This window comes from Cryptomeria japonica, chromosome 7 (assembly GCF_030272615.1).
Source record: "Cryptomeria japonica chromosome 7, Sugi_1.0, whole genome shotgun sequence".
Lineage (NCBI taxonomy): Eukaryota > Viridiplantae > Streptophyta > Pinopsida > Cupressales > Cupressaceae > Cryptomeria > Cryptomeria japonica.
Genome location: NC_081411.1, coordinates 686,500,652 through 686,572,740, shown reverse-complemented (window position 1 = coordinate 686,572,740; position 72,089 = coordinate 686,500,652). Strand labels below are relative to the sequence as shown.

General features: G+C 35.7%; 1 protein-coding gene across 1 annotated transcript; it reads left to right on the top strand.

Moving 5' to 3' along the window:
- The first annotated feature begins 30,557 nt into the window (after positions 1 to 30,557).
- Positions 30,558 to 34,581, top strand: LOC131078495 (zinc transporter 6, chloroplastic). Its single transcript, XM_058016217.1, has 2 exons — positions 30,558 to 31,583; positions 33,842 to 34,581. Exons 1-2 carry the CDS (start codon positions 30,834 to 30,836, stop codon positions 34,154 to 34,156), a joined length of 1,065 nt encoding a protein of 354 aa, XP_057872200.1. The 5' UTR covers positions 30,558 to 30,833; the 3' UTR covers positions 34,157 to 34,581.
- Positions 34,582 to 72,089: the final 37,508 nt, after the last annotated feature.

Genomic DNA, 72,089 nt, shown 5'->3' with positions numbered 1-72,089 from the left:
GCATCAATTCGATGAATCTGCATAATATTATTTGTGGATTGATGCTACTTTATGCATTTTAGAAGGTTTTCTAAAGGTGTACAGGAAATAGTGAATAGAGATAAGTTGCTCTGACCAAGACTAAGATGATACATAGCAAGGCAAATCACTTCATAGGGGAAGAGTTCATGATTTAGTTCTTTTACTTTTTGGCATTGTTGTCAAAGGGGGAGAAGACTAAATGGTAAAATCCTAAATGATGAAAATAACAACAGACTAATGATAGGGGGAGATTACTGCAAAAGGGAGAAGACTAAATGCTAGACAACAACTCAGAAGCCTAATGAAAAAGGGAGAAGACTTCAGAAGATTTTAACAGCTCAAGGATAACAGGAGAAGTCTAACAGCAATCTGAGTCCGAATCAATTTGAATATTTGGTTGGTATTACTATTTAAAAGTTGGTTTTGCCATCAATGCCAAAGGGGGAGATTGTTGGCATTTCAGTAGAAAGAAAGATTGTTGGCATTTCAATAGAAGGAGATTGTTGATATTCATTAAGGATATTGAGAAGGTTGTTGAAGATTATTTGATATAACTGAAAAAGGATGATAACTATCTTTATAACATTATTCTGTCATTGATGTCAAGAAATTGATTTTCTGATTCAGTATGATGTTGCCATATCTTAAGAAGATTGATTTGAAGAGAATTAAGTGGTCGGTAAAAGACACAAAAAGAATGTGATAAAAAAGGGGAGAAATTAGTTATTCAATGGGCAACTATTACCGAGTTAGACAATGATGAGATCGTGATGTTTAGATTGTTTTGATATCCTACATATGTTGTTGATTGTAAGGTTAATACTATACTATGTCATCGAGCAAAGAACCTAGTTGGTAAACCCTAAGGAACCTAGTCGGTAAACCCTAAGGTTATCGATATCGGTTAATGAAGGCGGAATGTCTACCGAGTAAAGTTTAGTATTTACCGAGTTGCAACCGAGTTATGACAAATCGTATTGGATGGATAAAAGCATTATTTAATGAAGGACAATGATTAGCTAGAGATGTATAAATGATTGGTATGTCGTGCATGAAGTTTGTTAAGGTTCTATGGCAAAGGAAAATTGGCAGGAAGATCTACAACGCAGATTGAACCACAATAACCTTGTGCAAGTTCCAAGATAGGAATGCAAGTCCCTAGGCAAGGTAAAATGTTTTCAAATTGAAGGATACATTGAACCTGGTCAAATTTGAAGATTTGACGGCTAAGATTGATCATGGGAAATGTGATCAAGGAGATTAAGCAGTTAGCAATTGTTTATAAATAAGGAATTGTTGATAAACAATGTATGCGGGCAAGTGTAAACACAGGGATGCTACATAGTGATTACTGAGCACAGAAGCTTGAAGACTTGTTTGAATAACAGAGTAAGGAGCCCAACAGAGGGACAAGATAAGTCCTATGACAAGATTGTTTTGAGCAAATAAGAATCTGCTTTAGCATTTTAGATGTGAAGTTGTAGATATATTTTTATTACTGTTATTTTGTAAGTGATAGAAAATCTATTAACCGAGTGGACTTAACAGTCTTATTTGTAAACCCTCTAGCAAGGTAACATTCTAAATGAGTGTTTGAAATCCTTTGACAAGGTCACTTCTAACAAAGTGAAGATCCTAACAGATCTAAGGGAAATCCCTTAATCGGGTCACATCTAGCAATGTGTTTGTAATCTTTAACCAGAAGAGTATATTTCTTAGTGGGTCTGAAATCCCATAGTGGTTTTTCCCTATTTGGGTTTCCACATTAAATTTGGTTTTATATGTGTTATGATGATTGTGTGTTTATGAGTTAGCATGCTTAGCAGTTTTTGGTTATATAGCTGAAGTGTAAGTTACCGAGGTTGAATCTATTTATTTTATGGAAGATTAAGTTTGTATGATTCACCCCCCCCTCTCATCTTGTTAGCTATTGGCATTTGTACTTTACATTTAGTATCAGAACTTACACTAGCTTCTAGTTTACTTTGTTTCTAGGCTTGGGAAAAAATCCTACACTTAGCTGGGGGCAAATCTCTTGATCATTTTGAGCTTAATCAAACAGGTAGAACAAACAGTTAGACAACTCTTATCAAACAAAAACTTAGACACATCCAACATTGAACACAAGATCAAACTATCAATTATCAAGCTATCACAAAATCATTCTAAGCACATCACACACTTTTCAGTGGATAATATATTTTGGGATAATGATTTTAACATGATTGTTCAACTTTTCTATATTGCTTTTTGCTATCATGATTTCTGAGTGACTCCAGGATGTCATTGACTAGAGGAACAAGGAAGAAACATGATTTTTTTTTTCTTGTCTACTGTTTGAAAATTAATCGTTAATATGTGCAAATTTGTCTCGGGACATAATCATCAAAATATCATTGAAGACATTTCTGATTTGTGTATTAAAATGATTAATACTACCTGTTTTACGCAAGCAACACTCAGGTCATTGCGGTTCAATTATACCTCGATGCTTGTGCTAACTTTCTATATCAAAATTTAGGAAAGAAGTGCTCAGGTCATCATGGTTTGATTATACCATCGATGTTTGCACTCACCTCCCACATTTTTTAAAATCTCAATGATGACAAAATGCAATAATCCAGTGACTGGTCCGATCATAGCTTTGCATTCCATTGCATTTTCATTTTCATTTTAGCTTGCATTTCATTCTTGCATGGGATCTCGCAAGCTCCTTTCATCCAAGGTTAAATCTATCGCAAGAATCATCAAAGTATCATCATAAGTGTATACACAATCAGAATGATGACTCATATCTCTCTCATGATATTGTCAACCTAGTCCAAATGTTATGCTACTCTCTCAACGGAATCAACATCAACATATCCAAATCTTTCTGCAACTTGATATCAACAAATTGTCAGTTCTTTATCTAATCAATCAAACCTAATTGATTATGATCATGTCTTATATGAGATGAATCCTTCCTGAAATCAGATGATATGATTTGGATTCATGTCTTATATAGGATGTATCCTTCCTGAAACCAAAGGTTCTGATCATGTCTTATACAGGATGAATCCTTCCTGAAACCAGACGCTTTGATCATCGTTGTCTTATACAGGATGAATGCTTCTTGAAACTAGACTAAATCTCAATCTAATCAATCATTTCAATCTTATCAAACTAAGCAATCAAGCTAATCAAAGAACTCACATTTTCATCAAACCACAGTTGCAGAAATCAAATAAAATCTATCGGGATATCAATCTCGCAAAACTCCAAAGATCAATTATCTCAATTGATCTCCCGAGGGGGCATCATCGTACCATAATTTAGCAATCAAGAGTTGGGGCATCCTATCAAATCAATATCAGCATCAAAATGAGATTATTCTTTGAATCAATGCATCATCACAGCTCGCTTCAAAGAGGGGCAAAATGTATACACCTAAAAATGGTCTGAAGATAATTACTGAAATAAGCAATTATTTAATTAATCTCTCCTTCCAATTTAATTGAATTCACTAAGCAATTTGATTAAATTTCCCCTTTCATCTACTTATTAATAAATCTATGGATTTTATTTAATAGGTTCATTTCACCCCTTTAATTAATTAATCCAAATTAATTAATTCCCTTCATCCAAATTCATTTCTTCTAATCCTTTAATTAATTAAAACAAATCAATCATGAGTTGTTGAAATTAATTACCCTTTTCCCATTATTTGAAATTTTAAATTCAAATTCTCCTAACTTCTACCACCATGTCCCCTTTCATCCAACATCTTCTAGAACCTTGTGACACTTGTCACTAAGTGTTCCCTTTCATCCAACTCTTCTAGAAGCCTCTTGACACTTGTCACCATTCCTAAATTTTGATATAGCAAGTTAGCACAAGCATCGAGGTATAATTGAATCACAATGACCTGAGTGTTGCTTGTGTAAAACGAGCAATATTAATCATTTTAATACGCAAATCAAAAATGTTTTCAATGTTATTTTGATGATCATGTCCCGAGACAAATTTGCACATATTAATGATTAATTTTCAGACAATAGACAAGAAAAAAAAATGTCATGTTTCTTCATTGTTCCTCTAGTCAATGACATCCTGGAGTCACTCAGAAATCATGATAGCGAAAAGCAATATAAAAAAGTTGAACAATCATGTTACAATCATTATCCAAAAAGATATCATCCGCTGAAAAGTGTGTGATGTGCTTAGATTGATTTCGTGATAGCTTGATAGTTGATAGTTTGATCTCATGTTCAATGTTGGATGTGTCTTAGTTTTCGCTTGATAAGAGTTGTCTAACTGTTTGTTCTACCTATTTGGTTAAGCTCAAAATGATCAAGAGATTTGCCCCCAGCTAAGTGTAGGATTTTGCCCCAAGCCTAGAAACAAAGTTGTTATGATATATCCAATGATCCAAACCATGGCAAGAAGCCACTTGGGATGTCTGCATATGTACAAAGGCGTTATGATGGTGAGCACTAATGGAAGATGAATGAATGCGGAAAGATGCATGAATTAATAGATGGAAGAGCTAACAGACAGATAGCGCCTATTTGCCAGGTTTTCACCATCTGTTTTTATTGCACTTTTTCTGATATTTGATTTTTTTCTTTCTTTTTGTTTTTCACTTTTAAGGATTTTTTTGCCTTTTTTTTAATATGATTTTTCACTGTTTTTGATTTTTCAGACATAAAACTTTTTCAGATGTATGCTATTGATAGGTTCCTCGAGCTAATCTTCATCCTTTGTTGATAGCTGATATGCTCCTGACCCAAATACTGTTGTGACCACAAATGGTCCTAACCAGTTTGGTTCAAACTTTCCTTTCTTTTCTTGATTTGCCTGGTTGCATGGATTTTCCTTAAGCACTAGTTCTCCAACTTGAAAGATTCTTGGTTTGACCCTATGATTATAACTCCGGCACATTCTTTGTTGATATACCTTTAGATGATCAAAGGCATTTTGTCTTCGTTCATGGATTAGTTCTAACTCTTGTAGTCTAGATACTCTTTGTTCTTCAGCTGGGATGAGACCTTTTAGTGATAAACGTAGAGAGGGTATCTCTACTTCGATTGGCAATATGGCTTCTGATCCTTATACAAGAGAGAAAGGTGTGGCACCTGTCAGTGTGTGGATACTGGTACGGTATTCCCACAGAGCAGGGTTTAGTTGAATATGCCAATCTCTTCCAGCATCGTTCACTATCTTTTTAAGGATTTTCAGAATAGTTTTGTCAGATGCTTTTGCCTGCCCATTTCCCTGTGGATAATATGGTGTGGAGAATCTATGCTGGATTTTGAACTTCTCACATAGCTCTTGTACATCTTGATTCTTGAATGGTTGCCCATTATGAGTGATAATGGTTATTGGTATATTCCATAGCGACAGATGATATAGTTCAAGATAAATGCAACAATTTGTTTTCTTGTGATGTTGATGAGAGGTACCGCCTCAATCCATTTTGTAAAATATTCTGTAGCTACCAGGATGAATTTGTGTCCATTATATGAAGAAGGATTTATCTTTCCTACCAGATCAAGACCCCATTGGCACAAAGGCCAAGATGTTTCTAAAGAATGAAGTTCTTATGTTTGTGCATGGATCAAATTCCCATGACTCTGACATTGTTTGCATGTTCTCTCTATCTGAAAAAGAATCTCGTTCCATAGTCGGACAATAATAGCCCAAGCGTATGAGTTTTTTCGAAAGGGTAAGACCACTTGAATGAGTGCCATAAATTCCATTATAGACTTCATGTAAGGCCTTCTCAGATTGTTTTTGTTTGAGACATCGTAAGAGAGTACCATCCAGACCTCGTTTAAATAGGGTATCCGTGACAAGAGTATAATGGGAGGATTGGTGAATAAAGTTTCTCTTTTTTTTTTTTTTGATACGTCAGGAGGTAAGATGTTGTCTTTTAGGTATGTGTAAGTTTGGCCATAGTGAGAGGAATCATGTCCAATAAGTTGTCAGATGGTTTGGGAATTAGGACAATTATAGGCGGGATGAAACAACCCTTCAACCAGGAATTCATAACGCTGTTGATTTTCCTATGTCTGCAATAGAGAAGCAAGTGTAGCCATGGCATCTACTGCTTTGTTGTCATTTCTTGGAATCTGTTCAAAAGTTATTTCTACAAAGAACTTCTTGAAATCATCCACCATCTTTTTGTAAGTCATGAGTTTGTCATCTTTGGTTTGATAGTCATCATTGATTTGATTAATGACAAGCTAAGAGTCTCCAAATACTTGAAGTTGTTTAATGTTCCATTGTACATCCATTTTGATACATGTAACTAATGCTTCATACTCTGCTATATTGTTTGTACATGGAAAGCTTAATTTGTATGCTTTTAGGATTGTATGCCCTTGTGGTGTGATGAAAAGAATTCTTGCTCCTGATCCATATTTTTTTCCTTTATTGATGTTTGCTCTCAGACTGATATTCGGGTGATGTATTGTAAGATATGGATCAAACCCTGAAATGTTTGTATATGAATAGGTAAAATTGACTTGCCATCTTTTGAATGGTTTCAAGTATTTTTGTCTTGCTAGTTCTGATAGAGAGATTGCTGGATGTAGATCAGTTGTGCCAATGATAGTTGCCTTTGCTGGTGCTATTATGATAGATAACTTCTCTTGATAACATTCTGGTAAGGTGTCAAATCTCCCATCTTTTGGCGCCTCAAGGAGGTTTTCACCATTAGATGCATCCTTTATTTTTACTTTTTTCTGATCTAATGTTGCTAATAAATGGTTTTCAACATTAGACCTGATATTGTTTTCTTTATTTTCAATTTTACGACTAGGAGATTTGGCACCCACTTGACTGGAAGATGCGTTAGTGGAATCCCTGGTGAAAGTTGTTGCGGGTTTGATTTCATCAAGATATAAGGATATGGAATGGTCATTAGGTAAGGTATCAATGTTAGTATGTCCTTCATTTTCCTAGTCCATAGGTTTAGGATAGCTTAAGGATAAAGGATCTTCAGGTTGAATAGTTTCAAAGATATTAGGGGTCATGATAGAGATGTCAAGGCTTCCAGTATGCATTTCCATGTCTAGAATGATACTCTCATCAGAATGACCTCATATAAGAAAATCTTCATCATCCTTGGTTAAGTCCATGACAGTCAAATGTGATTCTGATTCAAGTGGGCTAGTTCCTAACGTTTGTCCTGCATACGTGTGAACTACATCAACTACTATATCTGCTTCTCCATCCCTCTCAATTTGAAGTTGCTCTTGTTTGTTTGTCCATGCTAGCAAATATTCTTCATTCCCTCAATCTTTTAGTTGCATTTGTTCTTCCATGTTTGACAAAATTGATGCAAATGATTGTTCTTTGGATTGTGTGCTTGAAGATGCTACCTCTCTGTTATGTGAAACAATGACCTCTTGAGCTGATTTCAGATTATTACAACACTGCACTGGATTTGAGTCTGCTGATATTGTGATTTCTTGTCCATTGTATGGAATTTTTAAGCATTGATGGTATGTTGATGGGACAACATGTATATCATGTATCCATGGTCCTCCCAAGAGTATGTTATAGGGTAGGTCCAAGTCTAGAACTTGGCATGCTGTGTCTTTTTGTAAAGGTCCCACTCTGATTGGTAGTATCACAATTCCTTTAGAGTAATGTTCTTCTTCACCATATGTTTTAATTTTGATATTTTCCAGGGGATCAACTGCATCTTCTGAATAACCCAAAGCACGGACAAGATTCAAAGAGCAAATGTTCAAGCCAGCTCCCCCATCTATTAGGACACATTTAACATGCGTTCTATGAATGAGGACTTCAATTTGCGAGGAAGCGGTATGGGGATTTTGCAATGAATCAATGCTTGGATATGAAGGAGATGAGCTTTGAATAGGATCCTCTGAAATAGGTTTGATGGCCATTATGGATATCCCTTGGGGAACTTCATCTTTGGATGCATTATTTGGAAAGGATGCTATGGAAGGTTCTTGCAAGCTTTCAGGAGGTGTAGGAATAGATGCCTTTGGAAAGTCAATTTGCTTATGGATGGATGGATCATTGTTAGACATGGGTGCATGATTTTGATCTTCTTTAGCCAAATCCTTTAGGGATATCTTTAAGAGGTGCATAAAAGAGCCACCTTTCTTTTGAGATGTATTTAAATCCTTGTGAGGTTTTAACATAGTTGGATTTTGATTTTGAACTTGTTTGATTTCTCTAATATGTTGGCTTGTTACTTGTATTTTGCTTTGGTAGGTCATGTTGATGTGATCTTCAGCTATTGCAAATGTTTCTGTTTCCGTTTTAGGGGTTCGATTGTCTAAAAGTTGTTTTGATAAGTGGTCAACAACCAATGTAGATACGATAGAGTGATATGACACTAAAAGATGGTTCAAGTGTTTAAAGGTTTGCAAGTTTTTCGATCTTCGGTTTAGGAATGCAATGATGATGATTTGATAAGAACCAAGTCCAGTAGGAATGATATATCCTATGATGTGGGACAAGGTTATCCTGACCAAACATTTCAATTTCGTGATAAAGGATGATTGATCCTGATGAGAAACTATGTTTGAGTGATCAGTTTATCAAAGAGGGTGATAATGCACTTTGAGATGTTTAGATCTTGAACTTGTTGGGGGTGAACACTTGAAAATCTTAAGGTGTTTATTTTCTAAAGTTTGATTTTGATGGGTGATTACTTGACCAAGCAAACCAAGTAGACAATCTAATCACATACTGACAGATAACAGGTGTTTATGCTTACTGCAAATTGATCAAGCATAAATGATAAATCTGAAATAGGTATGTAAGACACAACTCTGGACTGACAAATGCATAGTTTGGTACGACATAAGATTCAGCTTAGGATGAGACAAGATACAAAGTCATACGACAAAACATAAATTTTCATGTAAACAACAACAAATCGTACAACAAACTTTTCTGAACAATATGACAAAACAACTGACTTGTACGACACATAATAGAAGATTGTGTGACAAATGATTTTATGCAAGTTAACTCATCTAACAGAGATTACAAATCATGCTATAGAGATTAAAAGCTCGTATGACAGGTTGCAGAGAATGGTAAAAAGTATTTGTTTTTTGCTGATTTTGATGATGTTTTGTTGATGTTTTCCAGTTTTTAGGTGTTTGATTTTCTCATTTAGGGATGAATACACAACAAACACATGATGTGATAAATGAGTCCAATCAAGCTAAACCCTAAGGAAGTTGGCTGAGAATGAAAACCTTTGCTTCATGACTTAGGTACACACCCAATAGCTAATTAGAATATGGCTACTGAGTCTCACACAATGGATTCTCAACGCTGTATTATCCAACTCCAAATGCTAATGGGGGCATGATATGGCAAATGTCTTGGGAGACTTACTATCTCTCTTGCACAAAGATTATCACCCTTTCGGAGGTGAATCGGGTAGCTTCTATTTTAACCGGCACTAGTAAGGGATGTATTCAGCGCGTTGGAGTATAAACTCAATTAAGAGGTCTCCTAGTCTTGAAAACCAAGGTTTGATATAACCGAAGGTACGGAGGAGAGCTATTCTTGAGCACTGCCATTGCTTTGATTTTCATCAAAAATACATTTATTTTATAGTGGGTTGGATTACTTGGTGTTAGCCATTCCCACTTAGGTCGTTCCCCTCTCACTGGCCTTAAGGGCTAAGAGTTAATAATTCCTTGGGAGGGCAGGCTTGCTAAAGAGATGCACTAATGAAAGCAAAAGATGAGTCTAGATTTCTAATCACCTAAAAAAGGTGAGAGCATACTCGCCTGTCATCAAATATACATAAGACATGATAGCTCATTTTTTAGCACAAATTGAAGTGTACCTAAAAATCTTAAAGAATACACAAAGTTTTTGTTGAATCCTTAGGCAACCTGCAAAATAGGTCCATTAGTAGTCATGATTGTGTTTTGAATTTGTCTTTGACAAGTGTATCTTTGACAAGTGTCCTGCAGAAAAGAGTTAGGCTACAAACATCTCATAAACAGATCAGAGTTAGTGTTAGAAAATTTTGGATTAGAATAAGAAAACCCTAAAATGTAGTCTATTAAAAATCACAGAGCCAGAGACTCATACGACACAGATTTCTAGTTAGTATGACAGAACTTTAGATTTCGCACAGAGACCAAAATGAACTTGTACGACGTAGGATTTTGTAGCCAAAAATTTGTAAGACACACATTTAGCTCTCGTACGACAATGAAATGAAGCTCGTACAAGTCAGGATGAGCTAGTATGAGTAAAGAATTTGCAACATAGAAATTCGTATGGCATGCATTTAGCTCTAGTATGACAAGGAAAAGAGGCTCGTACGAGTCAAGATGAAGTTTCGTACTAGACTAAAAGTTAGTTCGTACGAGTTGGAAAATCAACTCGTATGACATTCTGATTTAGGTCTGACAGAGATAAATGTTTGTGTTTTCTTGTGCAATGGCCATCAAACCCATTTCAGAGGATCCTATTCAAAGCTCATCTCATTCATATCCAAGCATTGATTCATTGCAAAATCCCCATAGAGCTTCCTTGCAAATTGAAGTCCTTATTCATAGAATGCTTCTTAAACGTGTCCTAATAGATGGGGGAGCTAGCTTGAACATTTTCTCTTTGAGTGTTCTTCGTGTTTTGGGTTATTCAGAAGATGCGATTGATCCCCTGGAAAAGATCAAAATTAAAACATATGGTGAAGAAGAACATTACTCTAAAGGAATTGTGATACTACCAATCAGAGTGGGACCTTTACAAAAAGACATAGCATGCCAAGTTCTAGACTTGGACCTACCATATAACATACTCTTGGGAGGACCATGGATACATGATATACATGCTGTCCCATCAACATACCATCAATGCTTAAAATTTCCATACAATGGACAGGAAATCACAATATCAGCAGACTCAAATCCAGTGCAGTGTTGTAATAATATGAAATCAGCTCAAGAGGTCATTGTTTCACATAACAAAGAGGTAGCATCTTCAAGCACACAATCCAAAGAACAATTATTTGCATCAGTTTTGTCAAACATAGAAGAATAAATGTAGCTAAAAGATCGAGGGAATGAAGAATATTTGCTAGCATGGACAAACAAACAAGATCAACTTCAAATTGAGAGGGATGAAGAAGCAGATATAGTAGGCGATGTAGTTCACACGTATGCAGGACAAACGTTAGGAACTAGCCCACTTGAATCAGAATCACATTTGACTAACATGGACTTAACCGAGGATGATCAAGAATTTCTTATATGAGGTCATTCTGATGAGAGTATCGTTCTATACATGGAAATACATACTGAAAGCCTTGACATCTCTATCATGACCCATAATATCTTTGAAACTATTCAACCTGAAGATCCTTTAAGCTATCCTGAACCTATGGACTAGGAAAATGAAGGACATATTGACATTGATACCTTACCTAATGACCATGCCATATCTTTATATCTTGATGAAATCAAACCCGCAACAACTTTCACAAGGGATTCCGCTAACGCATCTTCTAGTCAAGTGGGTGCCAAATCTCCTAGTCGCAAAATTGAAAATAAAGAAAACAATATCAAGTCTAATGCTGAAAACCATTTATTGGCAGCATTAGACCAGAAAAAAGTAAAAATAAAGGACGCATCTAATGGTGAAAACCTCCTCGAGGCACCAGAAGATGGGAGATTTGACACCTTACCAGAATGTTATCAAGAGAAGTTATCTATCATAATAGCACCAACAAAGGCAACTATCATTGGCACAACTGATCTACATCCAAAAATCTCTCTATCAGAACTAGCAAGACAAAAATACTTGAAACCATTCAAAAGATGGCAAGTCAATTTTACCTATTCATATACAAACATTTCAGGGTTTGATCCATATCTTGCAATACATCACCTGAATATTAGTCCGAGAGTAAACATCAATAAAGGAACACAACATGGATCAGGACTAGGAATTCTTTTCATCACACCACAAGAGCATACAATCCCGAAAGCATACAAATTAAGCTTTCCATGTACAAACAATATAGAAGAGTATGAAGCGTTAGTTACAGGTATCAAAATAGCTGTATAATGGAAACATTAAACAACTTCAAGTATTTGGAGACTCTCAACTTATCATTAATCGAATCAATGATTTCTATCAAACAAAAAATGACAAACTCATGCCTTATAAAAAGATAGTGGATGATATCAAGAAGTACTTTGTAGAAATAACTTTTGAACAAATCCCAAGAAATGATAATAAAGCAGCAAATGCCATAGCTACACTTGCTTCTCTATTACAGACACAGGAAAATCAACAACGTTATGAATTCCTGGTTGAAGAGTTGTTTCATCCAGCTTATAATTGTCCTGATTCCCTAACCATCTGTCAACTTATTGGACACGATTCCTCTTGCTATGGCCAAACTTACACATACCTGAAAGACAACATCTTACCTCCTAACTTATTGAAAAACCAAAAGAGAAACTTTATTTACCAATCCTCTCATTTTACTCTTGTCGCAGATACCCTATTTAAACGAGGTCTCTCTTACGATGTCTCGAACAAGAAGAATTTGAGAAAGCCTTACATGAAGTTCATAACGACATTTGTGGCACTCATTCATGGGATCCTACAATCTCCTTTTATCCAAGGTTAAATCTATCGCATGAATCATCAAAGTATTATCACAAATGTATACGCAATCAGAATGACTCATTTCTCTCATGATATTATCGACCCAATGAAAATCTTATTCTACTCTCTCAACATAATCAACATCAACATATCCAAAAATTTTTGCAACTTTTTATCAATAGACCATCTGTTCTTTATCTAATCAACCTTATCAAATCAAATCAATCAATCAAACCTAATCGATTTTGATTCATGTCTTATACAGGATGTATCCTTCCTGAAACTAGATGTTCTGATCATGTCTTATACAGGATGTATCCTTCCTAAAACCAAACATTCTTATCATGTCTTATACAGGATGAATCCTTCTTGAAACCAGATGCTTTGATCATCGTTGTCTTATACAGGATGAATCCTTCCTGAAACCATACTGAATCTAATCAATCAAGATTTTTCAATCTTATAATCTAAGCAAGCAAGCTAATCGAAGAGCTCACATTTTCATCAAACATAGTTGCAGAAATCAAATCAAATCTATCGGGATATCAATCTCGCAAAACTCCAAAGATCAATTATCTCAATTGATCTCCCGAGGGGGCATTATCGTACCAGAATTTAGCAATCAAAAGCTGGGGCATCCTATCAAACCATTATCAACATCAAAATGAGATTATTCTTTGAATCAACGCATCATCACAACTCGCTTCAAAGAGGGGCAAAATGTATACACCTAAAATGGTCTAAAGATAATTAATTAAATAATCAATTATTTAATTAATCTGCCTCCCCAATTTAATTAAATTCACTAAGCAATTTGATTAAATTTCCCCTTTCATCTACTTATTAATAAATCTAAGGATTTTATTTAATAGGTTTATTTCACCCCTTTAATTAATTAATCCAAATTCATTTCTTCTAATCCTTTAATTAATTAAAACAAATCAATTATGAGTTGTTGAGATTAATTAGCCTTTTCCTATTATTTAAATTTTTAAATTCAAAATCTCCTAACTTCTACCACTCCTAAACCTAGCCACTCCTAAACGTAACCCATGCTATGACCATGTCCCCTTTCATCCAACATCTTCTAGAACCTTGTGACAATTGTCACTAAGTGTTCTGTTTCATCTAATCTCTTCTAGAAGCCTCTTGACACTTGTCACCATAGAGATGACAGATGTTCCCTTTAAACCAACCCCTTTTTCCATCCTCCTCCAATTTAACCATTGATATCTTTAGATCAATCTTGACCTTTGATTCTTGCCTCGTAACCCCTAGCCTTGGAAATCCTATAAATAGACCTCATTTTGGAGCAATATGGATCCCATCTTATTTTCATCTTATGCATTGTTACTATATGCATCTAGCTTCTAGTTTATCATTCATAGCAAAGTTATCATGCTCATTTTAGCTTAAATCCTAGCTTATTTTCTAGATCAATCATGAAATCATATAGCTTAATCATGCTATTCTTGCTAGATCATGCATTTTCATCATTCAAATCCTCTATCTAAGTGTAGTCAAGTATTTGGAATATGCATAATCAGATCTGAGAGCATTTTTTTATACTCGCATTTACTAGGAGGCAATAAGTCGATTAGCTATGGTTTTACATTTCTTTGATTTAATTCACTAACCATTGCTTGTAATGATTTATTGAGTGCATTGTGTTTGCAGGTACAAGTACACTTCACAGAGCACGACAAGTAGATCACCGATTTGAGACAGAATGCAAGTGTGTTCAATAGATCATCGACGGTGAGGCAATTGAAACCTTTTATTCAGATCGTCAAGCTGAGGTAGTTGCACCAGATCAAGGGAGGAGATGCTACCCTGAAGGATGGACCCTAGAAGTGTAGAGTAGATGATGAAGGATTTCAAGAATGAGATGAGGAATGAGGTTCGAAATAGACTGGCTAGTTTGTGAAGGATTCCAAAATCAGAGGATGAGTATGAAGAGGTGAGATAAGAGCTAGAGGCTGAAGAAGTTGAAAGACCGACAGATGAGGGAGAAGAAAAGTTTCTTAGAGTGGTGGTGGGAGTAAGAAAACTTCATAAAGTTGAGGTTTCTAACTTTTCAGGTACATTGAATCTGGAAGACCTAATAGATTGGATCAGAGAATTGGAGGACTACTTTGAGTTTGAAGATTTTAAAGACCCATAGAGGGTCTAGTTAGCACAAACTAGGTTGAAAGGGAACACTGCTTTATGATGGAAAGAGTTGTAGAGAGATAGAATGGAGAATGGTGAGATGAAAATCACTTGGTGGAGGTAGATGGTTGCAAGATTGAAGACTAAATTCATTTCGGGAGTGTATGAGTTGGAGTTGTTCAAAAAGTTGTAGAACCTGAAGCAGAAGGACATGAGTGTAAATGAGTATACTGACGAATTCTACAAGGTGATGATCAAATCCACACATTGAGAGATGGATAGGGGAAGGTGGCTAGATACATAAATGGACTTCGATTTACCATTCAGGATGAGATGAGTATGCTGAAGATTTATATAGTTGAGGAGGCTTATCAATATGTGTTGAAGGTAGAAGATAAACTGAAGAGAAGACAATAGAATAACCCTAACAAAAGAGAGAGATATGCAATGGATAGAGGGTAGATGAGTGGAAATATGGGGAAGCAAACTTCTGAGGAAGAAAATATAAATGGAGTAAAGAACCGGAGCATAAGAAACAAAGAAAAGGAAATGATAGTAGCAACAGGGAGTTCCTGGGTAAAATCTTCGAGTGTGGGGAAACTAGACATAGGTCTTATGAGTGCTCTCAGGGAGTTGGTAACAAAGGAATGACAAGGAATTTCATGGTAGGTGAGGAACTGGATGCTAGAGTTGCAGATGAGAGCATGATAGCACCAGATTAGGGAGAATCCCTTATGTTTAGAAGAGTCTTGATGGAGTAGAGTAGTGAGGATACCTGACCTACTTAGAGAAAGAATCTATTCTAGACTATGTGCAAATCATGCGGTAAGTGTTGTAAGGTTATTTTAGATAGTGGTAGTACTGAAAATTTAGTATCAAATGAGATGGTGGAGAAGTTTGGTTTGAAGAGGCTTGAGCATCCTTGTCCTTACAAGGTGAGTTTATTGCAAGATGATCATGTGGTAGAGGTGAGAGAGAAGTTCTTGGTGAATTTTAATATTGGGCCTTACAAAGATGAAGTCTTGTGTGATGTTGTGCCTATGAGTACTTGTCATGTTTTGCTAGGTAGACCTTGGCAGTATGATAGATAAGCTATCTATGATTGTAGAAGAAACTTGATCACTATTGAGAAGGATGGTCAGAAGTTCACTTTGGCTTCTTTAAAGGAGAAAGAGAAGGAAGTGAATAATTTGAGTCTTGTGAAGATTTTCCATGCTGAGAAGCAGGATGCAGAGGTTATACCTGATGATGATATATATTTGAAGAAGGATCTTGTGGATGGATATGTTAGCAAGATGGTACCGACTGGTAGTAAGGTTAGAGTTATGGTGTTAGATAAGAAGAGTTCCAATGGAAGAAATAGATCAAATTTGTAGAAGAAAGAGAGTGGTAATAAGAGACAGTGTGCAGATATGAAGCAAGGAAAAATAGGAGAAGTGGGAAAGAAGTTAGAGACTCTAGTTGAGTTACCAGAAGGGGTAAGGAGGAAGAACTTTGCAGACAAAGATGACATTTGGATAAGAAATGAGCATGGGATTTATATTCTGAATCCTTTTTGATGTTCATGAGATTCCTCTCATGGAACATATTTTTCTACTTGGGGTGTCTGATGCAGGAGCATCCCTGTTCGATGAGCAATCTTGCATCAACCAAAAATATATGTTCTAGTTTTGTTCCTATTTAGTTCAATGGTGTAGTTTCTGTGTTTCTTTTAGCATTTTTTGGTAGTTATTCATTTTCCATTACGGATTAGATTTTTGGTTTCCAAACATGTTCTTATTCCTTGTTCTAGATTTGCAATTCATTTGGATTCTTTTTCGGCAAGTTATTCCTTCTGGAGTGTCTATTACTTGGTTCCTAGGGCATTTTTGAGCTTAACGGCCAGTTGGAGATTTCTTGTCTTGCAGAGCGATTCTTGGTTTGCGGAGCTAATTGGTACCATGTTCGATGTTCCTTGGTCCTTGGCTGACCTTCCTTGGTGGTCTGCACTTTGTTATTGTCTTTGGCGGAGGAGATCTTCACACTTTGGGTCCGACCTATTTTACGCGTTTGATTTTGCTGTCTTGGAGAATATAATCTTTTGTGGCCGACTCGGATGTGTTCCAGATGCTATATATATTGTTGTATTTTATCCTTTGTGAGACAAAAAAGAGAAAGGGATTGGAGGATGATGATTCATGATATGTAATTAGGATACCTCTTAGAGGTCTGGATGGATTGTAATCTAGAATGTATGTTGTTCTAGGCCTGTAAGCCTACCAACTTGATTATAATGAATCTATGATATTGCATATGTCTAATTGTGCATTTTCTACCTTATGTGTTGTTGCTTCCATTGTGTTACTCTTTTTGCATGATCCAGATTGTTCTCATTGAGGATCCTTTGGGTCATGACTACGTCAAAAGGTCTTCATAAGAACTTGATCATAGATGCCATCTTGAATGTACTTGAAATCTTAATACTTGACCTCTCTTTCAATTCTCTAACATGATGCTTGAATGCTTGCTCACTTGATTTTTTTTGATAAGAAATGAATTATAAACTAAAAGATGTTTCAAATGGGGGGATAAGACTTACATTTATAGTTATCTTCATGAAACATATTTTAAATTACAAAGAAGTCTGACATCTAAAATTAATTCCTACTCAAAATTTCTCAATCGTTAGAGGGTTAAGAAATGGGCCCTTTTTGGTCTGGATAGGGGCACTAAGTACCCTAGTCCATGTGACACTCTTGTTCAATCCATGTAGGATGGACAAAGGTCTAGGAGATAAAACAGAGAATGAGCAACACAAATGTGAGATTGGTGTGAGAAAAATCAAGCATATAAGACAAAAATGCCAAAGGGAATCCTAAATGAGTATGGAATTTTATAAGGATATATTTAATGACACTACACCCTCTTTTATAAAACTCTTCCCCTCATGAGAATGGGCTCTCATATTTTAATTTTAAAGTTGTTGTATTCATCCATTAGTAGAGAGACAACATGTATGTTTTAAAATAAAATAAAATAAAAGATGAAAACAATGTAGCTATCTTGTGTAACCCCCTGACAAATAAGTCACTAAATGTTATCTTTGTATCAAAGGATGGAGTCACATGTTTTTGTTCTAAAAGTTTTTGTAAAATTATTTATTATTAGAGAGGCAAACAAAATACCTTCGAAATTTTGATTAAAGATAACAACACAATTTTATCTCCATTTATAAAAATATCTCCCTCACAAATAAGACTTAAAATGTTGTGTTAGAATCATGAAAATAAGGTTTCCTATTTAAATTTAAAAATTGTTGTAATCATTTATCATTAGAGAGAAACAAAACATCTTCAAAAAATAAAATTAAAGGTGAAAACAAAGTTTTACCCTATTTTATAAAAAACATTCCCTCACAAATAAGACATTAAATGTTTTCTTTTAGCCGTGAAAAGGAGGTCCTCTATTGTAGTTTTAAAAGTTTCAACCTCTTTCATTAGAGAAAAAAAAAAATGTCTTTAAAATTTATTCAAAGACAATGACACATTTTTAAACTTCTTTATAAAATATCCCCCTCACAAATAAATCACTAAATGTTATGTTTGAGTCATAGGAACGGTCCCTGTTTCCCTTTGATTTTTTTTGTAATTCTTTTTTATTATAGAGGAAAATACAACATCTTTCAAGGCTTTTTGGGTGGTTTGGGTGCAGGTGTTGTGCGGGGTTCTTCCCCACTTTAGATTAGATATTTGGCTTGCATGCAGGTTCTAAGCATGGCCACTCAAGCGACTATTGGAGAACCTTCGGGTATTGCAAAGGGTATGGATTTTTGTGAAGCGTTTGGAACCAAGACGCTTTCATAAGAAGTGACGCTTTTTAATAACAATTTATTTTCTCCTGATGCAAGGGGCGATGGGCTTGGACTGCCTGGTGGTTCCCATATTCCAAAAGTTAATGGCTATCTAGAACATTCAAAGGAGAGACCAAGGTTAGTCATTCAACTGGAATGGATTGTTGAGGAGGTGACTTATTATTCACAACATTCTTTATTGTGTAAGTTTTTGGGAATGAGGGTTTCATTGCAATTTTTGGAAACTTGGGCTCAACGGATTTGGGTGCCAGAGGGAGAGAAGGATATTATGCTGCTGGCAAATAACTACTTCATGGTTACCTTTAACTGCATGGCATATTGTAATAAGATTTTTTAAGGTGGTCCCTACTTTCATAACTAGAATGGATTGTTTATGAAACCATGGCATGCTGGCTTCAACCTCTTAAAGGAGCTTCCAAATTGTGTGCCGGTTTGGCTTTGGCTCCCTAGATTTCCGATTGAGTATTGGCGAGAGGACATTTTGCGTATGGTGGCCTCATTGTTGGGGCTTCTCAACAAACTCGGATAAAAAAAGGTAATGACTTTCGCTTGTATATGCGTTGAAATCAATTTAAGTAAGCCATTGCCGGATTCCATGGATATTTGTGTTGGATCTTACTCTTGGGTGCAACAACTAGACTATGAAACCCTTCCTTTTAGATGTTGGTTATGTCATGAATATGGCCATTTATAGAGAAGATGTCCAAGATCAAAACCTAGAGAGCCACAACCTTCTGTGCAACCCCAAAATCCATCGGGGTTCGACAAAGATAAGGCCCCCAATTTTGAGGGTGTTGCAGGGGCTGATGGCTTTGTTTTTGTTAAGGCTCGTAACAAGAACAAGGGTCAAAAGAGAACCTTGAAGGAGAGATTAAAAGAAGATACACTAAACATATTTGAAGCCTTGGATGATCTTAGTCAACAAGAAGTTATTCTGGGATTGGTGAGTTTGGAACAAAATACTCTAGCAGCAAGTCAGGAGGGGGTTATTCCAGATGCTTCTCAGAACCCACAGGTTGGTAGTGCATTGCAAATGGAAATGGATTCCTAGCAGGAGTTACAGGAGAAAGTGAATCCTATTGCAAAAGTCACTATGGATGAGGGGGGTAATCCCCTTTCAATTTTTAAATTAGGGCCTAATGTGATGAAGAGCAGCAAGACTTTTCTCCAATTGGGTATTCATCAGAAGGAAATGAAAAAAGGGTCAAATGACAAAGGACCTAAGCCAAGCAAAAAGAAGGATTTGGAGAAGATAAAATTGATGGGGGAAAACTTGGTTGAGTTAGGGTCAGTTAAGACTTTGTATTTCTCATTTTTTGAATCTCTCAAAATGATAGTGCTCTCTTGGAACATTAGGTGCTTGAACAGTGGCCCTCAACAAAAAGTTGTTCGAGATTTGGTAAGAAGGCATTCGCCGGATTAATAGTGGATAGTATGATTGGACTGCTTCCTAAACTATGGGTGAGAGGAGATTTCCAGTGCATTGGGGCTATTGGTTCGTCGGGGGGGGGGGGGGGTGGTGGTGGTGGTGGCCTGTTTATGGAACCCGACCAAGGTTCGCCCTCTTTGGTGGATGTCTTCTAAATCTTCCTTGTCAATGATTGCTGCCAGTCTTGAGACAGGCGAATCTATTCTTTTCTCCAATATTTATGGGGTGAACTCGCAATGTTGGTTCCCACTTTTTGGTACATCTTGATTTTTGCTAAAATCATACATTTTTAAGAAAATATAATGATTTAAGCTTTAAGAGGTCCCATTTGAAGTAATTAATTGAAGAGAGTTAGATCAAAATTTCTTGGATAGAAGCTCTCTACTTCTAAATCATACTTGCAATGGAGTCTCCTTTGCATCTATGAAATGCTGATAAAAAACTAATTTTACATTAGCTTTTGGGGGGACAAATCAATTCATTTAGAAGTTTTATTTTTTTACTCCTTATTATAAGCTTTCCAAATAGTATAATTATTAATATATTTATAATTTCATTAATATATTTTTATTTTATTTCTTATGAATGTAGGTTTTTCATCGAACATGAACTTCTTTGTTCAATGCATTGGGAAAAATAGTAAACTAATTCAAAAAAATTGTGAAAAATATCTATGCCCTAGGTATTGATGTCTTCTTTCAAAAAAAAAATAAAAAAAATAATTTTGATATATATAGAACAAGTTATATGTTCAAACATACACCTATATCTAAATTATAATTAGTCCGACTTCAAAACTTGATAAAATGAAAAATATACAACATATCACTATCGAACCAACTACATGCCCTAGTTATTGATGTTACAAACCAAAATTCAAAAGAATTAAGTTTTTATCATTTATAAAAAAGAAGTAATATGTTTCGGGATGCACATCACTCTTTAAAAAACTGTTTGCTGTAAAAAACTACTTTTTGAGGGAGATGGAAAAATCAATAAAATTTTATTTAAAAAAAATTGAAAAAAATATATTTATAATCTAAAAACAAGATGTTACAAATCACGTCTACATCATCTTCAAATTCTTAACGGTTTAAAAGTTATATGTGTCAGAAAGTGAAGGTTGTTTTTCAAAATGTTCATTTAAGTGTCAAAGTTGGTCAAAAAGTGGGAACTAGTATTGTGAGTTCACCCTATGCGTCTACAGACTTACAGGGTAAGCAAGTTTTGTGGTCTCATATCACCTTTATTCATAGTGCGGTACCCTACCACCCATGGATTATGGTAGGTGATTTTAATGCCATCTTGGAGTTCGCTGAGAAGCGAGGGGGAGCTATGCGGTTGGAGCAGTTGACCTTGCTGATGCGTGATAACATTTCGTCTTTACATCTAGATAAGGAAGGCCTATTCTGGATTTGCAAAAAGGGGGAGGAGGCTCTTTTCTGGTTTGATTCTTGGGATGGCCTTCCTCCCATTATCTCATAGTACCCAAATTTGACAAATTTATGTTGACATTTCCAGGAGGCAAGTTGGTCTAGAGTTAGTGATTTCAAGTCTTATTATCAAGATGGGCAGTTGGAGATGGCAAAGTGGAAGGATCCCAGAGACTGGCCTGCAGTTGGTTTGTAGGAGGAACGCAATGAGCTATATGGTATTTTAACTAGTAGGGATTGTAACTCCATCAAGGAGAAGGATACTCTGTCTTGGCTCCCAAATCCCAAGGGCACTTTTATAGTTGCTAGTGGGTACCAGAAACTTCTATCTCAGTGATTGACTGGGGACGATGTTCAGTGGTGGAAATATGTCTAGAATAAGTTTTCTTGGCCTAAGTGAAATTTATTTATGTGGACACTTGCCTTGAATAGATGTTTACCCTGGGACAATATTCAGAAGCATGGTTTTCAAGGTCCTTCTAAGTGTGTTCTATGTGGTACTGGCGAGGAGGAATCTTCACATTTGTTTTTTAGGTGCCCTTTCTCTTCCTAGCTTTGGCATTCGTGGTGGAGTGTATGGAAAAATCCTTGTGTCCATGTGTCATCCCTGGTGGACTTTTGGAGCAGATGGGGTAAGCCTCCTACCTTGGTTCCTTTCCTTTAGATTGTGTGGAGTATTGGACCTACTTTCATTTTGTGGCAAATTTGGCTGGAGAGAAATAGAAGAATTTTTCGGGGAGAAAGTCTGGTTGTCTCCCAAGTTTGGTACAAAATTATGGGCATGATTCAAGAGACAGTGGAAGCAAAGTGTGAGGTGATTTTTCCTTTGAATAAAGAGGATGCTGATATTGTGGAAAGATTGGGCCTTAAGGGTTTGTTTCCATCTTCTGTGTGTGCTAGAAGAGGTAGAAGGGCGAAGAAGAAGGTTCAAAGGGAGGGTAATTGTATGCCTCCTCCTGAAGATATTTTGAACATCAATACTGATGGTTCGTTGCGAGGTAATCCTGGTCCTGCGGGGATTGGTGGAGTAGGAAGAGATTGGATGGATAAGGCTATGTTCTTCTTTTCTATTTATCAAGGGTATAATGCTAATAATTTTATGGAGGGTTTTTCTATTCTTCACGCCCTTGAATGGGAGTTTTCCCTAGGGTGGCGTAAGGTTATATGTGAATTAGATTCCCAGATTATTATCAATATGCTAATTGTCAAGAAGGTGATTGGTGTGAATTGGCATCTTGCTTTGGTTGTTCAACAGATATTGTAGATTAGTTTGAGGATGGAACTTGTGACGTTTGTCCACATTCCATGTGAGTGGAATAAGGCTGCTGACTGTCTAGCTAAGTGGGCCTCTAAGAAGGATGGTAATTGGAAGGTGGAGGGATGGTCCACCTTTGTCCCGACTTTCACTAAGAGTTTGAGAGGATCTTGGTGGAGGAGATGAATGGTTATAAGGCTGGGTAATGCTGAGATTTGCTTTTGGAGCCTGGGGCTTAGGATTGTATTTGTAATGTTATAGTTGTGTTGGGCCCATATACAATTTTTCATTCCATATGCGTCCCTGTTTGTAGTCATGCTTGTCTAGTTCATCGGTCGAGAACTTGTTTAAATTTTGCTCTTGTCATTCGGTCATGTTAGTTTTCACTGCATTGAACTTGAACCTTGAACTTGAACTTGAACCTTTTTGGTTCAAGGTTCAAAGTTCAACGGGCGTTGTTTCGAGTGTCCTTTCTTCCCGTAGAACTTTAAGCTTTGCTAGCTTTACTGACATTTCGTACTCTTTGAACCTTGAACTTGAACCTTTTTGGTTCAAGGTTCAAGTTCAACATTCGTCATGTTAATGTCTTTTTGTGATGATCGCGCAAGGCTCCGAGTTTTATGTTTAGGTTCTTTGGAAAGTGTGTGACTTGCCACGTGGTGATGGCACGGGCTTTCAGAACACGATAGACGGCCACCGAGGGAAGGAGTATTCTTTTTCTAGTGATTTGAAATCTGCCATTTAAGGCAAGTATGTGTGAAGATCGACAAAGTCAGAAGAGAAGTGACTTAACGGTTAAGGCGTACCGCAACGTAATCATTTCAAAGTAACTTCACACGAACAAGGAGTAATGAGGGCAGTTTTAGTAATGATGGGTAAGATTTTCTCCGCTTTAAAACTGAGTAGTTGTCTCATTGGAATTATTATTTTCGTGAGAAAATTTTGAGGAGTTTTCAGAGTGGGAAAATTATGCAGCGATAGAGGTTTACAAAGAGTAGAGGAAGGTATGTTCAACAATTTTCTAAATTGCTGCAGTTTGTTTTAAAAAAGATCTAGGTGTTCTTTAGCTACTTGTTTTTGTTTTCAATTTCCTTCTTCGCTTGGGGTTAATTTGGGGAAAACCACGAACCAAAAGCTGAGGCCTGTTTTACCCAAATTGGTGAGCTTGTCTTCCCTTGTAAGCTCTTTACTGGAGTTGGGTGACACAGCTCTGGTTCAACTAGATTTAGAGGACTTTCTGGAGAGAGTAAAGAATTCAACCACAGACATGATGAGAGATGTGGCTCAGAGCGGATTATTAGAAGCCGTCGCTTTCCCCACTGCTGCTCCCTGTCCAAAGTTAGTCTTAGAATGTGTGAATCATTACGACAAGGGCAATAGGTGCATAAGGAGAAATGATGGTGAAGTCTTGTTGTCTATTGAAAGACAAACGGTAATGGCAGCTATGGGTATTCCACACCAGGAACCCTATAAAGACTAGACCATTGGTAAATTTTATGGGATCTTCTCTGAGAAGAAGCAATATTATAGAACAGTGATTGCCCATAATTGGTTAGTAAAATTCCAAAAAGGGGGCTCGAGGCCACCGAGACCTTTAACTCGTGAACATTTAATTCTAGTAATCCGAGATGTGGTCATACTGTTGAGCAGGGTGAAAGGTAATTCTCACTCTTTTTACTGGGAGGACTGGATGTATTTCTTCATCCAGGTTACTTTGGATAAAAATCGGTTCATTGATTGGAGAACTATTATTGCAGAAAGATTACATGAGGGTCTGAGTAATTATCTTGGAATGTCCAATTTTTATATGTCATCCTATCTGCTATACATGCTTGCCTGTGTGAGAGAGTGGTTGGGGTTGTCACATGTAAAATGGGTTCAAGGCATGAGGATTTACGAGTATCATCCTAGTTTAACTTTGAAAGGTCATGTTGATGATTATCTTCGTTGGAATGATGTTTTCACTGGAAGGTTGACCTTCGAGTTACAGGGAAATTTGCACAGATGAATGTTTGTAGAAGCAGTTGAACTCGTCAACATATATGACAGTTTCTTCATACAGTTCAGTCATTTCAATTATTTAAGAGTTGGAGGATTTAAGGGTGAGCCCTTTAGACTTCCTAGGTACGTCTTAGACTCTTGCATATTGATCGAAGTATCTAGACAGCTTGCTTACGTTGCCAAAGATTATTGTGAGGACTCCAACACAAGCAGGATTTTTCCCATTGATTTAGGACATTATAGCTGTAGATTAGTTTTCGATGCATTGAACCTTGAACTCGAATTTAAAAGGTTGCATTTGAAGTCCTTTGTAAAGAGGGATAACTTTGACAGTAGGGGTTTCATTGCTCAGTATGTAAAGAAAGCGGTACCTGATCAACATGTTCCTCAGTTGGAAGATTATTGGGAGGGTTGTCGAGATGAATTTGAAGTACGAAGAAGGAGTTGGTCTAGACTAACTTTGAAGCAAATTCATGATATGAAGTTACCCATGGATACCTCAAGTGTCACCAGTGATGATGAGGACACACTTGACTCCGAGTTTATGAAACGGGTTCATGATGAACCTTTTTCAGAGATGAACCTTTTTCAGAAATAGATTGGAACAAGAAGATGGGCGATAGTGTTTAGACACGCACTTTTGGTGTAATCTGGAGGATAGAAAATTGGCTTAGGGGTTGCCTTTTTCGCCCAGCATGAGCCACCAACTCAAGAAGCAAAAGTGGGAAGAGGAATACTGCAAATAAATTTTTTGTTGTGACTAACATTCTCATTTTTGATGCAGGGAAAGCACAGGGAAGGATTAAGGAGGAGAAACTTAACATCGGGGTTGAGTTTTCTGTTGCTGGTCGGGTTACTAGATCGAGATCCAAGAAGGGTTTCAAACCGCTGGCTTCTCACCTCATTCTGGATTTGGATCTAGAGGAAACATCGAGCAAAATGACATCCCCTGTTTCTGAAGCAGACAAGCTTTCAATTGACATTGACACTATTTTTCAGGACTTAGGAACACTCAAGATCTAGTCTCATATAGACCATACCACACCGCCATCCTCAACAAGGTTTCCATCCATGTCCTCAAAAGAGCTAACCCTAGCACCAAAATGGCTAAATGATTCCATCACCAGAAAAATGAATGTAGTTCCGATTTCAGTATCAATGGAGGACATCGTAAGTAAATGTCCGGGAAGGTCTGCAAAGCCCAAAAAGTTAAAAATAGAGGCAATGATTGACTTTGATGAAAATAAGAAGCACTGGATTGTGGATATTGCTAGACCTGAGCCTAACAAAGATGCTGCTACAGTTTCAGAAGCGGATTATGCTGTTGAATGAATAGATTTGGGAATCAGAACCAGAGTTGTGGATGTTAAGCACTTGGAGACTTCCACCACGTGAATCATCTCCCATACCTGGAAGGATGAGAGGGACAAGGCTGAGTTGAAACAAAGTTTAACAAAAATGGCTCAATATATCCATGCTTTGCAAAACAGTCTGTTGCCATTATCCCAACATTCAGGCCCTTTTAGTCCAAAGTCACCTAGCAATCAAAAATTCTTGGATGAAGTTCAACGGAATAGGATGATCATCGAGGTTTTCTCAGAATGGCTCACCACAATCATGTGCCAGGCAACCAATTACATAACTGACTTGGTCCAGATTTTTAAGTATGCCAATGAGGTCACCAAAGCCTTAGATTTTGACTTGGTCTCATGGCAGAAGGAGAAGTCTAAATGGGTTGTGATTTTGAAGCAAATGCGGGATATTCAACGTTATGGGCTAATTAACTTTCTTGCTTAAAACCAAGTGTCAGGTCTGAATGAAGATGTCATGTTCATTTGCAAGGAGAGTATTGAGTGGCACAATCAGATTATTGAGCAGGGTTATAATGAGTTAGCCAGCCTGCGCGGTGAATTAACAGCCTTGAGGGCAACCATGCAGAAGGACTTACACTGTGTGGATGTTCAATTACTTAAGGAAGATAGTGAAACTCTGGAGGACACCACGGAGATGATTAACCAGTTCGACAACCACATCAGGCAGATCAAGACAGAGAAATCCTTGTCTATGGAAGATTTTACAAGGATCTCTAAGGTGGAATCAATGCTCACCGTGTGCCTCGATCATCTGGATTCTCACAAAGATAAAGTGCAAATGGTGAAGAGGAAGAAGGAGCTTTGGAAACAAAGGGTTATTCATATCAGTTTGCCGCACGTAACGGTAATCTAGGAGTTTTCAAAGGTACATTGAGAGTGGAGCGTGGCCAAGGCAGTGATGGTGTCTGTTCAAGACACTAATCTGAGCAATAACACCGAAACAGAGCAAACTGCATGACTAGCGCTGCTGGTAGTTGTTTGCTAGCAAGCCTAGCTATTTTCTTTAAAATTCGGTTATCGTAGTTAGGGTTGATTTCCATTAACTCTTATGAGTTAATTTTACTTTGGTTTTTAAAAAAAACTATTGGGTCTGGTGACCTATAAGTATCTGATGTAATAACTTTGTTGGGGTTTGCTAAGTTTTTGAAAAAGACTATCTTTAAGACTAGCTAAATACATTTTTGTGTATGAAGAAAGTTGAGGATCATCTGTGAATGTGAATCTTTTTAACAGCTATTTTCAGTTTCAAATCTGTGTGTTTGATTTCAAAGTTTGATTTCTGTGTAAGTCTATCTTGAGGAAGGGGCTGTTATACTTTCTATATGTGTAGAAAGTTATTGGCTAGGTTCATTTTAGAAGCCTTTTTCATTTTGTTTTAGTGATCATATGAAGTATGTCAGCTTTATATAAAAGGTTATATATGGATCAGTACTTGCATTCAATTTTGTATTGACTGGTGTATGCAACTGCCTTTAAGTGCTTTCTGGTGAAAAGCATTCCATTGATTGTATGTAATTTGGACTCGAATGAATATTTACTAGAGGGCGCTATACCTAAATTCAGAGGTTAATCAATTAAATGATTTTCCAACTGTTTGGTAGGAGAATTTGTCTGCTTTCCTGTGTTTCACACTGCTATAATTTAATTAGATAACAAAAGACAAATCTGTTTACCAACAAGTTGAAGAATTTATAAAATTTTTACCCCTTGATTCAAAAAAAACATCTTTCAAATATTTATTAATTGTCTATGACATGAGTATTGATGTTTCTATTGCATTCAATTTTTTTTTATTAGTTTAACCAATCATTGCATATAATTAAAAATTTAGAGCAACAATTCTATAGTCTATCATTACTTTTTTTATTTAATAATTTAAAAAATGTCATTTATCTTTCTCTCTATTGATTCATGTTGGGTATGGTCATTACAATTTTTTTTTTATTGTTTTTTTAAAATAAATTTTGTCAACTCAATTAATGACTTGAATGACATATACACTGTTATATACATCACAATAAAAGTATATTGTTGACTTTAACATTATGTTGTCTCCTTATATAATATTTGTGATTTCATTCATACCTATCCAATTGACTATACATTTTTTAAACAATCTTACATACTATGTAATTAAAAAATACCTACCTACTTTATGTATCACCTATCAAATTTAATGTTTTGTTTATTTTTTAATACTCTATTTAATTTTTATGTATCTATCATTTGTATAATATACAATACATTATTATTATATAAAAATAAATAGATACAAATATCTAAAATCTTTGTATAAAAATTCTAAATAATAACAAATTAAATGGCTAATTATACTTAATTTACTTTAATAATTGTTTTTATGTCAAAGAATTTTCATATATGAAATGAGCGAGTTGTTTATTGGAATTCATGGTTGTGAATTTTAAATAAGGGTGCAAGATGATACAAATAATCTTGACTATTTGTGTTTTTTTTTTTTAAAATTTGACGTGAATGTTGAACACAATTCTTAACCTATCCAAACACAATTGCAAAAGAAAAGAATTGAATTAGATCAAATTGATTAAAAATAAGATGGATGAAAATTCTATGGTCATGTTCCTTATTGCTACAAACATTTGCCTTCCTACACATCACCAAAAAAAAGAGAGCTAGAATGTGTAGACAAAGTCATTTACTATATATGCCATGTGTAGAGAAAGTCATTTACCAATAAGCCATGCGTAGAGAAATTCATTTACCAATAAGCCATGCTACTAATATAGAGCATCACAAAGAGAAATTGACTAGATGACTAATGATGTACATGAATGCTCTATGTTTCCAATTATCTAACTACAATCATCAACCACTCTACCTAACAATAACTACTAAGTACATAACACTTATAAGCACGATGTTGATGCAATGCGTCTCTTGTTAAAGATGTGGACTCATAACTAAGACAACAAAAGTTGTGTTTAAGTCACACGCTTGAAATCCTTTTTTCATTTCAAAAGTTGTTTTTATATATTATGATCAAGAAAAACAAAAACTTATAAAAGTTGACTAAATATGAACAATGTTTTACCATCCTTCATAAAAATTCCCCTAACAAATAAATCAATAAATGCTTGCATTGTCTATTATTAGAGATATAAACCAAACACCTTGTAAAAAATGATTAAAGATGAGAACAAAGTTTTACCTCTTTTATTGAAATCTTCCCCTATAAACTTAATGCTCTTAAATGGTAAGTTGATAAAATAGTATTAAATTATGTAGGATTAAAAATTTCAAAGATGAATTAACTTTTATAATGCCATCAATTTCTATGAAATCTCATAAACTATTGACGTTAATATAATATATTAATATATTATATTAATATATTATATTAATATTAATATTGACGTTAATATAATATATTAATATAAAAAATAATTAGACGATACAAACAAGTATTGCAATTATAATTGTCTATCATTTTAGAGGGAAACAATTTTTTTTTCACAAAGTGAAATTAAAGATGAATTTTGTCCTCCATAAAATATTTCCCACAAATAAGACGCATAATGTTGTGCTTAAGTCATGAGAATGAGTTCTCCTTTATCATTTAAAAAATTGTTATACTAATTTATCATTAGATAGACAAACCAAACATAGTTCTACCCTCTTTTATAAAATAACCATCCTCATAGATAGTTCTACTTTCTTTTATAAAAAGATTTTCCTTTTTTTTTTCTAATTTTTAAAAAAAATTTTATGGAGGTCTAGACGTGCGAGCATGATAGTTTAGCAAGGGCACGAAGCTCACGATCACAATAGCCCAATGTGGGCCTTCATAGAGTAGTTTTTGCCGCGTGAGCCAAGGACTGAAGGGTACCCATTTCGCCAAATTTACCCAAGGCACAATCCCAACCTCATCCTTTATGATGTTGGAGCCCTCTATTTTTTATTTCACAAGACATTGTAATTCTCTATCATTAAAAAAATGTCTCCGAAATTCATTAAAAATGAAAACAAAGTCTTGTTCTTTTTTATAAAAATCATCCCATTAAATATGAAATAAAACTTCTCTTAAATTTATTAAAAATAGAACAAAACCTTATCTTTTTCCTAAAAATCATGGTAAAATAAATCCCACTTTTCATTTTTCCCTTTTGTAATCTAAAAATTTTCACCAATACAAAAAAATAAAAATAAAAATATTTCCATGAATCTCATAAAAAAACATTCAAACATTTTTTTAACCACAAATAATTGTTTTTGTTATTATAATAAAATAACCATAATTTTAAACCAATTACATCATATGAAACTCTCTCATATTCCTAATATATTAGAAACCGTTTATACTAACTACCTCAAATATCATACAAAACTACCTCATATTCTAAGTATGTTGGAAGTTGTTTATATCATATAACAGTAGTTCATATACGAGATTCGAACTCGGAACCGCTCATTCAAATCCATAAATTTTCCACCGATGAGAGTGACTTTCAGATAGAACCACATTAAATCCACCTTGACTTAAGCCCCACCTTCGATCGTCGACAGCAGAAGAACTTTCGTGTAATAATTTCACAAATCCTCTCGAGTACGAGACTTCTTGCGCCATTTGCGTTACCCCACTTTATCACCTTCTCCATCCGCTTCAAAGTGAGTGAACAGGAGGCCTCAATTTTGTGATCTCAGGGCTTCTTGAAAAGCAACAAAAATGGCGGACTGCAGCACATTGCATACAGTGGAGGGCGCATGCAGAGACAGCAAGGCCGCATTTTGGCTCAAGCTTTTGGCAATTGCGGTCATTTTAGTAACAGGCGCGGCAGGAGTGAGCGTTCCAGTCTTATATACCAGATATTCCAAGGCTCTGAAATCGCACGGCAGTTTGCTTTCCCTGGTAAAATGCTTTGCAGCAGGGGTCATTCTTTCCACTGGATTTGTTCATGTTTTGCCGGAAGCTTTTGCCGCTCTTTCCAGCAATTGCCTCCCCAAACGCCCGTGGAAAGATTTTCCCTTTGCAGGAATGGTGGCCATGGCGGGCGCGCTTGCAACTCTGGCCGTCGATATTCTCGCCGACCGCCATAGCCAAACAGGGTCTTATATTCGGGTTAAGTCTGATGATAACCAGACTAAATTTAAGGATGTGGAATTGGCTAAAAATTCGGTTTTTCCCGTGAGTTGCTGCGGTGCAGGGGCGGGAAATGGGGGGGAAATAAATGGCGGCTTGGCTTTGGCACAGAAGGTTGCGGCGCCCCCTCTGGAGGATTCAGGGGAGGATTTGTATGTACAGCAGAGGCAGAAATTGGTTTCTAAGGTGTTGGAGATTGGGATCATTTTTCATTCTGTTATAATTGGGATCACTCTTGGGATGTCTCAGAATAGATGTTCGATTGCCCCTCTTGTTGCTGCTCTTGGATTTCATCAGTTCTTTGAAGGAATGGGGCTTGGCGGATGTATTGCTCTGGTGAGATTGCTGTTTTTGAGATTTTTAATTCATTTTTGTCTGTCTTCACTGTCCTAAAGATTTTTCAACACTGTTTCTCTGTTATTATAATGATAAAAAATCTGTCTCCATGACCAGGTACCTAGTTTTTATTTTTAATTTTTAATTAAAAGTGTTGAATGAAGAGCCTTTGGGAAAAGAAGAGTTTTTTTTTGATTGATATGCTGTTTTTCCAAGTGTTTGATAGTTGAGCAGGGATATGGTGGTATATTTTATATGTCAAATAGAGTTTTTTTTTGTGGTAGTTATCTTCTTGGTCGGATAAGAATGTTGTCATAGTTCAGATTTGACCATTCAGTTATCCAAAACCTTGTTTTCTGTAACTAGAAGATAACGCGGAATTCTACTATGGTTGTCGTTTTTGAGTTTGGATTGAATGGAAACTTAGAAATAATTTTTCAGTGTTTTTTTTTCCTTGGGATTTTACAGACGTCAAAGAATTTTTACAATGGATTGTAGAGATGTTTTATTGTCAAAAATATTTAGTCTGTTATTAAAGGATTGTAATTCTAGGATTGTAATTCTGTTGGTTGAAGAGTTAAACCTTTAGAAGTATGATATAAGGACTGAAATTATGTTCTTATATCTTATGTCTAAAATGAATTCATAGGAGAAGGGTATTGGTAGTCGTTATACCCTCTAATTTCTTAGATGATACATCAGATTTTGATAAAAAAAAATTTCTTATTTTCTTAAGTGCTTATAGTTATTATTTTCGATTGCCTCGTTAAAAGTGCTTCTAATAAAGTTGTACAATTCTTCTATTTACTAACTTTTTTTTCTAGCATACTAATGGGGACAACTGCTGATCTACTATATGATCTTTTAGTGAACTTTTAATAACCAAAATTTAATAAACCTTTATTGAAACATAAACAGTAATTAGACTCGCCCCTTCCCCTACATGACAGATTCCCTGTTACTGAATTAATTTTTTTTTATTTTAAATATTATCTAAAATTAGAATAAATCCGTGCCAAACACCCCCAAAAAACCGCCCATGGAATTCTTAGGATGGGTATTGTGGGTAAACTCCATCCGGAACATAGGGTTAAACATGCTATTAATATTCAGGAAGATGGCTTGATTAAACTTGTCATAATTAAATTATAGATTGGCAGTTACTTGATGACGTATGGTAGATAAAGATAAGGAATCAATGAATAAAAATAGCCCTTTTTTTTAAATCACGGAGCCTATAAACAGGATCCATCATGCATGTAGGCGTTTTATCAGATAAGTTGTCTATTGTATGCTCTAGATGCAAATCAATAAACATTTACAGACAATAGATCAGGTTCAGATTTGACAATTTTAATATTTTCACATTGGAAGTGGTGGGAGGAAGATTTACCGCATATTAGGGTCAAGGAAGCACAATTTATTGGTAAAGCTAAATTTAGTGCACTGTCTGTGCACATGTTACTATAATACAATTAATAAGAGTTGAATAAATTTCCAGATGTGATGAGCATAGATGCATTTATTATCTGAAGGGTCCTTTTAATTTTTTCAGTAGCTTGTGTAAGTTTAATGGCTGTTCAGCTTGTGCAAGTTTAATGGCTATTCAGATGTTCAGCAGGGATGTCATTAATGAACTCCATCAAGTGGGTCGTGTTACAATCAAATCTGATAAATTGAAGTTCAGCATTTATCTTTGATGAACCCATCTGGAATTGGAAGTGAAGTTTCTGCTATCTCTAGAAACCAGTCATCTCTTCTGAGATTCTGGCAACTCATTAATATCTGTCAGTAATGACGAGCTATTCACCATACAAGTTTTTTTAATAATTTTTAGAACAATCAGAACGGTACGTTTTATTCTGAATGCAATTTAATTCTCTGGGGAAATCTATATTTAAAAACTGGCCAACCCACGTTTCTGAAAATATGAACAAAATGCGGATAGGATTGCAATTGTATTGCTGTGGTTTAAAAATCTTTCTAGATGCACAGTTTGAAATGTTTTTATAAATTCTATTGTGTAGTTTTTTGGTTTGCATCAATGTTTTGAATCATTTCAATGATCTATTGATGATAGAGCTGTCAAATCATGCTACAACTCTCTCAACTTGATAATGGATCAATGAATGATCAGAAACATTGATGCAAACAAAGTCTACACAGTAGAATTCAGAAACTAAGCAGTCTAATCTCTCTTTATATCTTTGCTAGATTTAAAAAAAATCTAATATTTATGTTCTGGTGTGGCTTGACAGGCAGACTTCGGAACCAATGTGACAGTGATGATGTGTGTTATGTTCTCAGTGACAACACCCTTTGGAATAATGGCGGGCATGGTAATGAACTTCATAAGTGGTTATGACGAAAACAATCCAAAGGCACTCATACTTGAGGGACTGTTTGGGTCTGCATCATCTGGAATACTTGTGTACATGGCTCTTGTTGATCTCATAGCTGCTGAATTCCTCAACAGCAAGAAATTGAAATCCAATTCCTTCCTCATGTCTGCAGCTTATGTTTTACTTGTTCTTGGGGCAGGATCCATGTCACTTCTTGCTCTATGGGCTTAGTAAATACTTCACTACTCCAGATGCAGGTTGCAGAAGCAGCTGCCATTAAAGGACTCAGGGGAGCTGCCATCTCAGTTTCTTTTGTCTACATAGCAATTGAATTCAAATTACAGATCATATAAAATCTGTTGTTTACTCTGCTTTCTCTTTGCCAGGTTTCAACACCCTTTCAAGTGCAGAGTCAATGAAAATATTTAAGAATAAAAGATTCTGACCATGAATGTACTTCTCCACAGAAGCTGCATTATCTGTTGGAGAAAAGTGAAAATCTTTATGGGCTCTGTGTAAGGCAAAGGCAAGAAGATGTAAGTCTATCTATGTTACATACAGTATAAACTGATTCAGAGGGAATCGGAGATATACCAGAAGCACTAGGTAGAAATTATGTACCCATCATATGAATTTTTTAAGTTTATATTGTTAGACATCTATAAAAAATTTATTGATAAAATAAGGTTAAAGTACAAAAAATAATTGTTTATGTAGATATTTATACCATATTGCAGGATTTAAAAACATATAAACAGTACAAAAAAAGTAAATGGTTCTTGTTGATCTCATAGCAGAAGCATCTGCCATTAAGGAGGACCGAGGGAGCTGCCAAAAGGCTGCATTTGAATAACTCTAGTTTGCATGGCATTAAAATCAAAATTAAAGATTATATACTTTCATCATTTATTCCTGTACTTTCATTTTACTGTAGGCTTCAACAACCTATTATAAGCAGAGTCAATGAAATTATTAAAGAACAAAAGATATTAACCATTAGTGTACTACTCCACAAACTGTGTTAACTCTTGGATAGCCTCAAGAAACTAAACAAACTGTGTTAACTCTTGGATAGCCTCAAGAAACTAAACATCTGAGGGGAAAGCTGTAATAAGGGCCCACCTCATAAAGTGAAGTCAAGAATATGTGGGCCTGTCTATAGGTAGTCCAATTTGTAGGTAGTCTAATACGGTGGGTGAAGCGAATGGAGAATCTTATTTGGAAATTTCAAATCATTCCGATTTTTTTACAAGAGCTTACTTGGCAAGTCCCTTGCTTATAACTAAGGTTTCAGGGCCACATCATCAAATCTGATGCCACATCAGCATGCTTTTTGCCAAGGTGTCCAAAACAGCTCCCAAAAAAGTGAGACCAATAGGCATGCAAAAGAGACCCCAATAGTTGTGCAGCGGACATGGCATCACCTGATTGGTTACTTTTTACAATATTAGTACATTTCTTAACAACTATTGGTACATTTCCTAACAACTGTTGGTACATTTCCTAATAAAAATTGATATTTTTTTGTTTCAAACAATAGATTTTATTTGTTCAATTTTTGGAACAAAAGGTATGAACAACCCTCACAACAATTGGTACATGCTCAACTACTGGGTCCTTTCCCCTAATGCCTTCAAAATTGCGTAAGTTCCAGTTCTAGTTATTGTTTAGTTTCAAATAATCGTTCACTTCTTTTCTATATAATTTCTTAATTATTAATTTTAAAAAATAAAAAATAATTAATTAAAAGTCTATTAATAAATTTCACATATATCAGTAGTTTCTTATTTTTTAACATAATTGGATTACAATCGATTCATTCGTGCATCTTTGTTGATATCCATAATTGTGTCTAAGTATTGACAATTTTAAGTAAGATGCAAAATTAGCTAATGCATGTTTGTAGATATTCACTATAATTTTAAGTGGTAAATTACAATTTTTTTGAAATATATTAATTTTTTATTATTATTTTAATAAATATGTTAGTTCATTCTCTTTCAATATTCCATGAGTTAGTTAATTGTTAATTGTTCTAGCTTGGATTTTGCTTTGCAATATGTGCTTATTTAGAATTATTATTTGAGTGGAAGTGGTACCCAATTGGATTAATCTATAGTGGGTTGGGATCTTTACTATAAATAAGAAACATTATTTTCATTTGTATGTAGATTTATCCTTGTAAACATGAACTCTAAGAGCCTTGAGGGCAGTTTTATTTCGTGATTCCTTTGTTCTCATTCTCTAGGCGGACCATGTACATTTGTCTAGAAATGTCTAGCTTTTCATTTTACATGTAATTGACAATTCATTTTGAAGTATTTCAATACAAGTCATTAAAATACTTGTCATTCTATTTTTATAGTTATATATTGATAAATAGTTTGATGCATATTGTGCTTTCTTTGTATTTCTATACTAATATTTAGTGTGTTGCAAACCCCTAAAATGAGCACAAAGAAATTTTTATTTGGCATGTGCCTTCCAGTTTGGTGCATTTTGTTCACTTCTTCCCTTTTATCTTTATTAAAATAGGATTAAAACTATAAAAAAAACTAAGGATTTGACTTTGCAATTTCATATATTGTCTTATAGATTCTTTATATCTATATAGAATTTTCATTTTCAATGAATTGTTTGGTGGTTATGGAAGAAAAATCTATGCATTAACAGTTTATAAGATGTTTAGTGGGATCTTATGTTCCACCTTGATTAAGATATCTAATGAAAATAGTAGTCTTCGGTATTTTTAAGCATATATTATTTGTTTGCTTCTCAAATATCATAAATTGGGAGCCTAATGACCTATGAGAGTGAGAATTGTGACTAGTCTACATCTATCTTTCAACCTTAAGCTCTCCTTAACCTTGTACCATCTTTTTGAAGGATCACAACCTAGCCAAAGTTAACCTTGAACTAGTCTAGTAATTCTTGTAGTTATAATCCTAACAAATCAACTTCATATTATAGCTATTGTTGAAGGTTCCCAATCTTAATTATTTTACATAATTTGATAAATACACTTTTTTCACATAAATGAGAATAAATAAACAATTTAACACCAATATTTACATAATGACAAAATTACATTTTAATTGTGAAGTGCTTATTCTAGGTAATAGCACATATACAATTGAAACGTAAGGTTACAACATTGGCTCTCGATCCAAGTATACATCAATAACTTATAACTATATATTACAAGTACAATAATGGCAAATATAAAATCATAAGCAAGTCCTTGGTCACCTCCAATCCACATGATTATCTACAAGTCAAAGGACGAGAACATGGCTCAGGCTCTTTTCTTCCCAACAATGAAGCTATGCTTCCCTGGAGTTCGAGCCTAGCTACTTGAAAACAATCGCAAGATGGAAACCTTGGTGCAACTTGATACATCTACATGCATATTGTAAACACTTAAAATTGCCTTTTGATTAAATAAATATTTATTATTTATTTAATTATTTTACCATAACATTTTTTATTAATAAATAAACATTTTTATTTTTATTTACTTAATTTATTAGCCTCTTCCACTATTAATTAAATAATTTTTTATTTATTTTTAATTAATTCACTAAGCCTCTTCCTTCTAATTCAAATAAATATTTATTATTCATTTAATTTCAGCCCTCTCTCCTAAATTAAATAAATATTTTATTTATTTAATTTATCCAACCTTTTTTATTATTAATTAAATAGATATTTTTATTTATTTATTTATTTAATTCATTTAACTTTATCTTCCTATCCACATGACAATACATCTCTCTAAATCACGTACTCTTTAATATTAGCTCTTCATTTTGAATCCTTAATACTTTTCACCCTTATCTTTACCCTTTCCACCTCTTAATCTCCTCCCTTCATCTTTACCTCCCTCTCAAATCCTATTGATTCCCTTTCATTTATGTGATCACGACCATTCATCTTTTAACCTCTTAATCTAAATCCTTGATTCTCTTTGAGATTTCCATAAAAGAGGTTTTCTCCTTCCATTTTGTAATTCATAATCAAGCAATCATATCTACATTTTGTCAAAATCATTCTAGCATACTTCATCACAACCACATTCATTCCTCTTTGACCTCATGTAAGTGCATACAAATTTGAGAGCAACCATATCAAATACAAGATCATAAAGGATAGGAGAACAATGGAGACAAATCTATCATGAATATGAAGTTATAATCTTGTTTGCATTGCATGATAGTTATCTATTGAGTTTTGTTGAATTAGTTTGTAGACCTAAGGTTTGGTTGCATCTTTAATAGGTTTATAAATATTGTTCAAATTTCGCATAAAGATTTTGGCACGTGTGGTGGGATTCTTGTCCCCTTTTTCTAATGTTTTTGCATGATTTTTAGGTGTTTTCAATTTTGCAGGTCAAATTTTGTGACGATTTTTTTTCATTTCGATGTTTTTGGCAGTTTCTGTATCTTCTATCAAAATTTTTGAAAATCACTTTTTTGCTCTTTTTCGCCATGTATACGGTCATTTTTGGAGCATCTACTTGGTAGATTCTAACACATGTCTAGTTGTTTAGGTTTTTCGGCAATATGATATGGCAATGTTTCAGCGCATATCTGGTCATTTTTTCTTTTTTTTGGCAAAAGTGCTAAACCACTGATATATATTAATATATTTAAAAGGTTACAAAAACTGGTTCAAAGAGCATACCAGGAGGAAAAAACCAGCAAAAATACCTCTGGTTATAGCTCGAGAAAAGAAATACAAATTACAACATAGGAATCTAAAACATTACTATCACTTGATTTTGCTACACATTGATCAATAAATACTACATTGCCAAAATTGGCCATTGAAATCCAGACAAAGATTTGAAAAGTTGTAGCAAAATGACCATCGATTTACTCTTAGAGATCCAAAAAAGGGAATAGACATGCGCTTATTCCACCATTGCTTCTGGAATCATCTCATGCTCATCTAGCTGCTCGAAGGACGAGGTGCTTACATGAACAACAAGCTCATGAGAAGTGGAGGCAAATTCAGCATCGCCTTGTGTTGTTACCATCATTGGCAAAGAATTGAGATTTGACAGAGAAGACTGAATGACTTGAGAGGTTGAAGGTTGATGAGGAGGGACCCGAGCATCTACATGAGGAGTGCTAAATAAGATAAGAAGTGCATTCACCTTCTGCTTAATCATGCTTGTCATATCATGCCCAATAACTTTGTGGTGTCTGTCCAAAGCCCTTTGAATGTATGTGAAATTCTGCAACTCTAGAGTGTTTTTAATATTATCATAAATTGAAAGGAACTCAAGCCAGTTCAGGAGAAATTGATGTGGGAAGAGGCCACCAACATGTGCTTGACCCTCCCAAAGGTCGTACTTCTGGACTGCAAGAAGGAGTTTATTATTAGGCAGAAAAACCTCTTTAACAACTTTATTGGCAATGATCTCCAACAATGAAAGAGATTGTAACATATCTAGAGCATTCGAGAGGAAGATTGAAACCAAATGTGAAGGAAATATGAGCCTCCTTGCTTGGGGAAACAATATTTCTTCCCCAATTAAATATTTGATGCTCTTTCGGACCTGATAACTATGAGTGAAGAAAACCTGCCCAAGTTGGCCATCTAAGATATGATCTGTGAACGGACGCTCCCATTCTTCCACAAAGATGTTGAGTCTGAAGTTGTGCGGCATATACTCCATGTGTTCTCTTCTGCAAGTGAGAAATGCATTGTTACTTTGCATGTCCCTTATGTTGATAGGAAGCATTTCACATCTGTAATCGAACCCTGCCTGAAGACTGCATTAATTTGGAACCCTTAGTCGAATGCAAAGACTAAACATGATGCAAGTAATAAATGCTGAGAACTACTGATTAATGACGTTGAATCAACCACATGTATGTTGGATTATAGGTGTAATAAATATCTGCATAAAAAAGGCGATGAAAGTGAAAAAATAGAGTATGAGATCGACTATTGAAGAGTGTGAAGGCTGAAACCATGCCTTCGCATGAGGGTAAGTGCACCAAGATGGTGAACAAAAAGGGGGGTATAAGTGGCCACTTTTTTTCTTTTTCTGAACAACAGGTAAACCTGAACTTCAAAGAGATATTTGAAGGTCGCGCATTCAAAACTAGGCGTTGAGAAAATAAACTACTAATTTTTTTAAAAATTGGATAAGATTAAGAGGGTCAAACCTCTCTCGCACGAAAAACTGTTCCTGATTTTTTCAAAAAAATATAACATAGCTATTTTTGTGCGCTGCACAAAATATATAGTTAGATTTAGTATTTTGCAAAACCCTTTGGTAGGATAATAGGTAAGATTGAGATCTAGAAGTTGTGTATTTTTTTGTAATTTTTCGTTGAGCATTTTTTTTATGATTTTTTGAAGTGACAGCATCCTGAAAATTTGGTACTTGTTCGTGCGCTAGACATAACTTGCATCAAAATAATAGAAAATGAAAACTTTTTTAAAAAAATTGAATAGATTCTAGTGTAGAACAATAATATGTAGTTTATTTTGAATTTGGTCAAGTATATAAAAAGTTATTAGAAAAATGGTAGACGTATGTCTATGAGGACTGTCAAGGCAGTGGTAAAGAAAATTAAAGTTTACTATGCTAATGTTGTCCAAAAATAGAAAAAATTATATGGTCAGAAAGATGAGAAGACGTGTGGAATTATGGGGGTAATTTTAGAGATACCCACTTGATCATTTATAAACCTGATGATGATGAAATCAAGAAATCATGTTGGAAGATGAAAAAACATGTAAAGGGACAAAAATGGAGGGAAAATGAGCTTGCAAGCCTTAGGGTTGTTTTGCAACCCTCTTACCAAGCCAAAACCCGCACGGGTTCTGATGTGCAAGATAACCTGCTCGGGTTTTGAAAAACAAAAAGTACCATTCATAGTTCTACATAACCCGTACAGGTTATGTAGAACTAAAACCATCATTTTGAGTTTCACAAAACCCATACGGGTTATGAAAACCATCATTTTGAGTTTCACAAAACCCGTACAGGTTATGAAAAACGTCAATGAGTTTCACAAAACCCGTAAGGGTTATGAAAAACCATGATTTTGAGTTTCACAAAACCAGTACGGGGTTATGAAAAACATCATTTTGAGTTTCACAAAACCCGTATGGGTTATGAAGACATCAAAATGTATGCTTGTAAACTTAGCATTTACTACACATATGTATAAACATATATATAATATGTGTTTATGTATGTATATATGCATATCTATAGTTATATATACATATATTTATATAGATATATGTATATATGTTTGTATACATGCATGTCTCTCTTCTTTTCCTCTCTCTCATCTTCCTTCCCCCATCATCGTCTCTGTCTATTCTGAGCCCTAATTATCCTCTTTGAGCTCTATCTCATCTCTCTCCCCCTCACACTTCTCTCTTTGTTGAGTCTCTCACCCTCTTCTCCTTCTCGTTCTCTCTCTACCTCATGTCTCTCACCCTCTCCTCCTCCTTCTCTCTCTCTCTCTCTCTCTCTCTCTCTCTCTCTCTCTCTCTCTCTCTCATTATCCTATCCTATTATCACCCTCTCCCCCTTATCTCTCTTTCTCTCCCCCTACCTCTCCCTCTCCCCCCTCTCCATCCCCCTCTCATTATCTTATCCTACTCTCTCTCTCTCTCTCTCTCTCTCTCTCTCTCTCTCTCTATCCTATTCTCACCCTCTCTCCCATCTCTTTCTTTCCCTATCTCTCTCCCTCTCTTCCTATCCCCCCCCTCTCTCTCTCTCTCAATCCTATTCTCACCCTCTCTCCCTTCTATTTATTTCCCTATCCCCTTCTCTCTGTCTCTGTCTGTCTGTCTCTGTCTCTGTCTCTGTCTCTGTCTCTCTCCACTTCCTCTTTACTCTTTAGTTCCTAGTTCTACATAACCCGTTTGGGTTATGCAGAACTAAGTTCAAAACTTCTAGTTTTGCATAACTAGTACGGGTTATGAGAAATTGTTCCTCTTGTTTTTTTATTATTAAATATAATGTTCCTCAAAACCTGTATGGATTTTGAGGAACTTTCTATTTTTTTAATTATTTTTACCAAGCCTAGCACATTTTTGAATTTCATAGAACATGCAAGGGTTATGAAAAATTTCTTTTTTTTTTGCATGTGGCCACTTTTCTGTTCACCATCTTGGTGCACTTACCCACGAGACAACAGTGAAGAGTGTGCCAAGGTTTCCATCTCTTAGCTGCCAATTAATCCAACAGTACCCGCTCGCACATGCAACCGTAGAGTAAGTGAATGAGTAGATAAAATCACATGATTTATAATCTATGAAGTATAAATAGGATTCAGGTAGCATATATTATAATGATTAAATCATTAATGGTTTAAAACTCCTTTCCCATACTTGACTTGACTTTGATGATGTCATCTAACTGGGGAAGGATTTGGAATAAAACACGATCATCTTTAGCTGAATCAACCTCTATACCTTCACACCCCAATTTTTCTAGCCTGTCCACTAATTTATTCCCTTCTCTGAGCGTATGCGACGAGTGGACTTCCTTGAATGAATCCAATAGGTCCCAAACTTGAGCTAAAACATAGTGAATGTGCCAATTGAAGGATTTTCTATGTTTACAAGCATTAATTATAATAGTAGAATCCCCTTCAACATGAACTTTTGAAAAATCCATCTTCTTAGCAAGTATCAAACCAAGAAACAATGCTTGGGCTTCCACTATGTTATTGGTTCCTGGGGGAAAGATTGAGGATTTGAAGGCTTTCAAGTCCCCACAATGATTTCTAATACACACTCTAGCCCCTGAGTCACCTGGGTTACCTCGTGAAGAGCCGTTAAAATTTATTTTTACAAAGTTACACTAAGGAGGATTCCAGACAACACAAGATCTATCATTTTTAATGAATTGTTAGATGAAGAGCAGTTAGTAGTGGGAATATAAATCAACTTCCATTTCTTAACTATATTTGCATCCCATGAAGTGAAAACTGAGCTACAACTGAAATACCTCTACACATATGTATTTACAGATTTAGAGATAGATTTTTTTAAACCCTCAAGGACTTTCTCAATAGAAGAAGTAATTTTTTTGAAAATTCTTTGTTTCCTCTTCCACCAAATTGACCACAAGACTATTGCTGGGATAATTAGCCAAATGCAAGAAAAAAGGGAAAATTTGAATAGGGTTGGCCATGATTGGAACAAATCCCAAATAGAATTTGGTAGGGGCATTGAGAGTTCCAATTTATTCATAATAAAGAGCCAACATTGACAAGAAAAAGAACACCGAAGGAACAAATGATCAACATATTCAATTTCTTGACCACATAGGACACACAAAAAAGGTTGAGCAATTTGCAACTTATCAAGTTTGTCACTAGTTAGAATCTTTTTTTGCAGAACCAGCCAAGAAAACATCCTACTTTTGGAAAAACTATATTATTCCAACAAAAAGAATATGCTCTTTGATTTTGGTGCTGGTTCACCATGTGTTGTAGAGACTTGTATCCATACTTAACTGAGTAGTTACCTTATTTGGATGGAGCAAAAATGATTTTATCCTCCTTATTTGATAAGAAAACTATTCTCTGGGATACGACTTGCTGCACTATTCTCTTATGATTGTCATCAACAAGAATCTCTGGAAAATCTTTCCAAATTAATTTCCTTGAATGTAATTCAACACCACTAACATAATTAATTAATTTATCACCCCAAGCACTAATGACAATTAGAATTACATCCTGCAAATGTTGCAATTGATATAATGAGATATATCCATTCCAAGAGTCATTCCAAAAATGTATTGATTCTCCATTATGCACTTGCCAGGAGATATATGAAGTTATCACTTCCCTAGAGGACATCATGAAATTCCACATAACAGACCCTTCCAAATAGTTAGAGATAGTGAGAATTCTAATGGGGTTAGATGAGTCCAAGTATTTGGCTTGCATTATTTGACACCATTTAGTGTTGGGCTTAGAATACATTTTCCACACCAATTTTCCTCCAAAAGCTCTATTGCGCTTAGTGACATCCTGAAGACGTACCCCTCCCGATTTCTTTTCAATGGCCATGTTACTAAGAGAAACTAGGGGGATCTTCTTCTCTTGTGATAGATTACCTTTCCAAAGAAAGTTCCTAATGATTTTCTCAATCTAAGTGACGACTGATTTAGGAGCATTAAACACATATATGTAATAATTTGGTATGGCAGTTAGGACAATTTTTATGAGGATGTGACCTGAAAGAGAAAGCGACCAGACTTTCCAAGCTGAAACTCTAGCTTTAATCCTTTCAATAATATTTTTTCCAATAGGAAGCCCATTTTGGCCCCATGAAAAAAGGAATGCCTAAATATGTGCAAGGTAACTCCTCTATCTTGAATCCCAGGATTTTTGTAATCTTTCTTCTAACAACACTTCTAGTATTAAAGATATATACCTTTGACTTTAGAGAATTTATCTTCTGTCCTGAAATTGATGTGTAAGCTTCCAAAAATTTCTTCATGTGAGTGGCTTCTGAAATATAGGACTTACCATACAAGAGAGAGTCATCTGCATATAGTGTGTGAGTCACTGAAATATTAGTTCTTGGGATGTGAACACCCTGTCAATTACCCTTTACATTATTAGATATGATTAATCTGCTAAATGCTTCAACCATGATAATGAAGAGGAAAGGAGATGAAGGGTCTCCTTGTCTAACTCCTTGGGTAGCTGAAAAGAACCCCGTTGGAACCCCATTAATGATGATCGAAAAGGCTGCTCCTGAAATACATGAATTGACCCATTTGCACCATCTTTCTGAGAACCCAAATTTTTGTAGTACTTTCAAAAAAAAGCTCCAATATACTTTGTCATAAGCTTTCATCATGTCAAGCTTTCATCGAGTGAAGAACTTCATGAGTTACTAATGCCCCTTCAACTGTTTCTCTACTAGGGACAAAACCTCCTTGTTCCAGAGAGACAATTTTTGGAATTAAATGTTGAAGTCTTAGATAGATAGCCTTAGTAAGGATTTTATAGATTATATTACATAATGAAATAGGTCTGAATTCTGCAAATGTTCTTAGTTCCTTAACTTTAGGGATGATTTCTATGTTTGTAACATTAAACATTTTTAAAACTGAAGTACTCCTTGATTCTTCAAATGTACCCAACAAATCAAGATTTATAACATCCCAACACTTCTGAAAGAAAAGGGCAGTAAATCCATCAGGTCCTGAAGCTTTATCTGGAGCTAATGAGAAAACCACTTTTTTCACTTCTTCTAATGAGAATGGCTTCATGAGATCCTCATTGTCCTGCTGAGAAATAGAATGTGGGATGGCTCCAAGGACATCACGATCATTAATGGTCAAATGGGGTGAGTTTGCAGAGGGTGGAGGAGCTCGGAGGGTTTTGAAAAATTTGATACCTTCTTCTTGAATATCCTTATCATTTGATAGTAAGTTACCTGTGACAACATCATTAATTGAAAAGATGGAGGCTGTTGCACTCTTTGCTGTTGCTGAAGCATGAAAAAAATTGGTATTTCTATCTGCTTCTTTCAACCAAATCTCTCTAGATTTTTGTCTCCAGTAAATTTCCTGTGTTTTGCGGAGCTCCTCCCACTTTGATTGTAGTTTTTTTTGCCTATCATAAATGAGTGCATCCATCCCATGAAGAATAATGTGCTCATGAACTTTAGTCAACTCATAGGGAAATTTCTTGTTTCTCAATGAATATGTTTCTAAAAGTGTGCACATTCCATAGTTTGATTTGGGCTTTCACATGCTGCATTTTCTTATAAAACTGATACATTTTAGTGCCACTTTGATAGGGTGCACTTACCCACCATTGGCACAAAAGAGGGAGAAAGTGCGGGTGTTTGAACCACATTATTTCAAACTTGAAGGATGAATGATGCAAGTAGTGTTGTGAAGATGGGGATATAGAAAATGAAATAGCAAAATGATTTGAACATATAAGAGGTAGAATGTCTATTTTAAATTTGCAATTCTGTAACATCCACTGCTGAGAGATGAGAAATCTATCCAATCTCTCCGCTATTTGTGCAAAATTTCTCCTCTTGTTTGTCCAAGTAAAAAACCCTTTCTTAGGGACTATATCTTTTAATGTGTTATCGGAGATGAAGGTTACAAAATCATCAGTGGTCTTTTGTGGGGGGATAATTCCTCCTATTTTTTTCCAATAAAAAACAAGTGCATTAAAATCCCCACCTAGAATAAAATTTTGATTTGTAGATTGTTGAAAAAAAGCTGTTAGGATATCCCATAGTCTTTTTTTTCATGAGTAGGAGTGGGGCCATAAACATTTATCAATTTAAATGAAAGATCAAAGCTCTGTATGTTCATCATTTGCCAATTATTACCTTCACTAGTTGTTTCTGCTATCAAATTCTTTGGATTCCGTAGTACTACAAGGCCTCCTGAAGCACCTATAGCTGGAACATGTGCTGCTTTCCATTTTGGCCATTTACAAACTGTTGATTGAAATGTATCTAGAGATGTTTTTATTTATTTGTAGCGTCCTAAAATTGTGACACTTGCAATTTCGACTGCATTTGGGTCTTCACGATCGCGATGCAACATGGAACCTAAATGGAGACCCCGAAACTTGTCCACGACATCAAAAACTGCATTTTTCAGCACCCTGGCCTGATCCTCCTTGCACCCTGCTGTCCCTGGAGGTGGGACCATGGCGCCCAACGCCCTGGTCCCTGGCCCTATTTTTGGGCCCGGTCTCTTTTGGGTCTTGGGTCTTTATGTTTGCAAATTGGAAAATAATGTTTCCTGGTCGGCCTAAGGTCGGAAAAATCAGTCTATCAACCCTAATTGGCATGTATATAAACTACATTTTCCTCTCCCATTTGGATAGATGGAAAAAAGGCGGAAGCGATACTCAAGCATTCAAGCATTCCTTCAAGCAATTGATCATTCTAAGTCTCCATTCAAGGCTAAGTGTTGCATTCAAGACAAGGATTCAACCATTGAAGAGGAGATCACTTACAACTTACAACATACAACAACATTTACACCTTAGCACATAAGAATACAAACATTCTTACAACAAGGTATCAGTACTTGTTTACATTACAAACATTTACATTTACAACATTTCTCATTTCTTGGTTAATTCCAAAACCGGGGTTTGACGTAAGGGCAAACCCCTAATCCCTAACACCCCCCAATCATCCTCTCTTTGCTATGTGTAGGTTGCGGGTACGCGGCTGAAATTGAAGATCTGGAATCCTTGTGCAGAGACGAACCGATCCCCCTTCGTTTCGTGGATTTTTCGGAGGACCGTGTGCACGTCGGGCGCCATCCTCCTATCAACTTTCACTCAAATTTGCAGGACAGTGCCGTCTCGACATTTTACTACTAATTCCAGGTCCGCAGCTTCATCCTATATTCCTATCTCTGTTTATAAGTGATTCTTTCTCACTTTTCATGCATTCCTAGCTTAATCCTTCTATCTACATTCTTTACAAAAGAGGGTAGCCTTGCTGTCTTAACCCTTGAAACTCATTTAGAATCCAATCTTGCATTGTGTGGGATTGGATCTTGTGGGTTTCAACCCCTCTTTTGAATGTAAAGTCTCTCCTAAGTGAAAACCGTCAACCCTAGTGACCTCCCTTCTCTCTCTTTGGAGTTGGAGAGGGGAGAGCAACTAGGGTTCGATTTTTCGCTTTACATTTTGGTGAACCTGACGTGAACATCCTTTCTGATTATTCATGGTTAGATCTGAAAATTGGCTTCCTTGATTACATTTCCATGTTTGATCTTTTGCAAATTTTAGAGGTTAATTGCATAAAAACCCTAAATTTTCTTTTTAGTAATTAAGCTTGTGAAATGTTTAATTGTTAATGCTTGTTTCGGATCTACCCTTCTATTACAAATTGTCAATTCATATTTGTGCTTTAATTCTGAAAATTAAGTGGTTAAGTGTCAAAACCCTAATTTTTAAAACCCTCTTGATTCAACCTTTGACTGACAATTTCACTGATCAAAACATCTCCAAATCGGCTGTAACTTTGGATTTCGCAACAAAATCACAATATCTTTCATCCCTAAAAATTTGGAAAAAAGTTGTGAGGACTGTGTGCACCCCAAGCGCCATCGTCCCTGACATTTTTTCTGAAATTTCGGGAGCTAAATCTTACTATATTTTTCTACTAAAATCCAGAATCTTGGCTGATTTTATCAATTCTAACACTTTCAAAATTAAAGTCAAAGTTGGTCTAGTGATTGCTTGGATTAAGGCTCCTAATCATTCAAAAATTGTTGAAATTGAAATTTTGTGTCAAAATTGTGTTCTTACTGTCCTAAATTTGAAAAGTGTGTTGGCGTTCATTCAAAATTTCAGTGCTTTATTCAAATTCTTGCAATTTGTGACTTTTGAAATTAAGTGTTTAATTGCAGCAACTTTGATTTTCGCTTTCAAAATTGAATTTTGCGTGAAATTGAGTCAACTTTTAAATTTCAAAACTTGCATTGCTTTTAGTATTCCCTCTAAAATCATAAAATTCAAAATTTCAGTTTCCCTCTCTTTTTCAAAATTCAAATTTTGCATTTTTCAACAATCTTGGTAGGGTTCAATTTTGAGATTGCAACTTTAATTTGGCCTATCTACAGATCGTAAAATCACTCAATTTTTTCAGATTAGCTCTAGAATCATCATAACTTTCATCCTTGAAAATTTTGAAAAAAGTTGCGAGGACCGTGTGCACTCCGTTTGCCACGGTCCCTGACATTTTTTCTGAAATTTCGGGAGATTGTCGTGATTGCATTTAACAGCTTAAATCTAGGAGATTAGCTGATTTTATTGAAATTTGCTACCTCTAAATTCAAAATCTTCTCTCTCTCTCTTTAGTGCATGAGTTTTACAACAATAAGCCCTACTTACACTATTCCCGTTAGACGAAGCCATAGAATTAAGTCTTTCCAAGGTTTAATTACTGAGGAGATGGAACCTAATTTGAATAGCCTTTTTAACGAGGACATGGGTAATTCCTCTAATCCTCCTAATGATGAAGAAGCTCCCCATGAGGTTTCTGTAGAACAACTTTCGAAATTGGATAACCAATTTGATGATTTTCAGCAATGGATGTCTCAAGAGTATCCCGATAGTCAAGCTCTTTCATTAATTGAGGGTCTAAAACGCATGGTTCAAAGTGATAAGAATGGAATTGATATTTTGCGTGGTATTGCACACATTGTGGATTCGAATGTGATGCCTATGAAGGGTTGTGCTGAAACTTTAGGTTATACACAACCTCCCACTCAAGTCAATCATTCTATTCCATTGACAACTTCTATTGCTAGCATACCTACCTTTACATCAAACATAATGGCTACTTCTATACAAGACATTCCTCCTATGATCACCAGTCATGGGGGCAATCCTTCCTCTTCAATCAACCCTCTTCCTTCATTCAATCCGACTTCTTCATTCATTCCTTCAATGAGTGTCCCTATTACATCTCCACAAATGAACATGACACAAGGGGGCAATTCATTTAACCATTCCATTCCTCCTTGTAGTGCTCCTCTTTTCCAATCATCTCCTATGACTAACTATCATAGTGTCCCGCCACCTTACTCTCAATCAATACCTTCTTTCAATAACATAATACCTCCATCACAATCTAACACATCTAATATGAACTCCTCGACTGAAGTGACCATTAACAATCTTGCACAAACTGTCTCTTCTTTACAGCAACAAATTGCCTCTATGAATCAATCTAAGTTTAGTGTGCCCACATTTGATGTTGCGAGCCCACTTTCTCTTGACATTGTTCGAGCTATCCCTCCTAAACATGTTGAAATCCCGCATTTGGAGCTTTATAATGGTAAAGGTGATCCTCTAACACATGTTAAGACTTTTCAAACAATATGTACCGATTTTGCTTATGACCAAAGGTTGCTTGCAAAACTGTTTACTAGGACATTAAGAGATAAAGCCCTACAATGGTATTGCTCGTTGCCTTCTTATTCTATTACTTCTTTCAAACAACTTGCAAATGCTTTTATTCAACAATTTCAAAACAATATAAGTCCTAAAGTTACTTTGATTGATTTAATGTATTGTAAACAAGGTGTTAAAGAAAAAGTGACTGATTTCATTGGTAGATATAAGCATTTGTATGCTCAAATTTCTTTTCCAGTGCCTGACAATGATATTCAAAGAATCTTTATTTCTAATTTACAAAAAGATATTCGAGACAAACTTCTATTTTCTGAGTTTACTTCTTTCCAACAGTTGTGTGCAACTCTTCACAATTATCAACTGACTGTGAGTCAAATGGAACAAGCAAATCCTATGGCTCCGAGTGATAAGGGTGATAGTAGTCAACAACCATTTGGGAAGTTTAAACCGAACAGAGAGTCCATTAAATTCAATGAAAACATCATCAACAACAATGTGAATGCAGCATCAGGTGTGCCTCCTATTTCTAAGTTTTTCAAGAAAGAAAGAAAGTTTACTCCTTTGAATGAATCATTGCATAGTATTATGAATAAGTTATTGGAACAAAATGTGCTTACTCTCCCTCCTATAAAGCAAATAGATCCTGCAAAGATTAATTCACCCTATTTTGATAACAAATCTTTTTGTCAATTTCATCATCAACCTGGGCATGATACTGAAAAATGTTTTGCTTTAAAGGGGAAAATTCAAGATTTGATTGATAATAATACTATCTCAGTTTCCGGTATGAATGATAAAGGCAACACATATGTAGCTCCTCCTAACCAAAATCTTAAGATTTTTACTAATCCATTACCTTCTCATACCTCTAATGTGATTGAGACTAATGATTCCTCTTTCTCATCTGATGGTCTTGTGTCTATGACTCCGAATGTGATTAACTTTGTAGAGCAGCAAGAAATCCCTAAAGAACCTTCCATCACATTTGATTATAGTGAAACTATCAGGGCACCTGATGGTCCTTTATACATAGTTGCAAAAGTCAAGAATACACCTTGCCGTGGAGTGCTTATTGATCCTTCGTGCATGGTTAATGTTATTACTGAAGAATTCCTTTTTACTTTGCAAATGAATCAAGTGATCTATGACAAAACAGATGTGATTGTGAAATTATTTGATGCATTTTCTTCTCCTGCAATTGGTTCTATTACATTACCTATTGAGGTCCATAACAAATCCCTTGATGTGAACTTTGCAATTATTCCTTCATCCGAACAATTTTGTGTGAAGCTAGGCTATCCTTGGCTATCTTCCATGAAAGCTATTGCTTCTCCTATTCACAAGTGTTTGAAATTTCCCCATAATGGTGAAGTTGTTACTGTCAATCATAGTCTCTTTAAACCAGCTGAAAGAACTTCTAGCGTTCTTATTGATTATTTTTGGCCTAAACAATTCCAATCTCTTCCTCCGCGAAGTGATCATCTTTTCAAATCTTATCAAAAGTGGAAAACAGATATGATCCTATCTCTAAGCGAACCTAGAACACCTAAACTTGATGTTCCTATCGTTCTTGAAAAGGAAGTTCTTCCTTTGAAAGATAAAACTAATGTCTTTCCTCAAGAAGATTCCCAACCCATCCCTATGGATGTAACTATGTCTATGCCTAATAAACTTTCTAAAAGTAGACCTATACCTCCTCGTCATGATGGACTTGGTCTCCTTCCTAAACCAAATATTCCTCCTTTATATGGAGCAGTTCCTCCTCCTTCCTCTTATGGAGAGAAGAGACCTTCCTCTTCTCCTATTATCCAGCCTAAGAGACCACAACCTAAACACCCAAGTGATAAGGATTAGAACATTCCTCCTCCTCAATCTTCTCAACTTCCTACTAAGACTAGATGAAATCGTTCTGCGCGTGAACGTCGACGAAAGCGTCATCTTAGAGCTCAGGCAGCTGCTTCTCAAATTTTGCAATCCCCAAAAACACCTTCAATAGGGATTATTCCATTTTCTCCAAAATCTCCTAAACATAAGATGCATGATGGTCTTGATCCTGTGCGAGTTAAAGATCCTATTTTTATAAATCTTGATGATGATATAGATGAAAATGTTATTCATGATGAAAATGTTACTCCTCTTGCTTCTGATAGTGAATATGAATTTGTTGATATTGATAACCATTTATCTAACGAATTTTCTAAAGCACTTATCCTAGCTCCTAGACAAGAACAATGTGGCTTGGAACATGAACATAGCCCTTGTTTGGATCTTGTGATAGCTCCATCTGCTGTGTTGGATGTTCCTCCTCTAGCGTGTTCCCTGCCTTCCCGAAATATTGATCAGCAAGATTGGGGGGTAGATGACGTGCTAGACTAGTTTCACTAGCATAGCAGATTCTCTCCTCCTCTCTTTTGTTACTTCTTCTATGTGTTATTCTCATTCTTCTATTTTTTGTCCTTAATGTTGTCTACTTGAGGATGATGCAAAGCATTGAGATCTCTTTTGGTCTCTCTCATGTTGACTCAAAAGACACATGTGTTCCCTTCTTCTAGGTGACCTTCCTTGATTGGGGAATGAAGAACAATTATGCATACATACATATGATATACATGAATTATCATACAACATACTGACCCCAAGGAAAGCGAAGTCACCTCGTGCTTTGTGTTTTGTGTCTATTGTCCTTGGGTTTATCTCACACTTGGGGGCTAAATCTTTGTGATAGCGTGCTCCTTTCCCTTCTCATTTCTTATGTGTATCACTACCTTAAAGCAATCACCCCCGTTGAGGCGTGTGCGATCGCTTTAACGTAGGGGGGCATACACACCATCTATCCCTTTAGGATACTTGAAAATTTCTTGGCGAACTTAGCTTTGCCTTGAAAATTTTTGGTATTTCTCTTGCATGACTCATAGTGAGGGAACCTTACTACTGACAGTCATGGTTCTCCCTTGTGATCTTCCCTTTTACTTTATCAATCGAAGTCGTAAGATCCTTAGTCCACTGGGGGCTTGGTGTGTCTTGCCTCCTTGACGTGGTGAAAGTCTTTCAATGTTGTTTCCTTGTACTTTACCGGAAGTATTAGCGTACGCTTATACTCCCGCTAAAGTGGGGGCTAAATGTAGCGTCCTAAAATTGTGACACTTGCAATTTTGACTGCATTTGGGTCTTCACGATGGCGATGTAACATGGAACCTAAATGGAGACCCCGAAACTTGTCCACGACATCAAAAACTGCATTTTTCAGCACCCTGGCCTGATCCTCCTTGCACCCTGCTGTCCCTGGAGGTGGGACCATGGCGCCCAGCGCCCTGGTCCCTGGCCCTATTTTTGGGCCCGGTCTCTTTTGGGTCTTGGGTCTTTATGTTTGCAAATTGGAAAATAATGTTTCCTGGTCGGCCTAAGGTCGGAAAAATCAGTCTATCAACCCTAATTGGCAAGTATATAAACTACATTTTCCTCTCCCATTTGGATAGATGGAAAAAAGGCGGAAGCGATACTCAAGCATTCAAGCATTCAAGCATTCCTTCAAGCAATTGATCATTCTAAGTCTCCATTCAAGGCTAAGTGTTGCATTCAAGACAAGGATTCAACCATTGAAGAGATCACTTACAACTTACAACATACAACAACATTTACACCTTAGCATGTAAGAATACAAACATTCTTACAACAAGGTATCAGTACTTGTTTACATTACAAACATTTACATTTACAGCATTTCTCATTTCTTGGTTAATTCCAAAACGGGGGTTTGACCTAAGGGCAAACCCCTAATCCCTAACCCCCCAATCATCCTCTCTTTGCTGTGTGTAGGTTGCGGGTACGCGGCTGAAATTGAAGATCTGGAATCCTTGTGCAGAGACGAACCGATCCCCCTTCGTTTTGCGGATTTTTCGGAGGACCGTGTGCACGTCGGGCGCCATCGTCCCGTCAAATTTCGCTCAAATTTGTAGGACAGCGTCGTCTCGACATTTTACTGCTAATTCCAGGTCCGCAGCTTCATCCTATATTCCTATCTCTATTTATAAGTGATTCTTTCTCACTTTTCATGCATTCCTAGCTTAATCCTTCTATCTACATTCTTTACAAAAGAGGGTAGCCTTGTTGTCTTAACCCTTGAAACTCATTTAGAATCTAATCTTGCATTGTGTGGGATTGGATCTTGTGGGTTTCAACCCCTCTTTTGAATGTAAAGTCTCTCCTAAGTGAAAACTGTCAACCCTAGTGACCTCCCTTCTCTCTCTTTGGAGTTGGAGAGGGGAGAGCAACTAGGGTTCGATTTTCCGCTTTACATTATTGTAACATAATAATGTCAGCTTCTGACGAATCAAGTTGTTTCTTAACTCAACATCTCTAGTCAAAAGCATTTATGCCTCTGGCATTCCATGAGATGATCTTCACTGGGATTGAGGAGAGCAACATGCCCTCCTTGGCCTCTTAGTCACTGAAAATTTTCCATCTAATGTGGTTTGTATACCTACCTCTATTTCCTCTTTAACTTTCACTGAATTAGGTTTCCTCCCTCTCGGTTTTGAATATATTGAGACCTGCCCTTGACTAGCCAGAGATTGGGAGATGGATAACGACTGCGAAAAGTCAAATGATAAGTCATGATGCTTATGGGGATCAACTGCAGAAATAAAACCACCATCTTCAAGATTATGAGGGAAAGGAGGATTTTGTGAGTCCTGACTAATGAGAGGGAGAGCATTAAAATGTTGAGAGACCATTTTATCTTATTCATATAAGAATTCATCTGCAATGTCATCAAAGAGTTGAGAACCTACAAATTTCAGCAAATCATCAACAACTTCCTCTAGGTTATCTGGTGGTTCAGGTATCTTTGAATTAGGGTTCCATTGAAGTTTACACTGCTGATTGTGAGTTCCCAACATAAATGAAGACATAATGTCAATAGGTTGATTATTAATGACTATCCTCCGAATTAAATCCTCCATATTTGAGAAGGGTAAAGATGGAAAATCAAAACTCCTCTTAGTGAATCTCTGTAGAGGTGTCCAGATAAAAACCTCAATCTCTTGCACCTAAGCACTGATTACTTCATTGTTAACATTATCATTAAGGAGCTGAGGAGGTGATGAATACCAAGGGAGACTCAAATACTGTTTGTCTTGATTTATGAGAGGGGAAACCAATAAAGCAATATTGCTATTAAAAAAAGAAATAATGTACCTCAAAATTTAACAAAAAGGATATGCTCTTCTTGTTCAACGTGAGTTCCCTATTTGCTAGCAGATGTGGAAGGAGCTTTATTCTCATCTCGCACCTTAAGATTGGGGTCGCATTCTTTATCAGGACTATCCACTGAACATAATAAGGGATCATAGGAGTGGTCAACACAGACCCTGATAGATGAGCAAGCCGATCCTTGACATTGGGAGTTAAAGTGACCTAAACATTCAGAGTGGCATTCTACTGCTTCAGGATCCTTTATAAAAATGGTTTGCTTCCATTTACCAAACTTGGAAGCAATTGTCAGACTATCTTGAAGTTGTTTTGAAAGATCTAGCAGCAAGCACACTCAAGATGGGAGATGAGTCAATTTGAAGGGAATGAGGTCATGTTTAACAAAAATTCCCAACTTATTGGAAAAAATATCAATTATCTCCAGATCTCTATATTCCAAAGGTAACGTAGGTAATAAAATCTAGAAAGGGGAAAACTTACAACTATCTAAGTTTGTCTTAAAGTTTGGGATCCATGGGACTGTGCAAAGTCCAAATCCCTTACAAAACCAACCTTTAAATGTATGGATCAAATCCCTGTCTTCTTTAGATTCAAAGATTGCAATAAAGAAATTAGATCCGTTATCAATATAAAAGATCTCTTTAATCCCTTTCCAAAACTTTTTTGCCCAGGAAAATAAATCAAAGGGAGAGGGAGAAGACTTCCAGAACTTACCGATGGGCACACAATCCCTAAGATGTGATATCTACAGAAGGAGTAAATGATCGGGTAAAGTGATCAAATAGTTTGGAGCATGTCAACTAGGGCAAGCAAGAGAAGATGCATCCATGCCTTGAGCATCTATTCATTTGATATTTGTTTCCTCCTCCAGACTTTTAGGGCTTGATGAGAAGGTCGATTAAAAACTTTCGCACTTGACTGCAACTCATATTTACTTGAAATTTTTGCTTGAGGGACGTTCTATCCTTGGAACTTGAAGAACGAGAGAGCCCACTGTTATAGAGGGGAATATTATTAGGAGAGGAGAGAAAACTAGGTTTATGTAGAGGAATAGTATTTGGCCATCAAGAAAAAGGCTTATGTAGAGGCATAGTGTTTGGCTAGGATAAGAAGGAAGGAGTGTGTTCACTCGAGAATCCCCCAAGGGAGCTATTCAAAATGAGATCAACCTCGGATCTCTCTCGCAGTTTATCCAAGAATCGCTTAGCTTTGTCTGTCTCTCGAGGAAGATCAGGCCAAATATTTTCACAAATATCAAAAATTGGTTCCTTTTGCTTGAAAAACCTTTTAATTGGTCAATTACTCTGCCAAGATAGATGTTTTCAAAATATTTGAGAGTGCTTTCCCTTCTGGTCACTGTGGCCACCACCAAAATCGCCCTTCTGGACATTGCAGCCACCACCAAAGTCATGGAAAAACCTGGGCCACCCTCTGTGATTGTTCTGGAATCTCTGGTATGTTTTTTCAAATTTTCCTCTTGCATGTGCCCTCGCCACCGCCCCTGCTCCTCCCCCCATGATTGTGCCTTGCTCAAAAAACATGCATATCTGGTCATTATTCTCGCATATTTGATAGTTTTTGATGCATCTATGGTAGTTATAGTTGCGTGTTTGGTGATTTAGGGTTTTCGTCATTTTTGTTAATTTATATTTTGGCATGTATTTGACGTACTTTCTGAATTTGTGGTATGTTTAGGCACATATTTGGTCTATTTCTGCGCATATATGGTTGATTGACGTATTTGGTAGATCTTGCCACTTTTTTAGTTTTGTAGGGTTTTTTAAAATTTTCTAGAGTTATTAGTTAGTTCTATCCCCATTTTTGAAAGGTATTACAACGTCTCTATTTTTTGTAGTTTTGTTTTTGCATGCCATCTTTTGCATTTTCATATTTGGTTTTGATTCAAATGGCTAACCCTTCTTTGGTACTAATGAAGTTGTGCAACTTGTCCATACATTGTAGAAGGCCCCATCCATAGAACTACTAATCCTTTCTTGTATCACCTAAAGGGTTTTTTTTGTTTTTTATTTTTTGCAACTACTAATTTGTGCTTTTGTAGGGTAGCTAGTTGAGTGTTTGTGCTTTCCTAGATTAGCTCACATTTGGATTTTTTTCTTTAAAAAGAACTCTTGTTTGTCATGTCTTGTGCACTTGCATGTTTTGCATTTAGAACCCAAAGGTATTGTGGAAGTATCCCCTCCCTTTTCCTTTATGGACCTTGGGTGTATGAGAAATTACAATATCTTATTTTTCTTTTATATAGGGTTTGCTTTTGGAGAAGTTATCACTCCAAGGAGAATGACCCAAAGCGAATTTTTCTTCAACTCACTATATAAGTGGTAGAGGTGAAAATTGGAGCTTAAATTGGGGGTGTATGCCATTGGTGTCAATTTGGGGGTATAATTAGAGCCACACAAGGTTGACTAAAGCCTTAACTAGCTTACCACAAAGGGCAGGTACACAAGTCTCCCGAACAATGACTAAAAACCTTATTTTAGAGGCCCACCCTTTTGATTGAGTTTTTGGTGGCTTCCTCAGTGCAAGGGTGTAGAATCACACCTTGAAGTTACTCACCATAAGTCTCCCTTGAGTTGAGATGTAAATTTTCTAGTTGTATAAGCTATAGGTAGCTTCCAGAAAGAGGGTGATTGTGTCATGCTTCTAGTCCTGGAGCCCCCTACCCATCCTTCTCTCGCAAAGACAAGATTGTACAAAGGATTGAATTGGGAAAGAAAGGAAAGTGACAAACATATCAAATCTTAGTCCATTCTATTCAACCCCACACACCAGCATCCAAAATGCCCTTACTTCGACTTTGCCTTGCCCTCTTCATCTTAGTTTATACAACTTGCATGCATATGTATGGAAATAAAGGAAATTTTTGGGGTTTTTATTGACCCTTAGTGCCTTTTTTCCACATCTTATGGTGTTTTTGCCCTTGGTGTGATGACTAGGGCATCATAGTCATTAATGGTGTAGTGTCCTTGATCAAACATGTATCCTTTCTCATTCATATTGGTTGTACATTGGCATGAGAGGATAATCTTAGCTCTTAACACTCATCTTAGTTGATGCAACACCATAGCTTCCCTTCATTTCTTTCCTTCTTTTTAATTTTTAATTCCTTTTTTTCCTTTATGTTTATTCTATATGTTTTTCTTAGAGGATTTAGTTTTTTTTCTTTCTTCTTGGTTTCTTTGTTTATTTTTTATTTTATTCTATATTGTTATATATTCATTCATTTGTTTATTTTTATTGTTTGTAAATTGGTTTTAAAAGTGTAAAATTATTGGGAGGGAGACAAAATTAGGGAAATAATTCAATTCTTGAGTGAGGTGACCTAGAATTTGTTAGAGATATAGTAATGATGACAAGAAAAATTATTAATCTATAATGGAAGTAGGGGACTCGATGTCCTAATGGAACAACTAGGTTACAAGGTTTGAGGCCTATTATTGATATAATTTTCTAGGCCCACCTTTTGTTGCACCTCAAGCATTTGCAAAACCAATCCATACTCATACATTCATCTCTACGATGTTAGTACATAATTATTCCAATAATTATAATATATAGTTGTAAGTGCAATCATGTCATAATTTTAAAATGAAATTATTAAATTCACCATTTTCTTGATAATAATATAAGTTAATGATTAAATTATCAGGTTCACAACATTAGTCAATAAATTTGTATAAGCGTAAAAATTAAAGATTTTAATCATAGTCTACATAATTTGAACCTTTACCCGACCAAATTGAAATGTAATCCTAACAATAAACCAAATTGATCCTTAACACTAAACCAAATGAAATCCTAACCCTAAACCAAATCTTCAACAAAATTGAACTATAACTCTAACACTTAGCCAAATTGAACACTAACCTTAAACTAAATTGAATTGTAACCCTGACAATGAATGAAATTGAACCCAAAACCTAATTGTAATTTAATTATAACTTTAACCTTAATAAAAATGAACCATCAACGTAACTCTAAACAAAATTTAAACTTAAACTTCACCTAGCTCTATCCTAAACTTAATCATACTCCACTCCTAACACTAAAATAAAATAAACTATAACCTTAAATCAAATTGAACCCTAAATTTAAACCAAACTAAATCTAAATCATTAACCAAATTGAACTCTAACCCTAAACTAAATTAAATCCAAATCCTAAACCAAATTGAACCCTAATCCCAAACCAAATTGAAGTGTAATCCTATTTTATAATGAAATTGAACCTTAACCCCAATCCTAATTAACTATTAAATAGTTAAACCCTCACCGTTATCCTAAAACAAGATCTACCATGAATCGAATACTAAATAAAATCAAACCCTAACCTTAAAATAAATAAAACATTTACCTAAACTGTAAAGCAAATAAAACCCTAACACTAAACTTAATTGAACAATAAATTAAATTAAACTCCAACTCTAACACTAAACCAAAATAAAACCTAACATTAAATCATATTGAACCTTAATACCTAGATATTATAGTATTAATAATATCTTATATAATTATCATTTATAATGTTAACTATTAATAGGGTTACCCATAAATTAAAGGGGTAATACTATTATAATACTTAATCTTGTGTAAATTTTGAGTTTATAATTCATCAAATTTAATCTAGAATACCCTAATTAGAAAAATTAAACCCTAAGACTAAACCAAAGTGAACCCCAACCCTAGACTAAATTGGATGTAGATTGTAAACAAAATTGAACTGTAACCCTAACCATAACCATCAATAAAATTGTACCCTTACCTTAACAATAAACCAAATCAAATTGTAATTCTAAGCCTGAATAAAATTTAACCCTAACATTAATCTTAATCAAATATTGAACTAAATTTAACCCTTACCATTACAAAACATTGAATCCTAACCCTAAATTTAATTAAATTTTCATCATAAGCTTTATACTAACCATATTTAAATCATTATTTAATTAAATGACAACCCTTATTATTGTCTAATCAAATGATCTCATTTCCAAAATTCACTCTCATGTTGGATGAATTTTTAGAGTTGTTGTTATTGTGATCTATCTTGATATCTACTGAAAATGAAACTAAATTGAACCCTAATCCTAACCACAACACTAAACCAAAAGCATCCCCAACCCTAAAACTTAACATAATTGAACCGTAACTATAACCATAAATCAAGTTGATAACCTTAACACTAACCCATTAATATCGCTAACCCTAAACCTAAAAATAATTGAACCCTTACTCTAACCCTAACTTGAACCCTAAATTAAATTTATTAATAATAAATTAATACACCAATTCACATTTTGATATTAAATTAATATTAATCTATTTCCCTTACATATCTCATCTTCTAGTGCTACTAGCATATATATCTTATTTTTTAATCTATATAAAATATGTTGATATATATCGAGGCGTTAATTTTGTAGGAGTGTGCAAGATGATTCAAAATATCATTAGCATTCATTGTTTTTTAGTATTTCTCACGCCACTCTTTTTTGTAGAAAGGAATCTAACAAAACTTGGAGTAAAACTCTATGTTAAAAGCTCTTTTTGTAGGTGAATAGATTGCCATATAATACTCCAAAAAATTGACACCATTCCCTATGGCATAATTATGCCTAACTTTTGAGATCAACAATTACAATTGATCTAAGAGTGCACAAGACACTTTGAAATATCATGACCATTCATTATTTTTAGTATTTTTGCATCATCCTTTTTTCATATAAGGAAATCTAACAAAACTCTATGTTAATAAACATCTATTTTAGGCAAATAGATTGCCATATAATAATACTCCATAAAATTGACACACAAGCAATATATTTAATTATTTTATTTTTACATGGGATAGAATATACTTTATGACAATAACTAAAACAATTCACTTATTATTTATTCAATCATAAATATGATAAATATTCAAATTAGACTATTCTTAAATGTTAATCAAGGTAAATTATTTTTATAATTAAATAATATAATTATTTTTAATTTGTTATATAATGAAGTGTTAAATTATTATTAATTATTTGAATGTTAAATAATCTAATATTTAAGTAAAATAATTAAATTATGTAAAAATAGATTTTTTTTTCAATAATTCAACCTAAAAATAGTTTAAATTTTTTTTTTTATCCAACATTTATTTTAAAATATTTGAAAACAACTTATTTTATAATTATTTAAATAATCATTTTTGTGAATATTAGAGTTAAGGTGTATAATATATTTTGTGAGATTTCAGTATTATATTTTAATGATAATGAGTGAGTGCAATAACTATCATGGGTATAATATATTTTTTGATCAGTAACAGCCAAAGTGGAAATTTTATTAAATTTGTATAAAGATTACAAAATGCTGCCTATGTAGTTGATCTGAAAAAGCCTATTAGCTCCATTTATACCTATAGCATAAACCCAATATTTTGGAGCTTCTGTATACTAACAACATGACAATATAACAAAATAAATGCATACAATAACTAGAATAAAACCCTAGGATATTATCTTTACTACACATGGTAGTAATTAGAAAATCCATGCATATAATGGGTAAACTCAAAACCCTAAGTTTCAAACATCACCTCCAGATGAACCCTCAGGTTTGGGCACCAAATTATTTTTCTTCTTTTTCTGCATGATCAGTACGCTTTGATCGACAAACACACACTCACCATGAGGAAGAGGGAATTTCTCAGCAACATGGGGTTCCATTGTCAGCTCCTCGTCGAGACCACTAATTGCTTTCTTTCTCATTGTATGTCTAGAAGGCTCCTCAAGTATCCCACCACCCATCAATCCCTTTGAATCCTAAACTTATGCCAATCACGGTTCATACCCTTCTGCAATAAGCTAATCCTTCCACCAATCACCACCTATTGACACCTTCTGACCAAACCATTTTTGTAGGAAATCGATATTCCTTGCAATACTAGGGTTTTTGGCTTCGAATGCCACCATGTCCCTCACAATGAGAATAGGGCGCTTGAATGTATGCTCACTTCTCTCACTAGTGTCTCTTGACCCACTCATAACATGATAATCCATCGAGAATGGGATAATCGAATTGTCATTCACATTCCCAACTACCAAGTTCAAATCACCTAGAAAATTCTTGTGAAAGACCCCTCAACATAGCTGCTTAACTGAGAACTTTGACTCACCCATAACAAACAAGATCAACACAAATACTGCCGAGATATCATAGTTTTCCTGATAACGATGGTCAGACCTAATAAATTCCTCCCCAAGAATCTACTTGACAGTCTTCTGAAATAAGAATTCCAATGTATCGTGTGTTTAATTTCACTTAAAAAGGACATTTGACGTTTCTTTGATGTAAGTCGTAGGGTAGATTTCATGCTGAAAATCTATACAATAATGCTTGACACCTCAATTAGGAAACTTGTGATCATTGTTTCATCTAGTTAAGTTGTCCTACTTAAAGACAAAATTCAAGGCACATGCCAAAATAACCACAGAGATAGTTGTGCACTCAAGATAACTTCAATCGTGGGAGTATAAGGTTTACACCTTGTCCAACACAAGTGTCATGATTTTTAAGGGTGTGAATTAAATCTTGCCGCCACATATTCAAAACATGCCTTGACTACATACCATTGAAGTGTGATCCTTTGTTGATAAAATGCCTGATGTGATAGTCACATCATGACCTAAAGATGTCACGATGTGATAGCAAGGAAGAAGTGCTAACATCAAACCCATGACACCACCCACATGGAAAATTACCATGCCACTCTCCCATATTGAGGTGTAATACCATTTCATCATCTTGCCGAGGTGGCGGCATGAGGTGGTGTAATACCCAACTCAGAGGGGCCCACATATTCCCTGTCAGCACCCTGATTACCTAATTTATCAGCTGGATAGTTGGCTTCACGATAAATATGATTTATTGTGAATTCCTAAATGAATTCCAAAATATCAAGGGCTCAATCTAGAAGAATTTTTAACTTCTAATTAGGAATAGATCTGGTTCTCAAGACAATGATTACAATTGTTGAATCTCCCTCAATTTCCACCTTAAAAAATCCCATTGATTTGCATAATATATCTCCGCATATTTGTTGGTAGCATGTCCCAAGAAAATTGCTTTCTCTGCAACAATTTTACCTTCACATGAGTGAAAATTTCATCTTGGTATTGCCCTGCTAGGATTTCCTTGGGATGCTCCATCAAAGTTGAGCTTGTGCCATCCTAACTTGGGTAAAGTCCAAACAATATTCCTTTTTTTCTTGACTTTCCTTGCACCCTTACCAAAAAAGGAAGGAATCCTTAAACTATGCCAATTCTTGTGCATTTGATCTTATCCCACTCAGAAAACTTACAATCCTTCTTTATATATTTTAGATTTTTGCCATTCACCATTTCAACTATAGAGGCCTTGATCTTAATCAAGAATTTGTCCAATTCCAATTCCTTGTCTTTGAATATTCTACAATTTCTTTCTTTCCATAGATCCCACAAAATGAGGGAAGGACTACGAATCCACAGATTACCAAACAAGCTAGAATTCATTAAGATCGACCAACTTCTGAATCATTGAAGAATTTATGAAGGTAGAGCAATAGACCATCCCAACTTGTTGATTATCTACATCCAACAAGATTGAGAAAAGGGGCAAGTGATGAGAAAATGCCATGGGCTCTCTTCCGCCATTTCGCATAGAACACATCTTGAAGGTCCTTTGAAACCAAGTTTCCTAAAGTGATCCGTAGTCAGGATTCTTCCATGGATAGCTACCCAAGAGAAGAATCCATCCTTAGGTAAGCATTGTTTGTACCAACATAGCTTAATGGGAGGACCATCTTTGACTTGATTAGACTCTCTGTATACCAATTGAAAACCATCCTTGGAATTATATTGACCTATGTTAGAGTTGAAGGGAAAATGGGCATCCCAGTAAACAACCATCTGAGACCAGTATGCGCATCCAACATCAATTACAAACGCACACTACTATGCCATAAAACGGAATCAGACATAGTTTATTCCCCATGTTAACCCTTAGAGGAAAGTGATTGCAATTTTAGATCTTGCCAAATCGAAGAGCATTTTCAGCAACATGCATACATTTAGATTGAACAACAACACAAAATCATAAAACAAAAGAAAAAGATAGAAGAATAGAACATAGATTTATCGTGGGAAAAACCCTTTCAGGTAAAAAACCCCACACTCCAAAACCAGAGAACCATTGTATTATTCAGCAACAAAAATAAAGTTACAATACAATCTTTAGGCTCTAGGCCTTCACATGGAGATTTACATCCTGCTCCATTCAGGAGAAAATCTAGCAGCATAACCCCTATAAAATGAACTCCTCTCTTCCTTCAACTCCTCTAGCAATCCTTACATTTATAGAGCTTACAATGCAAAAACAACAGTCTCCCAAAAGTGTCCAAATTCAATGTATCTATCAATGTAATTAGAAACTACCTTTTGCATAACTCTTGCATAAATAATATTTAATACAAATATTATTTATTCCATAAACATAAATCATCTAAGGGCAGGTCCCCATGCGACCACTTAGCTTATTTTTGCTAGTAGTTGCTGCTCAAATTTTTTTAGGAGCAATTTGTGGAGCTGGTGGCCCCATGAATCTCAAATTTTGTTGCTAAAAAAATAAGCAGTCATCTTAAATTACATAATTGAAAAATCTATGAATATAATTTGTCACACAAATTTTGGAGAAAAAATTGGAAACAAATAAAAAGGGAGGAAATTTTTTTATGGAGCCATGTGTCAATCTTCCCAATAAGCAGTTGCTGCTTATTTATAGCCCTCCTTTTTTTCAAAGCTTATTTTTAAATTTTAAGCAGTTGTTGCTCCACTTAAATAGGAAAAGATTCTAATTTATCCTTTCCCTTTAAATAAAAATTTGCATGGGAACACTCTTTCTGCTTAATTTTAAGTAGAAATTGCACTTAAGCAGCCGCATGGGGACATGGGGTAAGATGAGATAAACAGGCCTTTCGCTAATATAAAACTTTCTATTTTACTCCAAGCCTATCCAAGTGGAAGATTTGGTCCTGCTGAAAACCTTTCCAAAAATATGCTAAAGAATGCAATTGCCACATGTCACTTGGAGGGGGCTTTGAGAAGTTGCTAAGAATTTTACTTCTCCAAATTTCCCTCCTTGTTCCAAGTGTCACAATTTCCTTTAACCTCAAAGCTTGTTGCACCTAACTTACCATTGGGTCCCGCAATTAAGCTTTGCACTTTGGAGACTTCATATATTCCATTAAATAAATAAAATCACACACAAGACCATTAAATTAATTAAATAATTTCCTTGGGACTCCTAAGGTTGAGGCACCTTAATCCCAACAATCTCCCACTTGACGAAGACCTTACATGAGTCATCTCATCACAAGATTTACACTGCTAAGATCCACCCTATGAAAACACATCATCACTGCCATGCATTAAATCACATAGATCCCAAACATGCTCTCATAATCCATAAAGACATATGCAACAACATCCAAGATGTCCACCATCTCAAGCAACAATCCCTGCCATCCTCCAACATGCCACCTATGGAAGAAAAGGAGCAAGCCAAGGTGAAAATGCACCAGCCCAAAGAACACAAGCAAAAGATCCCAATGATATCAAAGGCTATAGGATACTGCCAACACTCCACTACGCTCATGAGATATATAGAAGCATAAACAACATCAACTTCAAATACCATATCCAAAACACAACTGTGAAGTAATTCTCTAGAAAACAAGATAAACCTCCAGCCGAAACAATAATCAAACTGACTGGTCTCATCCAACTGATAAAACCACACAACTAAAAAATAGCACCCACAATAAGTGTTAATCGATCCAGTCACACATACCTCAAAGGTATACACCATCAATGAACTCATGCCACCGACATAACCAACCCAAGAAACTGCAACTTCAAGCTCCATGTGCAAAACCAGTCAATGAAGACCAAACACATCTAGGAACTTCCATTGCATGGGTAATGTCGAATCTAAAAATATCAAAGGCATACCGAGTCTACCAAGAAAAACACATAGAGAGTGTAACCATGTAGTACCAAGGACCACCCACAAAGATATGCACATCCTACAAACAAAACTGTTGCAAGAAACATCTCTCTCAACAAGTTTCCATAGCTCTCCCATGTTCTCCACATCTGAAAAAAGAAAGAGATATAGGAACCTCCATTTCATCACCCAAGTGACAACATATGACCACACACTAGTGATCACTGCAGCTCCATACAAAACCTCACATCCAATGCTAAGTGAATCCAAACCTCCTAGAAGATCACTAAGACCAAAGAGAGAAACTGCAAACCGTAAACATGTAGCATGTCCTTCTACAAACACCTCTAAGTGTCAGTTGTGCTAAGTAAGATCTCCTTCATGTCCCCAAGAGAAAATCCATAACAACATCCAAACCCGTTCAACCTCAAGAGATCAAACATAACATATGCATCATGTATCTACTTGGATGTAAGCCTCTCAAAGAAGATCAAACTACTTCATTTCCCATTTCAGGAAATCATCCCATTACCATTCCCTATGATCATTATAAAATAAAACACATTCCAAGGAGATAACCATGCTATCCATCTCTCACAATGAATCCTCCATAACTATCTAACTTTAGCTCAAGATCCATGAATATGAAAGAAAAGCATGACCCACTTGAGAGAAACAATGGGCAATTCCTCTCAAGTTATAAACCACCTAGTAGACCAAGAGTGGGGAATGAGAATGCTCCTCCAAGACATACAAGTCATCATGACTCATCCAAGAGCAATCTCTTGATATTTCTCTATTGAACTGACATCCAATCAAGGTGTAGGCTCCTTAGACTTCCAGCTGAAAACTCATCAAGAGTAACCATCTTAGCACATGTCTCTTGTCTCAAGAGAACTACAACCTCACCTAAATATCCATGTATCCATGAGTACCAACAAATGATCAATCCATGACAAACTCCAAATGCATCTCTACACTCCCATGAAGTTCTTAGGCATATGACCAATGCACCCATTACAAAGAGAACTCAGTAGACCACTGTCAAAGCTCCAATCAGCTGAATCAAGAACCCATCATGACATCATGATCTTACTATCCCCTCTTAGGAGATCACATTCTCCAAGTGAAAATACCATGGTCTCAAGAGAAATGTATCATGCCAAAATCTAATGCACAATCAAGAGTATACCATGACATGACACCAACATACTGTAAACCAACATCACTTGCCAAGCACCACCAACACCTTACACCAAAGACTCTAAGAGCCCTCCATGGCCGCAAGATGTTACACTTCCTCAAATAGTGTACATGCAAAAGATGAAAGAACCCTTATGCAACAACAAGATCTAAGAGTCTCTCCAAACCATCTGCATCACTAAAGAAGATCATCCATCACCAAGTGATTAATACATAGTCATTACTAAAGCTCCCACTAAAACATGATACTAAGCTCCCCAAGCACATGAAACACCATCTCCCAAATCTGAAAAATCATCCAGGTCCACACACATAGAAGTGTACTATATCACACCAAGTGAAACCAAGATCTCCAAACCAAGGAAATACACCATGCTATAGGACCCAATAACTGACTATCCAAGTACTCACTTATCATCCATCCTCTCATCCGAGAGAAAAAACACCAATGCACAAGTGACCAAAGACATGGCCAACTAGAAAGTCTGCATCAACACTAAATCAAACCTTTTGGATATAGACAACCCACATCTAAGTTATCCCACTGCAATGGAATAGGTGATCAGCCCACACAACTGCATAACCTGTAGATCCAATCATTGCAACATGAAAACCTTCTATCACATCGGTAACATTCAAACTAAGATCTCAAAGAGAACAATCATGTAGACAACATGACTCAAGCACCAAATGAAGCATATATCTGATTTGCCAATCATGTTCACATCGAGCACCATAGTCTAGGAATCCACCAAGCATCACCACATAAATGTTGAGTGACTAATCATGTACCAACATCCCCATACAAAGAAATAATCTCACCTCCTCTCACCATGCACAAAGCATGCATGCAGAACTTCAACTATATCATCTAGTAACACCCCAAAGGAAATAGGGTCTAGAAAATAGCTCCTCTGTAGCTCCACAAAACTGCAAGTTTTTTCTTGAGCATGTAAAACCTACAAAACCACTGTGTTTGAAAACACCCATGCACATCCATAGCCACTTCACATCTGGAAGACTCAAAAGTCTAAAAAAGAACCAAACAGCTTAACCCAGAACAACAGACTATCATAGATGAGCATTGCCATAGATTTTTAAGAAAAATCTATAAACCCCTCAAATCCAAGCTACATGAATCTAAGCCATGCAACTACAATCATCCATAAGGAAAAAATAGATCAGGAACTCTAGACCCATTTGTAGGCCAACTCCTTAACCGCCATCAATACATGCATCTGGGGGAGATAGGCTATTCTAGAAGCTTCCATATCATTGAATGATCAACTCCACAACCTTCATGCATTCACGGTAACAAAAATAGTACCTTCCAATATTGGGAAAAGCAAGCACCTAGCATCAAAACACCACTCCATAGTTGAAACAACCCAAGCTTCCCCATATCACTAGGGAGCCACTCACAGACACCCAATATGAAAACTTTGTTGCATACAACCATAAAGTGTAAAAAGAACACCACACGCATCATGAATTATTCTATTGTCAAACAAGAGCTTCAGATCAACATCATTTCAACATGACCAACTCCATTTTCTTTGTCTTAACCATCCTTCAAAATGTGTGCTATTACTTGAGTCTAAGACAACTGCAAAACTTCCACTCACCAAAGGATCAATATTTAGTCAATTCCTTCAGATTCCCTCAAGCTTGGCAGGCGAATAAATCTTCACATAAGAAATACCCAGAACCCAAAACACCAAGAATCTACTCATGTATTGACATGCAATCACATGCAAGCAACATGCGAGTCCATGCAATTACATGCAACAAACATGCAAGTACATGCATCTCACAAAATGTACATGCAAGCAACCTGCAAATCTTGGAACATAACTCTGATACCAAATGAAGGGAAAATGGGCATCCTAGTAAACAACCATCTGAGTTGGTATGCACATCCAACATCAATTACAAATGCACATTACTATGTCATAAAGCAGAATCAAACATAGTTTATTTCCCACATTAACCCTTAGAGGAAAGTGATTGTAATTTTAGATCTTGCCAGATCGAAGAGTAGTTTTAGTAGCATGCATACATTTAGATTCAACAACATAGAATCATAAAACAGAAGAAAAAGATAGAAGAATAGAACACATATTTATCGTGGGGAAAACCCTTTCAGGTAAAAAACCCCACACTCCAAAAACAAAGAACCATTGTATTATTGAACAACAAAAATACAGTTACAATACAATATTCAGGCTCTAGGCCTTCACATGGAGATTTACATCCTGCTCCATTCTGGAGAAAATCCGGTAGCATAACCCCTGTAAAATGAACTCCTCTCTTCCTTCAACTCCTCTAGCAATCCTTACATTTATAGAGCTTACAATACAAAAACAACAATCTCCCAAAAGTGTCCACATTCAATGTATCCGTGAATGTAATTAGAAACTACCTTTTGCATAAATCTTGCATAAATAATATTTAATATAAATATTATTTATTCCATAAACATAAATCATCTAAGATGAGATAAACAACTAGCCTTTTGCTAATATAAAACTTTCTATTTTACTCCAAGCCTATCCAAGTGGAAGATTTGGTCCCGCTAAAAATCTGTCCAAAAACATGCTAAAGGATGCAATTGTCACATGTCACTTGGAGGGGGGTTTGAGAAGCTCCTAAGAATTTAAATTCTCCAAAGTTCCCTCCTTGTGCCAAGTGTCACAATTTACTTTCACCTCAAAGCCTGTTACACCCAACTTGCCATTGGGCCCTGCAATTAAGGTTTGCACTTTGGAAACTTAATATATTCCATTAAATAAATAAAATCAGCACACAAGTCCATTAAATTAATTAAATAATTTCCTTGGGACTCCCAAGGTTGAGGCACCTTAATCCCAACAAGAGTTGACCCAAATCAACGTGTTAGAACCATTTCAGAATGCCAAGGTTCTCCCTGATAGTATCTCATTCAGTTTGACCCAATCATCATGATTCATAAGTGAACAAAAATCCTTGCATTTCCAACTGAGAGTTGATTGAGAATCATTCATTTCTACCTAATTTATATGATGTTTGCCCCATATTTGAAGGAGGATGTCCTTAAAGGACTGATTTTTCATAAGTTTATCTATAGGGGGGTGTCCTCCCCAAGAATCTTCCCAAAAGAGGGCATACCGACCATCAAAGATATCCCATGAAAGATGTTTAAGTAGAAGTTTCCTACTATTCAAGATGAAATTCCATATTCTAGAACCCTTTGGGGGATTAAAGGATTTTAAGATTCTTTATCTTCTATCAGAGTCTAAGTATTTTGATTGCAATACCTTCACCCATTTTAGATGCGAACGAGTATAGAATTTCTAGGCTAGCTTCACTCCAAGATCTTGATTTTGCCACAAAAAATTCCTAATACCTATGCCATCATCTTATTTGGACATGCAAATCTTTTCCTAAGATATCATTATGATTTTCTTCTTTTGTTCTACCCCATACCAATAAAACCTCCTCATGATTTGAATTATTTTCTTATTAGCCCCAACAAAAAGGGCAAGGTAGGAAAGAAGATAAATCGACATAGCTAATAGAATCATCTTAACCATGAACAATCTCCTAGCCCAAGAGAGCCACTTGCCCTTCCATGATGAAAGCCTTTTTCCATTTTTTCTCTTAGAGGGTCCTATAATTTAGATGTGTGAATCCCTCAATCAAGAGGGATACCCAAATAGGTGCAAGGAAGCTTGTTAATTTTGAAGCTCAACCTGCTCGCAATATCCAATTCCTTTCCTAGGTCCAAGTTGAAGAAGAAAATTTTAGACTTTTCATTGTTCACAACCTAACTTGAGGCCATCTCATACTGTTTGAGAATTTTCTTGAATTCCAAAGCCTCTTTCTTACAGCTAGTGACTAATAGTAGAGTATTATCTATGAATTGTTGACGTGTGTTGGCCTCCACACCATTGGTAATTTGAATGCCTTTAATTTTACCTAACCTCTTAGCAACACTGAGACCTCTCCCTAAAGCTTCTGTCATAATTATAAACAAAAATGGAGACGAAGGGTCTCCTTGTCTCAGCCCTCTAGACACTTGAAAAACCTTCTGGGGAGCCATTTACCAATACTAAGAACCTAGGACTTGAAATGTAGAAGTAAATCCAATTGATCCATTTCTTGCAAAATCCAAATGCGTCCAAGTATTTGCACAGAATGCACCAATCCACTTTATCATAGGCTTTCTTGATGTCTAGTTTAATGATCATACTCAGCATTTTCTAGCTCTGAATGGAGTGTATTGCCTCTTGTGAAATAATGACACCATCCAAGATTGACCGATGAGGAACAAAACTAGTTTGCTCGTTAGAAATGATAGAAGACAAGAGCATTTTAAGGCTATTTGTCTTAATTTTGGCGAATAACTTATATAACATATTGTAAAGAGAGATAGGGCGAAAATCTTCCCATTTTGATGCATATTATTTTTTTGGTATTAGTGTTATGATAGTGTTATTGATTTCTCTAAGAAAACTTCCATCATGTTGATCATCAATCAAGGCCTCCAGCACATCATTGCCCACAATGTCCCAACATTTTTGAAAGAATCTAGCTCAAAACCCATTCAAACTGGGCACCTTATTAGCTTGGAATTGGGCTAGAGTATGTTCCACTTTTTCTTTAGTTATTTTTGCATTGAGCATTTGATTTTGCTCATCACTGATCAACTGAGGATGTTTCGGAGAAGGTTTCTGTGGCTGGATAAGTTAGTCTCTTCCCAATTATTTAGCACCCCTTTAAAATACTCAACAACACTTT

Excerpts from the sequence above, each read along its gene's own strand:
- LOC131078495 (XM_058016217.1), top strand. The coding sequence starts at position 30,834 with ATGGCGGACTGCAGCACATTGCATACAGTGGAGGGCGCATGCAGAGAC. Across the intron at positions 31,584-33,841 it reads TTGGCGGATGTATTGCTCTG|GCAGACTTCGGAACCAATGT; the intron begins GTGAGATTGCTG and ends GTGGCTTGACAG.